This window comes from Sipha flava, unplaced genomic scaffold (assembly GCF_003268045.1).
Source record: "Sipha flava isolate LNK unplaced genomic scaffold, YSA_version1 212_pilon_pilon, whole genome shotgun sequence".
NCBI classification, from domain to species: Eukaryota; Metazoa; Arthropoda; class Insecta; order Hemiptera; family Aphididae; genus Sipha; species Sipha flava.
Window position 1 is genome coordinate 34,705 of NW_020272825.1, and position 72,089 is coordinate 106,793.

The window sequence follows — 72,089 nt, forward strand, 5'->3', positions numbered from 1 at the left end:
TAATAACTAGGGCTTGGAACTTAATGCACTTAAAAAGTACTAAATATGCATGCACTTATGCGCTTAAAAAAGTACAAATATGCTCTAAAAATATGCACTTATATTTAATTATTTTACACAACATTTTCATTAGCACAAATATTTTTTTAAATTTGTTAATAAAAAAAAAGCAAAGTAATAAAAGTTATTTTTATTTATGTTTTTTAATCATAATTTAAATAAAAAAATAATAAAAAAATCGCTTTAAAAATTAAAAATGTTCCTTGAGTAAAAAAATGCACTTCTGTCGAGTTATATTTATATACCTGAAATACATAACACAAATTACTAAATTAGAAAAACCACCAGGTACATGCCTAATTAAAAAGTATTTTAATTAATAATTAAAATGCATTGGATATAATTTTGTTCTTACCTTCCAAAGTGTTACATTGGACCACTAAACTTTTTTTAATGTTTTCAAAATTGAAAGATCGCCGATTATCCACGAGCAAAGTTTTGTACCTTGAAAAACTACGTTCAACATCAGTTGACGTAATCGGCGCATATTTGAAGTAATATCGTCACCGGTCAAATCATCAGGAAGACCTTCCTTTGAACTTTCTTGTCCACTTAATATTTTTGAAATATTAAGTATCGTTTTAAATCCACAATTTTTCTCCAATATATTATTGAATTTTTGAAATACCGCAACACCAATTTCACCCTCACAGTCGTTTAATTTATTTTGGACATATTTAACAGCAGATAATGCTTCGGATAGTGAAATATATTGTGTTTCAAGTTTCGTAATATATTCCGGTATAAATCCAAAATTTGAATGTATGTATATTAAATTAGCTTCCATATTGGGATCTTGAATTAACTGTTGAGCTTCTTTAACAGAAATTGCATCTTCAGAATTTATACTTAGTAATACTCTACGTATATCCTTGTAATATTTGCAGTAATAGGAAGCTGCCATTATCCATGTACCCCATCTAGTTAGTATTGGCTCTGGTGGAAGTGGTATGGCTGGTGCTTCACTTTTAAACACTAAAACACGTGAAGGCGCTTTTAAGAACACCTGTTTAACCCTGGAAATAAGTTTATCAACTTTCTTAAACTTTTCCCGTATACTTTCGGCTACTCTATGGATACCGTGTGCGAGACATGTTAAGTGTATCATTTTAGAGTACAGTGGTTGAAGTATTCGCCCAGCTTTCACCATGTATGGTGCGGCATCGGTCACAAACAATAGGACGTCATCATGACGAATTCCGTTTGGCCAGAGGACGAACATTGAATGATCAAAAAGTTTAACTATCGTTGAATTATTTGCTTTTTCCAAAACTTCGGTTGTTAGCAAATAAGTTTTTCCCGGTGCGTCAGTATTTAAAGTTCCTATTATAACGTTAGCTACATATCTGCCTTCAGAGTCTGTTGTTTCGTCGATAGACACTCATATTTTATTTCCTTTAATTTGTTCTCTTATATTTTTATAGTTTCTTCGTATATGTCATCGACATAAGTTTTGCGTAGTGTCGAGTCACTAGGAATTTCTCTTGACGTATACTTTTCTAAAAAATTTTTTAATTAAGGATTACTTATTTTGTAAAGTGGTATGTTTGCTGACAATAATGCTTTACACAAATCGTGTGAAAAAAGACACTTTTTCGGAGTATTAGTTACTAGCTGTTGAATTTCAGAATTTGTGTTTTTTTTCGTTTTTTCTAATAATTGCTCGTTTATGTTTCTCAGTGTTAACGTGTTGAGTGACCACAAATTTTCGATCACTGTTAACTTTCATTTCACATAACTTACAGAATAAAATACTTCCGTCGGTTTTGAATATATCCGTACCATATTCCAAAACAAAACTATTCAAACGATTTTTCGCAGATTGTTTGGTTTTCGGCATTATGAAATAAAAATAATATAAGTAGGTAATTGAAACAAGAACGACGCATAGAACTACTAACTACAACAGATAACACGGACGTATAAGCCGGAACTGACAAAAATATCTAAGCGGTAGGTCTATAAATGCCATTAACAATAGTCAATAATCATTGAGTTATTTTCCTATAAAAGTATTTATAGAAAATCGTCGTACTTCGATAGCAGCTGTTTCTATTTTAGATTTGTATAATATTCTATTTTAGATAAAGCTATCTGTAGTTGTAATTTATGTATATATATTAATATTATATCATATTAACCGATAGGGGAAAAACAGTTTTTAATGTCAAATGGAAATTTGAATAATACGATACAAGAATATCTAGTAAGGTCTCTGAATATGAATGTATTTATTTTTTTATTTACAAATTTTCATGTTGAATCTCCTAATCTCCCTAAATTATAAAATATGCTTTAAAAAATTGTAAAATTAAGAAATATGCTCTAAAATCTAAAAATCACTAAATATGCAAAAATATGCACTAAAAACTTTTGATATGTTTTTCGTAGTGTCTTGGAATGAATTTCTAGCTTACTTAGAAATAAATCTAATGGTTCAAAAAAATCATGCAAATGCAACAACTTCCGATCCCTAATAATAACTATCCAAGTAAGTTCTATTAATCTTAGAAATATTTTAGTATGATGAAATAGTGAATAAATTAATTTAGGTAATATATTGTTATATTATTAATAGCTGACCAAAATGTTGAGATGACTCTCATATTGAGATTTAATAGATATCTTGATTGACCCTATTCATTGTACTATCTTATTTGTTTTTATTTTAATTAAGTCAATAAATATTATAAATTTATTTTAATGTTTTGTAACTATTGTATCATCTATATAATTTTATAGTAAAATTTTCAGCTTCAGTAATTCTTTTTAGTTTTCATACTATTATTGAACATTAAAAATAATACTTTTTTAATTATATTTTTCAGTCCTGATTTGTACTTCGCACGACACGCACGTCTCATTTGTATTCCATTAAAAATGCGCTAGCGTTTTCGTTCTTAGCAACCGATTTTGTAAAAATTAATACGCAAACATTGCTATCGCCGAATCGAATTCAACCTAAATAAAATCGAACCTGTAAGTACGCCGATGCTCGTGCTTTTCAAAAATTAAGTTTTAACGTAATTAACGTAATTAATAAGTGCGATAACAAGTCGTCGCACTATCGCTGTTGTTAGATCTTTACTCTTAAGAACTATGACGAAAAATAATAATACTTCTAATGCTTCACCGAACGCAATAGGTATAAATAATTCTAGTCAAACCAAAACCACTATACAGACAGCTCTGGAAATTCGACCACCAATAATGATTCAGTATTTGATTTCGATTCCTAAAATGATGGTTGGTCAACAAAAATCAACAAAAGGAATTTGTCAACTTCCTCCAATCAGAGTTCTTCGGATCTCTCTCCAAATTTAAATAAGAATCAGAATAAAAAAAAGTTATTCGTAACTGCAAATCGCTTCGACGTATTAACACCAAACAATATTGATAACGCTCCCCCTGATAATTCCACAGATGAAAATCCAAATATCATTATAGACAAAATTAAACCTCCCCCTCCAATTTTCGTGAAAGGAATAATAAATTTCTCAGACCTATGCTCATATTTAATAGAGCTAATTGGGGTAGATAACTTTTTTTGTAAGTCCTTGTCAGAATGCCTAAAAATTCAAACTGTTAATCCAGTATCCTACAGAGCTCTGATCCATTTCTTAAAGATCGAGGAAGCCCAATTTCACACATATCAATTAAAGGAAGACAAACCCACTTGAGCCGTTATCCGGAATTTACACCCGTCCACATCCACTGATTTTATTAAAAACGAACTTGAGCTGCACCTATTCGAGGTGAGGAAGTTCACCAACGTCCTTCACAAGATAACCAAATGCCCACTACCCTTATTCTTTATTGACCTCGAACCAACCATCTACTCGAATGATATCTTCCAACTTTCCTCCTTGCTACACACGAAAGTCAAAGTCGAAGAATCCTAGAAAGCTAAGATAATAAGTTAATGTCTCAATTGTCAAGAATGTGGTCACACGAGAACTTCTTGCGGATACCCTACCCGCTGTATTCGTTGCAGTGCCAATCCTGCTTCCTCGGAATGCACCAAAACACGTGACACACCTGCCAAATGTGTGTTATTCTCAGAGGACCATGCGGTCAATTATCGTGGATGCACTATTTATAAGGAACTACAACATCGAAAATCAACTAATACAAAAAGTAAATTTTTACATGATATTATAAAGTCTAATTCTAATAATTTGAATGTAAAATCAAGCCACCCATTACCCTAATTGACTAATAAAAATGTACCCAACTCTTCGTATACATACACTCAGGCCACATTCAATCAATCGCCCCAATCACCACCTCCACCCTCTCCAGATATAACCAAAGTCCTTACATCCTTTATCGACGAGCTTAAATTTCTTGTAACAAGTAATTTCATTCCTTCTAAGTCAAAATAAATGAAACACAATCCTTACACGAATCAATCATATTATTTAATGCTATCGGTCTAAAAAATTATGTTAATGAATTACACAATGTGCTATACGATAAACGCATTGACATTGCCTTAATCACCGAAACCCATTTTACCAAGTACTGTTACACCTCTATTCCAACTCGTGATGGTGTAGCTATACTTATAAAATCCAAACTAAAATTCCACCCACTTACCAATTTCTCTCAAGATTATATTCAATCTTGTGCATCTCAATTACATTAAATAATATACCTTTTGCTATCGCTGCTATCTATAGTCCTCCTAGGCACAATTTATCTAATGCAGATTTATCTAACTACTTTAACACTATGTCCACAAATTTTATAATAGGCGACGACTACAATTCCAAACACCAAAGTTGGGGATGCCGTGTAACTAACCCTCGCGGCAACCTACCTTATAACCTGGTTAATATAAATAAATATAAAATTCTTTCTCCCCCTGAGCCAACCTACTGGCCTACTTTCTTAAGGAAAAAGCCAGATATTTTAGATATATTTGTTGTAAAAATTCCCAGTAATTTATATTGCACGGTAAACAATAGTCTTAATTTAAAGTCTGACCATTCGTCCGTTATCCTAATTATCAATGCTTCATCTCAGTTACTCAACGATAGACCTTCTATTTTTTCACCGATGACTAATCGTCATAAATTTCACAATATCATAAATCAAAACATAAATCTGAAAATTAAGCTAAAATCGAAACATGACGTCGATGAGGTAGTTAATAACTTGACCATCCTCATCCACTCGGCGGCTAGCTTATCGAACACCATAAGTAACTCAAAAACTTCTTCTCACAATTACCCATTAAATTTCTTTCTGAACAAGTGCGTTCACTAATTGTTGAAAAGCGAAGAGCTAGAGCACTCTATCAATCCACACGGCTTCCTTCTCATAAAAGCTCATATAATAGGCTAGCTAACTATTTAAAAAAGACTTTGGCTGAGCTAAAAGATAATATCTTCGAACAAAAACTAACAAGTATTTCTTCATTAGATGGTAGCTTATGGAAAGAAACAAAAAAAAATACCTCAATATAAAACTCCCTTAAGCCCATTAATTAAACCTGATAATTCATATGCCTTTTCAGACTTCGATAAAGCTGAATTATTCAAAACTCATCTACATGAAACGTTTCAACCGCATCATGACATATTCATACCACAACAGATTAATGAGATTACTACTTTTCTAAACATTCTTCCTCCGATTAATCCTCCAGAAAAATTCTTTACCCCTAATGAAATTAAACAAACAATACAAAAATATTCACTAAGAAAAACTCCTGGCTTTGATCTCGTTACGGCCGAAGTTCGAGATGCCTCCCCAAAAAAGCCATAGTTCTTATAACTTATATATTTAACGCTGTTCTCAGATTGTCTTATTTTCCAATCTTATGGAAATTCTCCAAGATAATTATTTTCCCTAAGCCTGACAAGCCTCTTCTACTTCATTCAGACCTATTAGCCTCTTGCCCTTCCTCTCAAAAATTCTGGAAAGGCTTATCTTAAAACGCTTATTACCGCATATTATCTCCAACAACATACTCCCAAATACTCAGTTTGGGTTCCGCAACTCTCACAGCACGATACATCAAGTTCACCGAGTTGTTAATGCTATCACTACATCTCTGGAAAAAAAAACTTTATTGCTCTTGCATTTTCTTAGATGTATCACAAGCCTTGGATCGTGTCTGGCATGAAGATTTGAAGATCCACTAATGGGTGGTTGCTTAAATCACACCTGTCATGTTATCATTATACTCTTATCATATAAGCTTATTGTGCATAAATTGTATAGATTGTTTATTTCAAATAAAAAAAAATAAAAAAAATATATATATTTTTCAAATGTGATTTGTATAAAAAATGAATAAAATACCATATTCTTTACTGTAAATCTGATATTTGAGTAAATTAAAACAATTCCAACGAAGAAATGTATATTTTTTTAGTCTAATTAGGGTTAAATAAAAAATATTCTAAAATGAGATTTATTTATGCATTTTCATTATCTTTTTAATTTAATAATTATAATTAAGATCTGTTGTAAATTTATATATATATATATAATTTATATCAACACTTACTGTAATTTTTTTTTTTTAATTAACTTAACTTATCAATTGAAGTTAAGTTAAGCTAACAAAATTGTTTAACTTAATTTTTAACTTCGTTGAAAGTGAACTCAGTTTACTTAACTGAGTTAAAAAATATCATATATAAAATATCATATATAATATCATATATATATATAAAGTTATATAATATCATATATATATATATATATAAAGTTATATAATAACTTGCCCAGGCTTGTTAAAAAGTAATAACAATAACATAGTCCGTCGTTGTGTATTCATTATGTGTACTACGACTTTATAATACTGACGAATTAAGAAGACCAAGATCTATAAAACGTTTAAAGAGTGATACATCTCCGCGCAGAAGGGAGACACAAAAAGATTATTACGTTATTAAACACAGGCGCGATTTCGAAGTACTTAATTTATATAATAATCGGAAGTTTATTCCATAAACGTTGTCTGCGTACAAATTATACGAATCCGGTAGTATTTTAAGTCGATACGTTTAAATAACAGAGTGCGCACTTCGTTGTGACAATCTTTATAACAGCTTTTTTATGATTTAGGCACGTGACGCAAAAGCACATTATATTGACTTTCATTGTATAATACATATGAATACATTTCACTTGTATGTGAAGTTGAGTCGATCTGAAATTGTCGTATACGCTGGAAGAAAACGTATTCGATCGCATTTGTTAATTATTTAATAGAATATTAAAAACTGTGACAGTTATAATATTACACGTTAAGCTTAGTTTGATACCCGTATCTGATTAGCATAATTATTGATAATCAATCTTAGAATGTAAGCTGAGGTGAATCGAAAAAATTAAAAATGTAAAATTTTTATGATTATATTATGCATAATAATTATAATTTTGTATTAATATGCTAAAATATTCGATAAAATAATGAGTTAAACATTTTATTTGATTTTAATTTTAATCAGATAATGAACATGAAAGAAACATGATTATAAGAATAAATAAAAAAATTGTAATTAAAATAATGAATTATTTATCCGTCGATCAGATAATATATAAGATCTCGAATGAATAGGAGGAATTTTATTAATTTTACGACAAAAACTTTATGTTTTTATTTATTAGTTTTATAAGTCCCCTTCAGTGTCTTTATACATTTTTTTAACAGAAAAAAATTGTCAAAAAGTTTAATTCCATCCCATTTTTTGAATAAAAATTTTATGTATAATAATTTATAATACAGAGAGGTCAACTTCCTTTTAAATTTACTAAAAAAAAAAAAAAAAACCTATGAAAATATTCGTATTTAAAACAAAATAATACATCTGCTTGTCACAATTTTTATAATTTGTGTAATTGACAATTTAAAAAAAAGAAAAAAAACTTACGAATTTTACCAACAACATATTTCAATGATATGTAGTGACAAGTTAATAAACTATAGCTTAAAAAAACTGCTATTTTTGGCTCGATATAAAATTTTGAAAATTAATTTTTTTATCATCTATTTCACAACGTATGTAATTTAACTTGCAACTTAAGTATTAAAAAAATTCGTTAGTTACTAGGTACTTTTAATTTAGTAATTAGAACTTTAAAACATACAAAATAGTATTATTTTTGTAAATATTTAGTGATGATGTTTTTTATATTTAAAGTTATAAAATGTATAACTTACATTTCTAAAAATTTTTACCCATTCATATGCTGTTCAAAATATTGTTTAAAAAAACATTATCCCATTTTAAAGGTGAGAGTATGAACTTGGGGCGGTCAGTAATTGGGCCATATTTTATGTACCTGCTTCGTACAAAATATTTGTTTACATTTTACTACCCGGAGATCGGGCCACAAATTAAACTATATTTTTAAAGTGTACCTGAAGATTGGGTATTGAATGAATAGCATAAAAATATACGAATATACAACGCTTATTAACTAATAATTATTTTTATAAAGCATTAAATACAATAATTATTTTTTTAATTATATCATACGCAGGATTCACAAATGTAATATAATATAAAAAATATAATACTTTTGATGAGACTCTGGCAGTCTCTGATAATTCTATATTATTTAATTACATTTTGATAAGATACACGGTCGCTTCGATTAAAGTTTTGTGTACACTGTTAGGTATTGTAGCCATATTTATATATGACATATTAACCCTCTCAGACTCAAAGTACACTGTAGTGTACCATAACTATAAGAAATTATGACGCTTGATTAAAGTACAGAGTACCTACTTATAACTTGGTAAAAAAAATTCAATAATTATAAAACTCATAAAAAACCTTAATTAAACCATATTAAAGCATATAATAAAAAAAAATTTCTAACCAAAATATTATGGGCCTGAAAGGGTTAATTTAGTAGTGGCCCAATTACTGGATACAATAATAAAAAATAGTTGAAAATATTGGCCCAATCACCGGGTCTACCTGTTATAAATGTAAAACTGTAATGGCCCAATTACCGTATACCTTTTTGAAAAAATGTTAATTGTGGCCCAATTTCCGGGTGCCCTGAACTTATACAATTTGTATTTCCATTTTTTACTTATATTTTCATCAAATAAATATTTGTATTAGTTTTATATATTTGAATACATTGTTTAATTGCTGACAGTAGACGCAGTACATAATGTTTTAAATAAGAACCAATTTTTTACCATTAATTTGGACAGTGACGTATTCTTAAATTTTTTGGTGGTAGGGAGGTTTAACATTTTTATAAAAAACAAATGATTCTATAATATTATAAATACACATGTATGATATAAATTAATAATTATACTATCCCAAATAAAAATGATGAGTTATTTACAACTACATGATATAAATTAATGTTCACTTTCTCTATACTTTCGAAGCAAATCCTTATGAATTTCGAACCTTTTTTTCTTCAGAAGTAAAAACCCGAAAACCCCGCCTTATCAAAAATACGCCACTGAACATGGTTATATATCGATATTGTAGAAAACAAAAACTTTGCTAGAATCCTTCTTCGAATACTACGGTTTATCATTGCTTTTATTTTGAGTCACTCCCAAGATTTCATGTAAACCCCAATCCTTCTGTATCTTACTCAACTTTTGTACTCGGCCGGTTTTTTAATTTTTATTTATCATCTAAGCTCAGCTGGACAAAACCTCATGTATAAGAATTTTAATGATTTCCTGAGTGTACTACTATCTAATTCAGCGTATGCATAACAACATAAAATATATTTGAAACTTTAAACGATTTTCAAGTATTATTGTCTGTCCTCTTTCGAAAAAAAATATATTGTACAAATAAAACATTGAGATTACATAATCGAAGGTCGAAGTAATTTTCTTTTTCGGAGTACGAGACAACTAATAGCTATTTTAGTTATAGTTCGTTCTATATTAGTTCTAGTTTCACTTGATTTTCACGTGTTTGTGAACATTTAAATTGATTTATAAATTACAATTCAAATACAGTTTCTATTGAAATGTATTTATTTTTAACAAACAAGTATTATTTTTTGTTTTTTATAACTAATCTTAATACAAATATAATCATTCAAAGATGAAATGTTTATACTTCGTATTTATTTGCAAAAACGGTTTAGAATGATATGCATATAACAGTTCACACAGGCAGACTTCGGAAAGCCGTTATTATCAGAATAATTGAAGTGAGACAAACTAAAAATTAATATTTATTGCAGATGATTGGTTCTTTTAAATTAACAATCCTAGTAAATTATTATATCAAGTTTGGTTTGCATATTTTCTACTAGAAAATTCTTTGAATTCTAGAAGCTCTCGAGCTATTGATTATGCTTTGTGTTTTTTATATGTTACAACTTATTATGGGGAAAACAATTTAATAATAAAATAATTGTCGAGATAAATTTTAATTTTATTATATATTTAATATCAAACAATATTTCTCGGGGATGAAGAAGTATAAAATTGAACCCTTTTTGCCTTTGGTCTGGACTATCATAAATCGGGTCTGAAGTTTAACCGGAATAAAGTAAAAACTTTGTATTCAATTTTGTATATTTTATGACGATAAACGAAGAAAACTTTATTCTTTGAAATCAAAATCGTAATTAAATGTCAATGTTTATCATGGTCGGAATGTTTACTGCTTCTTTGTGATTACAAACTAAATATACATTTTCTTATAATGGCAGCATATCTGTTGCTCGCTTAATACGCTTGGAAATATGTCAAGTATTACCTGTAAATAATAATTAACTGTAATGCAATAATGTTTGAATGATTTGAGTAAAAATAAAAAATAACGTTGGACCATTAATTATTACGTTTATTAACTAACTAGGATTATTGAATTATCTGCCATCGCTCTTAAATATTCGTGGAAAATTATTTTCATCAAATCGTACCCAAATGTATTTGTTCGAAAAATAAACAATTTTTTAAAATTGTCATATTATAATATAATCGAAATTCAACGGAAACCTATAATTATTGAACTCTGGTGATTACATTTATTTTTTTATTTTTTTAATTGCTCTTTGGAATTCGATTATTCGATATTAAATTTGATTACAGTTTACGTTTACTTATAGGTTGGTCCGTTAGATATTGATTTTAGAGCGTTGCGTTCAATTCGTTTTTATCTTTCTGCACGTTGTTTAATTTCTAAATTATGTAGGAAGTAGTGACCGTCTAGTCCAGCGTTTCTTAAGCTGTAATCTGCGGAATCCTAGGGTTCCGCGTAGCTTAAGTAATATTTTAAAAATTTTTAAAAAAATTACTTTAAAATTTCCAACTAAAGATTAGTAATGGTGAAAAAATGTTTGCATTATAAAAAAAAGCCTTTGTGTATTAAATAACAATGTATAAGCCATATGGAACAGTCTAAATTTAGATTTAATCTAATTAAAGTATTATTATATATGTATACAATTATTATTATTTTAATTTTTAATTTAATATATTTTTTGAATTAAATACCTTTAAAACAATATTATTATATGATTATAATTTATTTACAAAAAATCCTAAAATAAGCTAAAAAATTGAAAAATAAGTAGGAGTTCCACAATCAATTTAGACATCAAAAGGGTTCTACGGATAAAAAAGTTTAAGAAACGCTGCTTTTGTCAACAATTATCTTTGAACGGACTACTAAATACAAAAACACGTATAACCACAATTATAATTATATATTAATTAGATCGATTGTAGTAACTTTGGAAATTTTCATAACTACCTATCGTTTAAGATTCAAACTCAATCATTATGTCCTACCAATTTACTTATGTACATTTAAAAAAAATTTTAATACGATTTTTCATAACTGCATACTTGCATGAAAAGTCTTTGTACTTATTTAAAAATTAATTTAATACTTAAGAAAACGATATAAATACTTCTCTTCGGCTTAATTGAACTAATTGAGTTGAAGACCAATTCTTCTTATTCTGGTGAATTTCAAATTATGAGACAAATTATATTTTACAATTCATTTTAAGACTAACATCATTAACATAAAATAGTGTAAAATGTAGCAATTTATCAAAAAATTAAGATAATATTTAAAATGAAAATTAATAAAACATAACATTTATATTTGTACTTAATATGTTATTTTTCATCAGTTACAAATTATATGGCCATGTGAGAAATACGATATGAATTATATCGATTTGAAACTTTAATTTCGTTTATCCCAAAATAGAAATATAATATATACCTTACATATGAAACCTACACCACACCCTACAGCATAAAGCCTCAAAAACATAATAGTAAATTAGTACGCTGAAAACAACAGCCTGTCGATGCAAATTTTTGTTGTCGGTCAGTTACAGTGGATTATTAGGAAAAAAACAGATGAATGGTTTTTGAAAATTTGTTCAACGACCGCGATCACCAGGTGCCCGCACGGTATAACAATAATGTGAAATCCTTGGCGTCCCCACAGCCAACAGTATTTTATACAAATTTCAAAAAGTTACAGAAATAAAATACTAGGCATTTCAAGACAATATACGACGTTCAACATCGTTACACCTATGTACACTACATAGATCATGATACAAGATAATTAATGTGTGTAATGAATTAACTAATTGAATAGGTACATCCGATTATACAAATATCTCTACTAATATATGTGTATTTTGTAAATTTTAAATTTTTCGTTGTGGTGGAAATGCCGTTATGATGGATAAAAGTTGGGGGTGGGTATATTTTTTACTTTTTGCTCCTCACCAAAAATTAGTTCAAAACGCCGCTGTAAAATGAAAATGTCATACTAAAAATAATCTTTACAAGTTTATAAGTAAGATTATAATTGTATTCAAAACAATGTTACATTTTTTTTTTTTTTTTTTTTTTTTTTTTTTTTTTAATATCTTATTTTAGAAATTTTTAACTGGCCACAAAGCTAAGTATCTTCGTGAACCAGGCACCATTGAGTCACAATGTTGTTAACATACATAATACACATACAGTTGTCACTAAAAATAATTATGACTAGATAAATATTCGATTTAATATGTAAAAAAAAAAAATCTTCTGATAAAAAAACTACCAAATTGGAATTTTTCGTCTTTTTATAATTTTGAAAGATGGTACTTAATATATTCTAGTTGTTTTGTATTAATTTATTCGATATGCTTACATATTGACTATTTCATGTATACTATACATACAGGCTTGTATTTAGGGTGAGGCACGGGTAGTCACATGCCCGGGGACGTTAAGTCTCAGGGACGGCAAAATATTTTAGCAAAATTAATTTTAAAAATGATGTACCTAATGAAAAAAAAAATAAAACAATAAAAAAAAGAAAATGGTATGTTTTATTATGTTATAATATGTAAATTAAAAAAAAAAATTGTATTTTTATTATATTATAATTTGTTAATTAAAAAAAGTATTAAACGATTTTCATTTATAAGGTATATTTTAATAATAAAGAATCTCAATTATGGACAAATTAATAATTGTTATATTATTATTATTTAGTTTATTTTTTTTTTTTTGAGGGGGGGCATAAATTATATGCCTAGGGGCGTCAATTTTTTTAAATAGGGCCTGTATACATATATTAATTATATATTGACAAGATGTTACGTAATGAATTATTGAAAATAAGCTACACTATAGTGACCCTGGGGTCTGAAAAGATTAAAATAGACTAATGCATAGTATATCATATTACACCTATAATTGCATGTGCATATAACTAAAGAATATGACGGAGTCAATCACTTTGGATTTAATAAAATCTTAAACGATATTCCATATCATAAACATACATTAGCGATCAACATTTTTATTTCCATTCGATTTCATACATTGTAATTAATTTATCAGGTACTTCTATAATATACAACCAGAACATTTAATTATTTATTCATAACAGAAGATGTCTGTTAGGCATAAAACTAAAACATTTAGTGTCTTTTATATTTTAGAAAACATTATACTTCATAACGCAGTGCGTATCATCATATATCAACGAGTTAAGGTTTATGTTTATTCTAAAAAATGCTCATTAATCAGACGTATACTAATTTTATAATCCGACGTTTGAAAATATATACCGTTCGTTTGTTTTCCAGAGAGAAATAATTAAAAATAAAAAATTATGTATTTTCTACTTTTTTGTCCCTCCGTGGTCTTTATTACACTAGATATTTTAAACAAAGACCCTTATTTTCAGAAAAAAATATTTCACCTCGAATTACGTAGTTGTTGGAAATGAGTGTTGTCATTTAAAAAAAATAGTTCAAGGCTTAAGGAAGGAAAAAATCTTGGAGATACAAAATAGAAAAAAGCCATCGTTGGCAAATTATATTATGTATCTACAACAACAATTATGTTACAAATAATAAATTATATAGTAGAACAACTATTTTGTAGAAATTTACAGTCAATTGTCTTTTATAAAATATCATAAAATAATACGATAATAAGGTCTACGTAAAAAAATTATCATTGTAAATACTAATCGGGCATTATGTTCAATATCGAAGTTTTTAAAGCCATGGATATTTATTTTAATGCATAGGCTAAACATTATGTACAATGGACAGTGTCAAGCGAAGAAAAAAATGTTTACTCCACAATTGAGTGAGATACCGAGATGGGTAAATTCTATTGTTGCATTGGTACCTAAAATTTAGGAAGTTCGATAATTTCAAACGTCTATAAGCAGTACAAATTGCATTAAAATATTTGGGAACTGTGAACCGTCTTTAACTAAATAACTAATATCGTTTAATGGAAACCTATTGAAATATCCTATTTCGACATGATTTCATTTTGTTATGTTTACAAAACATTTTTGTGACTTTCCAGTAGATTTTTTTTCTTTTCCATCTAAAAGAATCTTATGAAAATGTTTGTACCCAATTTTCAAGTAAAAGAGTTGAGAATTTTATGAAATTTCTATTGTAAAAATGTAATTGATTTTCATGATTTCAGACAAAATATAATATTGAAATGATAATACAATTTTTTTTTGTTTAAGATTAAGATCAAGTGTTTAAACTATTTACAGCAAACAGTGATAAGATGTATTCAGTGAAAATATCAAATCTCTGCGTTTAGTGTTTTTTGAGAACATAAATTAGATTTTGTCGGAAACTAGTTTGTCGTACATTTTGCCATTTTTCACAATTATTCAGTAAACAATCGGAAAATTCGTAAAATGATCCCCTCCATGGTATCAACAATACAACATTCTCTTGTAGAAATATCATACGATTGCGATTATCGGATAAACCCTTCTGATCGCAATGGTGTAAAAATACGTTAAAAAAAAAAATAAAATAATAATACGTAATATTGAAATAGATGATTATTAGCGGTGAGAAGGTTCGAATCGCGATCTTAGTAGAAGTTTTTTGCATTTTGTTCACCGTCCATGTAAATTAAACAGAATTTTAATAAACGATTCACTATGTCGGCGCATTGATCTAGAAAGTTGCCTCAATCACTTGTCCACGCGACAACCTGTACGCCAGGTTTCCCGCTGAAATAAATTTTTACGTTCGGTGTGTGTTAACACGGTTTCTACAAATCGTACGCGATCGTACCGGTGGTCTGCATTGCACACAATGGCCGGGAATCGTACACCACGAACAGGGCTGGGCAAGATACCTAAAAAAAAAATATCTAAATACAAGATACAAGATACAGGTAGCTGAGATACATATAAGATACAAGATACTTTATACGTTAATAATATTAATTTATTTGCTTATTCATTTGCATTAGGTACAATAAAAAAGAATATAAATATATTTATAAATTACAATGTTTATTTATTAACTATTAAATGTTTAAATTTAAAAAAAAATTATATGCAGTATTATAGTAATAGTTTTTTATATGTTATATCCCATGTATTAAAATAAATTTCTAGTTACATTTTAAAGAGACTAATTTCAGTTAATAATAATAAATAATTATGTATATAATTAATAATAAATATTAATAATTATTAATAATAAATAATTTCAATTTTCAATTTACATTTATTGTTTCATCAAAATTTAATATTGTATAGAATGTTCCATCTAAGGATTTTGCAATGTTAAGAATTACATTATTATTCATGTTTTTAGTAATAGATACTTAAAATCGGACGACACTACACAAGCACTACGTAGAAAGAAAATATGAATCGATCATCGCACAATCACACAGTCTAAAATAAATGTTTAGAGCGATAAAATTAAGAAAACATTCTGCCGATAAACTGGATTTATGTAACTTATGATTACAAAATGTACTCATAATAAAGATTATATTTAACTTTATTATGAGCAAATATTTTATATATTGTTCATTTATCAAGTGAATGCCTTCGACGTGAAAAACTTTAATCTAAATTATTAATAATTATTATTACATAACAATAGATTGTATCTGGTATCTTTAATCATAAAAAGATACAAGACACACGTTAAAAAAGTATTTAAATCCACGATACCAGATACATTAAAATAATGATAGAAGATACAAGATACAATTGTATCTCAGATAGGTATCTTAAATACTAGTATCCAGTGACGTAACTGGGAAAAAATCTAGGGGGGGGGTAATATAATATATTTATTATTACCAAAACCCTGACACCCCTCCCCCATACCAGTTAAAACATATTTTTATTGTATGTATTTTATACAGTACATCTAATTGTTCGATTTTACATAATTTTTTTAACTCATTTTGTGGTTTAGATTAACATAAATTGTAGGTACCAATATTGTTAGATAATACCCATAAGAGTTCATTAATAAAAGGTGCTATTTGTACTGTTGGATTATATGGGGGTGGAGTGGGGGGGGGGCAAAATTATACCTTTATCTCTCAAAAAATTGTCAGGGGGGCACTTGCCCCCTCCCAATTACGCCGTTGCTAGCACATAAGATACTGCCCGGCCCTGACCACGAACGCGAAATAAATATTTCTATAGTTTCACGTCGAACGCAAATGTTTTCGCGCACTGTCAGACCGTAACACGCGAACGTAAATGTACGTACACACATGTTTTTAATAAACACGGGCATTGCACGTTTTCCATGTTGTACGATGCAGACGGTTCATCGCGGCTGTGTCGTATTGGGATCGTGAACGGCACTCGGCAGCGCCTACCGTTTGATTATGTTCTCGGTTCAATTGGACAATCATTAGTACGTCACGGTGTCGCAACGATGCGTAGGCCGCAGCCGCGCTGGACTGATTCGTTTTTCGTTTTTTTTTTTGTTCTCGAGAAGCGTTGTTCCGATGCGAAAGCGTGCTCGACGCGTAACAATCGCAGCGCACCGCTCTCGGGTCGACGCGCGATCGTCTTCGCTGTCCGCGGCTGCGGCATGGATGGCCGCAGGGGGGGGGGGGCAAAGGGGCCCTGGGAATTTTTGTTTCAAAACTATTGTTAATTCAATACCACGCGTATTGATTACAACATCATTTCATTGAGATCCGTTCATGAAGTTTAGTAAAATTTATTATGTTTTTAGATATTCTAGAACGTATAATCTTGAACGTATTTATTTGTCTACGATGTTTGCGCATGACTGCATATCGCTTAAGACTATAAATTCTCCCGAGTACCGATTCCCGTGGTATTCGATTTTGTTCTCATATATTTTTAGATACGCGTAGTGACCCTTAGAGTTTTAATCTTGCCCCGGGTGGGATTTTATCCCGCGGGCGCGCTTGGGATGCTGCGCTGCGAGCGTGTAAAGGCGGAGTTCATATTGCGGTGCGGACGCGAACGACCGCGCGAACATATGCTTCCGAACGCGTTCGAATGTGAACCCGTCAACCGTTTTCGGTTCACATCGGTCGTTCGAATCCGTTCGCTCGGTTGGTCGTCGCTCCCGACAACCCGGGTCTCCGAATAACACAAACGCAACGATCGTGTGATCAGACCATCGATTAGACGGGTCGCACGATAGTGTTGCTTTGTTAATGCGCTTTTAAAATAAATTTCTACGATGTATAATTTAAAATGACGTCAAGTGATGATTGACTAGGTTGTTAGCTTGTGCAATAGCAATGTCGCACTTGATATTTAAAAAAAAATAAATAACGGTTGTGATTACGAACACGGCTGAATGGCTATTGCGGCCTAATACCGTTTGCATTGAACAGGCATTTTCTTTGATCTTACTGTGCTACCTGTCCGAAGGCGAACGAAAACGGGAACCGGCCGTTCGTCCGGCAGAAACGTTTACGCTTAAAATTCCGGTACGATTTGGCATGCCGAATCCGTTCGCGTTCGCACCACAATATAAAAGCCCACAAAGCGTGTAGTAACGCATACAGTTTACTACATTTTATGTATCGACGTCCTACTACCGATAATGCCCTGGGCAGCAAAATTTGACGCCTCCTCTCCTCCCCTCATGCCATTTTTTTTTTTTTTTTTATACAATTTACTCAAAATGTTTGCCTATAATTTACCTTTTTCATTAAATATATTTAATATCAAAGTATTTTTGCCTTGGTGTAAGTTGTGCAAAATTTTTCAGGTTACCTATAAGTAGGTAGTCAAAGTTACTACTTTTCAGGAAATGCCGATAACTCGAAAATATTAATTATTTTAAACGTTTTTCGATTTTTTTTTCGTTTTAGTTTAAATCATTTAATTGGACCTTATTAAATTTCCAAAAACAATGATTACCAAGTTTCACTTTTGGTTCCATGTACATTATGATCGCTGTCAGCACCGCAAAAAAAGTATGAAACTATTTGTGTTTCTTAAACGTTCTGAATTATTTCATTACAAAATGGTTGTAAGCGTGTTCAATCGAACGCCGAGTTATGAACCTACAACTGACTATCCAACGTCTATCATAATAAATATAGTGTTTGTACATTTTATTACGGTCATTCGGGGAGTGATTTTCTTCAACGGTTTTTCAAATAATAGAGAAAATTCCTCGGCTATTGTCAACGAGTATCTCGTCCAACCTATGATAATATGCATAGAACGATTATTGTTATTATATTAAGCATAGCTCTTCGTCGCGAACGGTCCGCAAACAGCGATACATTCTAGTAATTCTCGAAGTGTAAATGAAGTGTAATTGAACGTAATATTGTTAGAATTGTAGTGTAAATCGATAATTATTGATACATTATGTAGTATTAATTATAGTACAATACGAAATTTGTTATTCATCTATTCGTTTTTTAATTTTTATTACGCCCCGTAAATGTAGCTTTGTGGTATTACATAAGCCATAAATCCTGATCCTGGCACCTGAAACGATAATAATGATAATAATAATAATAATAGCATTCAATAAGATCGAAAAGTGACCGGTTCATCAGTTGAAACCGCATTGTTTCCGATGAACACGTTTCGAAATCATTATTCACAAATTTTTCCATTACAATTCATATAATTATAATAATATGTACGGCCCTGTCCGAAATATCCGTGACGCGCATGCGTATATAATTATTTAATAGCGTCAACGAAAATGTGCCACGCAATAGTGGACTCGCGCAGTAGTCCAGCCTGGTAGTACCTACTATTAATTTCCATTAGGTCGTCGAACCCCGCGCCCGCCGTGTGTTTTCTGACAATAATAATATAATTTGGAATGGGGGTGAAACAAAAAAAAAAACCATTACTTTCGAAATAAACGCGCGGGTATTTCGTAACTCGTGCGAATCGTGTAGGCGCGGTTTCCATAATTAAACGTAACACAAAACTTCGTCAGGTGTTTTGAACACAGCAACGGAATGATTTAAATATAATTTTCATTTTGAATCTTATTTGCAGTTATTAAGGTTTTTTTTTTTTTTTTTGGTTGAATTATGAATTGAAACCGATTAGTCTTCTCTATCAAAAAAAAAAAAAATCCTATATACACCACTGCTTTGTTCACGGTATATATTGTACACAGACGACGGTTTAAAAAAACGATTGACGATCTGGTTGTAAAGTCGTACTTCTATTCAACGAACATTTGGACAACACTATACACAACGAATTTTTTTCATAAATCTATAAAAAAAAAAACGCTTTTATTCGTCGAATTAATCGTGTTCTATCGCGTTATAACTACACAATAATACCATTTGTATTTCAGAGGTTTTTATACAAAGTAAATTACAAGGTAAAGTTTTGGAAACAACAATAGACACTATTTGCCGTTTGTTTCAGCGCAGCGAAAATTGAGTCCAAAAGACATCTTTAATTCCTTATCCAATTTCGAACATTTCGTATACCTAGTTAAAATCACTGAACGAGATCGGTTCAGTAGTACTTATGTAAGACAGCATTGTTTGACGGAGCACAATAAAAAAATAAATAAATAAAAAAAAGTACGCGCATAAAAGTATTACGCACGTGACGGTGTACCGAAGTCATATCGTACTCCGTAATCGAAATAATTTAAACATTACAACGCAACTGGGCAGCCAATTAACATACCGTTTCGTTGTTATGGAGATCAGAAAAATATATTATACTAGGGTCGTATTAAGGCTACCTGAATTCGAGATATTAAAACGTAATGCGTTACAATATCATGTATAACCATGTTTTACATTTGTAAAATAACTAGCTGAGTTATCCGGCTTCGTCCGTGTACAGTTATTAATAATAATATTTACAAATGATTCTAACGATTCCATAATTATAATTAGGTACGTATAATTTGTATAATATAAATTTATTTATAAATAATTAGAAATAATTCTATATTGAGTGACTCATTTCTAAAATGACTTAAGTAAAAACCTCTTGGTATACCGCACTCGAAGTTTTATTTTTAGTGTATACACGTATAAATGGTCAGATCTTTCAACTGTAGAAAATTTTACGTATAATTTTCTATGTGAGAAACAGTTATTTTCCATATCTACACCACAATAAATTAAAGTCTGGCCTTGCGTTTGGTTTACTGTCATTGTAAAACAAACTTGTTGGAAACTGAACTCTTCTAAATTAAACTGGAAAATCGTTGTGGTATAATGGTATTTTCAGTAAAAATATTTTTTCTCCCTTAGCACATCCGATCAAAATTTCAGCTTCAATTGTTAAGTAATTACATTTTTTGTAAAACAGGTTAGGTTAGGAGACTTGGAGTATAGACTTATAACATTACCTAGGAGAGTATAAATTTCGCATAATATGATTGGAACTCTCACAGTGATATTTTATGGGGAAAAATACCAGAATGTTTGTGAATTTAAAAACTTTGAAATAAAAAAGGGGGGTGTGTGCTGTACCTTCTCGTGGTCCTCCCTGTCTAGTAGTGTCGTTAATACCTGTAAATCTGAATGTCCATGCCTTAAGATATCACAGGTATGACAACACGAAGCCAAACAGCAAAAACCAGGCGGCTGAACGTCGAAAGACCTCCTTCCTGGCCTTATTGGTGAAAATAGCCCTTCTCAGGGCTACCCAACTGACGAACGTGGAACACACGTGATAAAACAGAAAAACAAAATCAACAAAAAAATGTACAAAAAATCCAAAAAACACAAAAAAATACAAAACAATTAGCCACGCTGTGATACTGTAAGTACTAGAACGGTAGAGAATAATTTTAAGATAGCTCAGATTAACGTGGAAGGCTTGACTCGAGCAAAGGCTGACATTTTGGGGAAAAGATTTGGCGACATTGATGTATTGGTGTTACAAAAGACCCACATACCTGATGGTGAAACAAACCGCCTAAAAATAAATGGTTTCGATCTAGTGCATCACATTGGCCATAATAAACACGGGTTGGCAACATATATAAGCCAAAACAATTCATTCCTAGACATTGAACAAGTGGCCGGTAACGAACATACGGTTGGTATCCGCATGGGTAACCTAACCATCTTCAACGTTTACAAACCCCCTCCCAGCAAGTGGACTGCTGCCGTTTTGCCAGTCAGTGAACATCCTCTAATATATATCGGAGATTTTAACTCCCACAATACTGAGTGGGGATACTCCACCGACAATAAAGAAGGTGAAAGACTTTCGGACTGGGTAGAAATTAACTACCTTAAACTGATCTACGATGCCAAACAAGGTGGCACTTTTAAATCTGGTAGATGGGGTACGACGACATCGCCAGATCTCTGTTTCGTGTCGGAGGACTCTAATGGCCTACCTCTAACCGTAAACAGAGAAATCAAAAACCCTTTCCCAAGAAGCCAGCACTTGCTAACCATGGTAACCATCGGTCTTATAATCCCAACTATGACAAACCTTTTATGCCGCGCTGGAACCTACGTAAAGCAGCATGGCAAGAATATTCAAAATACATTGATGATAATATCAACCGAATTGACTCCATACCGGACAACTATGGCAGATTCATCAACCTAATAAAGACAGTTGCGAAGAAATCGATACCTAGTGGCCATAGACATAACTATATCCCCTGTTAGACTAAAGAAAGCGAAGAATTACTAAAATAATATAAAAGGAATGGAAATGAAATAAATGTCGACAAACTCATCGCCCTACTTGACGAGGAGCGAAGGAACAGATGCACACAGGCTATGAATGAGATGGACTTCACCCACTCGAGTAGGGAAAGTTGGTCTCTACTAAGAAAACTGGAGCAGCCCAAACTTTATGGAAAGGTAGCAAAGTTTCACCAAACTCCATCTCAACCATTCTTCATAAGACCGCTAATATAAAACCCAAAAAACCCGATAAGAGGAAGGTGAAAGTTGATTACAAGGCAATTATGTGCAGAAAAATCTGAAAATATGAAAGACTTTGGAGTGGAGGAAATGGAGGCTACCCTAAAACTTCTAAAAAACGGTAAAGCTGCAGGCAAAGATGGTATACTTCCGGAATTCCTCAAACATATGGGCATTAAAGGGAAATTTTGGCTAGCAAGACTTTTTTCATCAGTAAAAAATAACAATATATTGCCAAAACAATGGCGGGAAGCTAAAGTAATTGTAATATTAAAACCTGGTAAGTCTGATGATGACCCAAAAAGCTATAGACCCATCTCACTGTTATCCGTTGTCTACAAGTTGTTTGAAAGAGTACTTCTAGAAAGAATCCAAACAAAAATCAAAGAACACCTGACAGCAGAACAGGCGGGCTTTAGACAGGGAAGAAGCTGCAGTGAACAAGTATTATCTCTGACGACGTTTATAGAAAACGGGTTATAAAAGAAACTAAAAACGGGAGCTGTTTTTCTAGACCTGTCTTGCGCCTAAATAAGGCGTGGAAACGATGTTTACTTTTGAAGTTAGCCAAAATTCTAAAATGTAAAACATCATTGCGACTAATTGACAATATATTGTCAGACAGAAAATTTAAAGTTCATCTAAATGGAAAGATAAGCAAATACAAATTCCTTCAAAATGGTCTTCCTCAGGGCTCAATACTCTTCCCCATCCTGTTAAATGCCTACACAGCAGATATCACAAACACCTCGTCACGCAAATTTATGTACGCGGAAGACGTAGGGTTAGCAACTCAAGCAGAATCATTTGAAAAGGTTGAGGATATTTTAAACGAAGACCTAGTAAGAGTACAGAAATATTTCAAATCCTGGTTCCTCACTCTTAACCTTAATAAAACCACATCCATAGCATTCCATTTGAGCAACAGAGATGCTAATAGAAAACTTAACTTGATAGTTTAGGGAACCAAACTAATGAGTGACGATGCTCCAAAATATCTAGGGATCAAACTGGACAGAACATTAACCTATAACTAACACCTTGAAGATGTAAAAAATAAACTGAAAACAAGGAATAATATTATTAGTAATCTAGCCGAAACAAGCTGGGGCTGCCGAGCAAATGTACTACGCATATCGGCCCTAGCCTTGGTATACAGCGTCGCGGAGTATTGCAACCCCGTTTGGGAGAGAAGTTTACATGCAAAAAAGGTTGACACCCAGCTGAATAATACTATGCAAATCATTACAGGCTGTGTCCGGGCTACTAACCTACAGTGGCTTCCAGTCCTTTCGAACATAGCCCCCCCCCCCCCCGGCGGCTCGAAAACATTTCTCAACTGTTAAGTTGTTACAGAAAATCAACAAATTAGCGAATCTCCCTCTATACAATGACATAAATAGCGCACCATCTAAAAGATTAAAACCAAGGAACCCAATCTGGTCGATAGAATATAGTTTCGATAGCATGGAAGATATTTGGAAACAATACTGGGAAAAAAGTAATGCAAGAAATAGACACCTGATAAGCGACCTAACCCAAAGAATCCCAGGATTTGACTGCTCGAGAGCTTTATGGACCAACCTAAACAGGATATGAACGGAGCAGGGTAATTGTAACTACCTTCTACATAAATGGAAGATAAAAAACTCTCCCTTTTGCGACTGCGGACAAATACAATCCATCAAATACATTGTGGAGGAATATCCTCAAACTAGATACAAGGGAGGAACTGAGGGACTTCACAAGGATGATTACGAAGCAATGGATTGGCTGTCTAAGACCAAAGTTTGCTTTTAAATATATTAAGAGCTTTTATTATTATTACCTTTACCTTAAATCATCTCTTAAGGCTCTCTACTGTACTATTGTACGACCTATACTTGAGTATGGTGCCGTAATTTGGGACCCACATACAGCTGTAAATGCTTGTCAGTTAGAAAGGGTTCAGCGTAGATTTTTCCGGTTTGCTAGCTATTTAATGGGCATTGATTGTCCACCTCATTACTACACGCCTGTTGCCACTAATCTTGGTTTAGTAACTTTAGCCGAGCGCTGATGTTACTTTGGTAATAAATTTTTAAAAAATCTACTGACTGGTGTTATTGATTCTCCTTCTTTACTTGTCCTAGTTGCGTTTAAAATTCCACTGCATTCCACCCGTTCTAATGCTATGTTTCATTTCAAACCTTTAGTTCCACCAATTACATGCAAAATGAACCTTTAAGACGTTTGATGTCGCAAGCCAATACGGACCCCACCTTTAACTTTCTTGTTTTTTAATTTTATACACACTTATAATGTATCTCTATTGTTTTTATTTACTATCATCGTATAATAATTGTAATATCTTTTCTGTTCATATATATTTTAATTATAAAGGGCTCAGCCCGTAAATTCTTAATAAATAAATAAATAAATAAATAACGTTTCGCGACGTGACGCGTTTTCAGGTGTAAGAAAAACGTTACACGTACACCTACCCGTGTGTTCAACGAAATCCCTAATCAAAACGATATTCCATTACCCCCTGTTCACCCACTAAAGAACCGTCGTCGAAACACCCATACAAGCTGGGGGTGCCTACTGTAATCACGTGCATGTTACGGTATTCGGTCGGTGGCGAACGAATGGCGGGACGAATAGACGGTACGGACTAATGGCGTACGGTGGGATGAAATCAATTTTAGCGCCCCGGAATTCAAAAACAAAAATTATACATAATACGAGATATTTTATGTTCTGTACATATTATTGACGAAAAATACACATTATTGTGTCACAAAATGTTTATCTCATCGTACCAATGGTGGTTAACGCGCAATAGACGTCGAATAGTATTAAGAATTGTAAGATATGTTTAGTTATTATTTTAATAGTCACGGTGTAGGAAAAAGCTTTGATTTTGAAATTTGAAACTTTGAAATTGATTTGAAAATTTTTACTATTTTAGTAAGCTATTTTGTTTTATTATATTTCATAATTTCATCAACATGGACTATAATAATATATCAGGTAAAATGTTAAACTTAACTATCATGTAACACATATAATTAAAACAATTGAAAAAAATTTAAGTAGACGTATTTTTTTTTTAACACAAATTAATATTATAATATAAGATGTTGAGATTTAATTTCTATACTTTTCGTTATCCGACCCCGTCCGATTTAATTTTAAGAAATGGTTTTTTGTGTTCGATTGAAGTTCTCCAAATTAAGAATAGTTAATATTTATACATGAAAAAAATGTTTGCCTATAACTAAAGGTAAAAAAAAAAAAAACTAAAGGTAGTTCATTAAATATTAGGGAATACTCGTATATCTTCGAAATTTTAAAAGCGACTTATGGAAGACATACATAGACAAATACTTATTTAGAGGCTTTAATAATATAGGAAGGCCATAGAAATGTTTTGCGGAATGTTCCACTAGAAATAAATAACGAAAGCCTATAGCAATAGGAAATGTATGTACTACACCAGTAATGAAACATGCTACAAAATTTTAAAAGTATAAAAAAAGAGCTTGCCGATGCATCAGAAATAGCCATATTTGATAATAAAAAAACATTATGCCTTGTTCGGCAGAGGAAGTGTTAGGTTATATTTCGGATAATAAGTTAAACAAACAGCAATATATTTATAAATAGGCTAGATTATAGAAGTTTTAGTAAAAAAATAAATAAAAAATTACCTTAATTTAAAATTTAATTAATTTATGAAATTTACTTAAAAAAATTACCTTTTTCATAGATAAAAATTAATTTACTGAAATAAAAATGTTGACGTGCTAGAATCGAGTTCATCCCACTGCGTGGCAGTGGCTCTGCTCCTGCCAATGTAATTCATGAACGGCACTCCGGGAGATCGGAACACATCAAACGAACCGATGACCCGGAATGGTACGCGACGCGGCCGGAGCAGTACGAGCTGTGAGTCCCTTACAAGTTGTCAATGTAGTACCATGCACGGCAGTTGTGTTGACGTGAATAGTTTGTCAGCGAAACTGACAAAACCGTGTACAGGATCCCAGGAAAACGCTATTGTCATACGTGTACATATGTATTTGTTGGCCTAACCAAAAATGTTGTTAAAATATTACTACGCTTAAGGTTGCCGCACATTAGATCGGATCGGAACCTCCGATCGGATCGGAACGGAAAAAATTAATAAACATAATTTTAAATGAGGTCCCGCACACTGGATCGGATCGGATCGGAACACGACCGAATTGTTTATCGACAATATTTTGACAGATTCCGAAGCATTCCGATCGCTAACGCATACGCACTGACACTTTTGGTCATCATCGTTTTGTACTTTGCAGTTGTGTACACAACGACAGCTGAAAGTCTACAACAATCAGCTTTTTTATTATAAACATTTTTAATATTTTTTCGATACAAATAACTTTGACACAAACAATTATGTCAACAAATATGTCAGATGAAAAACTTATATGCGAAGTGCAGAAATATTCATATTTATATGACATTGGTCATAAATACTATTACGACTCCGTCATGAAAGAAAATGCCTGGGAAGAAATTTCAGAGACCCTAAACGAACATGGTAAATTTTTTATGATTAATATACATATAAATTAAAACATATCATGTCTTCTTCGTCACTACTTGTATTACTCATTATAATATATTTTATAAACACTCAAAAATATTAAAAATAAATAATGTAGCAATAACCTTTAGTTCGACCGTCGAGCTTGAGCGATGAGATCAAAATGACCATGTATATAAGAGTATGGCCGCGGAATTCCGACTGGTTCCGATACAGTGTGCGGATAAAATACGTTTCCGTTCCGATGGTTAAAATTCGTTTCCGTTCCGTTCCGATCTAGTGTGCGGCAACCTTTATAGTACTGTCTTAAGACATGCGCCGTGGTATAGATCTTAATAGGTTCTGAGTGACAAGAGGAAAGTATTGCTTTTACTGTGATGCCGTGGTGTGTTTCGGCATGTTTTTTCTCACGCCTGTGTGCACGATTTTGACTGGAAGATTGAATCAATAGTCGCAATCCTAATAGATTTCTAATCGAAAATGTTGTCCATTCGGTATGTTACGGGAAGAAAGGAAAGTCGTCTTACGAATTCCTCAACGATTTTCTTAATAATTGCGAAAAACTGACGAAAAGGTAAAATTAAATGAAATTGCAACATTTACGGTACTCGCCGGTTTTCGACCAGATCGAACTTTTGTTTTCAACGTAACTCAAAAAGCAATAATCGCAAAGACTTGATATTTTCATTGAAATTCTTATCACCGTTTGCTGTAGATAGAATTATTTTCAAAATATTTTTCTGACCTCTTTAAAAACAGTTGAATATTTCATAGATTATTGCTATTTTTTTTTTGATATTGTCAATAAAATAATTTTGATTTCGACAAAAAATTTTGAAAATGTAATATAAATTTGTACAAATGCATCTATTACTGATCAATGAAAAAAAATTTAGCATAATTTTACTGAAAAATGTTATGAGTGTTTGAATATTACGTTTTGATAAAACGATAAAAATCACAAAAATGTGTTAAATTAAAATTCATATTATTTTCAATTTGTCCACTCAAGCTACAATTAGGATACTAGATTTTTCATATAATTTCTTTCTTAGGCAAAAAAAGTTAAAAAAGTATTGCAAAATAAAATGTTGATGAAATCGCATATTTTAACGAATTTCCAATAAATCATATTAATAATTTAGTTAGACATTTCATAATTTTGAAATATTTTAATAAAATTTGTGCTGCTTATGAGAATTTGAAATGATCGATCTTCCAAAATAGTTGATGTTTTTTTTTTTGTTTCAAATATCAGAACATTATAAGTGTAACCTACCATATTAAAAAATTTGGTTCTTCTACTATAACTAACATCATTAGAAGTATAAACTAAACGATCGAATATCTCTTCACTTTGAATCGTTTTTTCGAGAGCGGTTCATTGGTTGGTTCAAGTTTTTAACACCAATACAGCATTGCCATTCTCACCCATCTCTGTATTTCACCCAATCTTGGAGCTTCACCCTTATTTTATTTCGTTTATGATAAAATTATTTATGTATAAAAAAAAAAAAATAAACCAATAAATAATAATTAAAAATACAAATATACGCGTTTGATTGCTTTTAAACGTTTCTTATATACCTTCTCCTATGTGTATTTAAATGTGATCGGATTTCACATTGGAAGTATGATCGTATATCGTAGTGTCGCATAAATGAAAATAGTTATACTGTTACTATTTTGTAGATTAATAAAATTATCCGTGGTCATTATGTTAAATAAAAATGTATTTAGTAAGTCAAATTATGAATTTACGTGTTTTTCTGATTTTCTAAAATATCCTTATTAACATAACGCGATACCCAGTTCCTATGTGCCATATTTTTCTTTAAAAAAATACAAAAATCTTTTTTAATAATAAACATTAATGATAGAAAATTTTCTGTTTTAGCTACAATTTAAATTTTTATGAATATTTTATGGATATTTTCCAATCAGATGGAATCATGGTTAATTTATAGAGATTTTTTTTTTTAAAAATTGAGTTATTGCACATCCGAATTTTTTCCTCGTCGACGACAGTTGAACAGGTTAATGTTTGATTAATTGATGGATGATTCACCGCTGCACTGCTCAACAGTACATCAGACTTGTGTCACGTGCAGAGTCCTATGGCGATCCTCGAATACACGTGAAATAATCTCAATCGTTTCATAATGACCGATTCGTGTATTGTCAACCGGACGATAAAATAACGATCGATAGTATGTCAAGGTTCCCAATACAGTTTATTGTCGTTTTCTTGAACAGGTGTATTTACAAAATATTATCATTATCGACATCAAAGGGACTCGTCGACAAACTGATAAAAATATTAAATATCGTTCCGGACAGGATTTCTGTTTTCCGCATAATTCGTAGTCAGACAAATTACCGTATACGGGTAATGATACGGGTTTGATGATACGAATATTGTTTTTTTTTCCCGAGAGAAAAAACTCATCCAAAGAAATCGTTTAGATCCGCAACGGATAATCGAGGTTTCTTCGCGTAATGTTATAAATCTAAATTCACGTAGACGTGCTAATATCATCAATATTATATTTTCACGATTTCGGCTTGTAATGACCATGGTCGCTGATCATTATCCAGGTAGGCCTCAAAGTTATAAATACTTTTTAACCATAGTATAACTATAAAAACTATTATATATTTTTAACACAGTTTCGCTTGCAGATAAATTCATTGAACTATTTCCTCGATTAAATATTGTCAACGATAATGATAGATTCCCAGAACTACTATGATGAAATCGAAACGTATGTCACCTGTTTATGCATATTAAATAAGAATTTGTTTTGTGATAAATATAGTCAGCAATGTATTTATAGTAGAAAATGCTTTAAACATTTATCAACAATTTGAATCTATAGAACATGCAGTATACAAATATGATTTAATAATCAACATCACGTATATACAAAAACCATGAGAGGATAGAGTGATTATTCCGTTATATTATTGTAATTCACTCTACTTCTATGATAATATTATAAAAAAAAAAAAAAGTACGCACTAGTATAAAATAAATATATAATAAAAATAATATAATATAATTTTTCTGCGAGTTGAACACTACATTTCAGCCTTATATTCAATGTCATAATTAGACTACTTATGGTACTGTGTGCAAATCAAAATTTAAAGACCTCATTATATATTTTTCAATAGCAACTAAAGTAATTTAATTTTAAGAGGGAGTTAGGATTTTTAAATTTAAAAATTCTAATAAAATATGATACTAAATACCTAAATAAATATAATTATTTTTAAAACAAATAGTATAAATAATTTTCAAATTAATTTTTTTTAACATAATTTAAACACGAGGATATAATGCAATTATCTAAAATGATGCGGAGCAAGTAGTATTGGTCAAGTTAGTAAATAACACTGGTTTCATTCAAATAAATTATATATTGATATCTTCATTCCAGTCATTGGATATTTTGAGGCCTCATAATAAAGTTTGAAAGTTCGGGGCCTTTGTGCAATGTACTTTATGCACACTCAGTTATTACAGTACTAGTTATATTTGATTATTGTTTTTATTTTATTATGGTTTTATGAAAAAAAAAAATAAATAAAAAAGTCGTCTTTGATTTACGATATAGCACTGTAATCCACGAAAAAAAAAAGAATATAAATAAAAAATATTCTTTTAAACCATTATATTGATACTGAATTATTACGAGTATTATATAAATTTGCCAACCGAGATGAAAGTTGATTAAATGGCTTTTTATTCGTCGAACAATAAATGATAATAATATACGAGAACCACTATTTAGTAGAAAAACGGACGAATCCAAGCATCAAAATTCACGTGGATTTAGTAGATGCTCTGCGCGCGTTATTAATCATATATGATCTACGGAAATCATCGCAGGTTCTGGTTAATCGTACACGAATTCGCAAAACGATTTGTTAATTAAATTTATCCTTAAACGCGGTCGGGGAAACAAATCAATACGTTTATGGTTATGCATGTAGACCTGTCATCGTGTAAGCGCTTCGAAGCCCCCGGACCGTCACACGACAAACTCATACATGTCGACAAATATGTACATATTTATTCGTGTATGGACTTATCCCATCGTGATAGTCGACCGAGAAATTTCAGAAATCAGTACGTCATGCAATGCACTAGAAAAGTCGTGGTGTGCAAGAAGCAATTGTTTTTGCTTATGGTTTTTAAGTTTTTTTTTTTTCAACTGTCGATATTAATTTACTAATAATAGCGTTTGAATAAATGTGTAACATAATGAGAAGTACAAAAATCATTCGGTTTGATGAACGTTAAGAGTAAACTTTCAAAAAAATGAGAGTTCAAAGTTCAAAGGTTTTCTAACTATAGATAACTAATACAGATATGCTATGAGAAACATTCTGAAGCCGACGAGTTTATCGTAAAAACAATACGTTTACGCAAGTGATGGGCACTTTCGAATAGTATTATCGAACTATTCGGTAGTCCATCACATTCGAATTATTCGATAGTTTTTCAAAATATTCGATTGTTCCGAATTATTCGAAACTATTCGGACTATTCGATAATTTCAAATTATTCAATTATTCGATAGTTTACGACTTCTGAATTATTCAGTAAAATTTGAAATAAGCTTAGCTTAAATAATGTTTATTTTATTTTGAGATACCTAATCACTAACTGATTACTGGTAATAATAACAATTAACAAAAAACGTTAACGATTTTTTTATTCGATGTATTCGAATAGTTTTTCATGGAACAACTATTCGGTCCTACAAAATAATATTCGACTATAATATTCGATGTTTACCATATGCTTACTATCGAATACAATAGTAAGTGCCCATTCGATAGTGCCCATCACTAGTCTACGCACTCCAAATTTTGCAAAATACCGCAAACGTCTTTCGCCATTTACAGCAAAATGTGCAGTACACTGCATCAGTCCGAATACATAACGTTACGCGTACTGGTAGTGTTCCGTACGTAATGAAGAATCTCGACCTATATCTGATGAACGTGCCGATGGATACAATGTCAATTCAGCAAAATTTACAACTCGAATAAATATATATATATAAATGTATAAATGAATAAATAATGTACACGGAATATCTACACTGGAATTTGTTGTTAAAAAAGTAGGGCGAAAAATTAAAATCGATAAAAGTCGTAGGGGGACGATTTTACGAATAATTCGTGTTACGATTGTCCGGCCAGTGATATTGTATTACATAAGTACATACTTCCATAGTGATTATTCTAAAAGGTTTGATGGAATGATAAATGGACGTGAAAAAAAAAATGAAAAATCGTGCAATAGTCGGAATATACTGAGATAAAAATTTTGTCGTAATAAATAATAATAAGCTCACCATAAAAACGTTAATTTATTTAGATGCTATTACATTACTACGTTGATACGATTTTTTAGTAGGTCTTGGAACGAAAAAATTAATAAATTCATATGAATGTGAATTAATCGTACATTATTTCAAACTTTGAAAAATTATTATACTCATGCACGATAGTTATGAAAGGTTATTTCCTTCAAAAGAGTTTGAATAAATTATTAACGAGACGTTCGGATGAGTATTACAAGTATTATCCGTGGCGTGGATTATTCTAATTTTAATTTTAACAAAATTATACCACGCAATAAAACATTTAAAAATCTGTCATTTAAGTTATTCAAATGTTTAGGTAATATTAATACTTCAAGTATTTTTTTTAATTTTATTAATTGTATATATTAATATAAAATTAAATTAAACTGCAGGAATTTCAAATTTAACGATACTATCTAAATACGAGTTTAAATATTTATAATTACGCAGGCATTTATTTTCAGTTTATGAAGTTTTTATCCGAGTTAAAAATCATTTATTTGCTGTTTCGTTATTAAATAGTAAATTATGGGAGCGCAAGTTAGCTAATAAAAAAATAATTAATTAATTTCAACTGACATAATTATATACAATACTTATTGCGAAGGCTTATACGAGTAATAATACATATATTCATATATAGCTTATGCTAGAGGGAGATTTATTTGAATGGGGAATGAGGTAATTTTACAACTACCAACTATTAATATCATATCATGCCAGTGTCGTATACTAATTGTTTTTTCTCATTAGCATCATTTTAATCAAAATTAATATTACGGAATATTAAAAAATAATATTATAATAACAAATTCCTATTTTTTGATATCATATTTCAACCAGGGACTGGAACCTTTACGATTTTATCAGTTTCGGTTTCCGTTCCAATCAGAAAAAATAATTCGGTTTCGGTATCAGTTTTGGTTTTTATAAATAATAAACATGGGTTTTGGTTAAAACCGGTTCTAACCCAAACTAATGGTCTCTTTTTGTTTTATTTTTTTAATAGGACAAATGATTTTTTTATTCCTTTAAATAAGTTTATTTTATATTATCTTTTAAATCTAATTTCTAAATATTATTGACATATTTAGGACTCGAGATCAATAGCTTTTAGCTGGGGATTATAAAAAAAATATGGTATTTACACATTTTTACTTGAATAATTTTTTTTTTTTAATTTAAATTTAAAAAATTGTATATAGTTTTATTCTATAAAAATAACATACATAATAAGTTTATAAATATCGCGATTAACTCATTAAAACAGACCTACAATTAAGACATTATTAATAATGCCTCTATTTCGATCTAATAATATTCAATTTATGTTTTATTACTTGAAATTTCATGTCATATGTAGTTGTTAAATTGTTGTAATTGTTAAAGTTAACAAAATACATAAAATAGAATTATAATTTTCAATTTTAATAACCGAAAAACTCGTAAAACCATTTAAATTCAAATGTCGGTTTCAGTTTCTTCATAAACGATTTTATGGGTTTTGATTGAGGTTTCGGTGCGAAACTAGTCGTTTTCGGTTGGGTTCCATTTCCTGATTTCAACAGAAACATAGGATAATACTTTTACCAATTAATAAAGGAACCTAAAAATATCTAATAAAATAAATATTATTGTATCTCAATGAATTATGTCGGTGGTTTATAGATAAGGAATTTTGAGAAAAGCCACCTGCTGGTGGCTTTCCTAACGTTTAATATACTATGGAGTTGCGTGGAAAGTACGTCCCGGTACTACCGATCTCCTTTTAAGCCTTTCGATGTAATCGTTAGACATTCATTGGAGTGGATGTTAATAAAATTTGATGACAACATATTATGCAAGATTGGTAATTAAAATTCTTGGTAACGAGCATGATAGTCGACTGTGGGACAATCGCCGAATTCCGTCCCGGGTTGCTGAAAATGACCGAATTCCGTCCCGGAGACGGAGCAACTATGTCCGAATTCCGTCCCGGGGGTGGATAAACTATGTCCGAATTCCGTCCCGACTAGTCTTGGACGGTATTAATATAAGTTCAATTTTATAGAACTTCAAGAGGCTTCACCTGACATCACGCGTATCGTTTTTTTTTATTATCACAATTATTCGCAATAAAAATGTAAACGAATTATATACTATGTATTGTGTATACCAAATCAGGTGTCGTCTAAGTTTTTACCAGCCTATTTCAAATCTAAAAAATAATAATTAAAAAAAAAAAAATAATAATTTAAATACTAATTACACATAACATAAATTATACTTATACTCTTAAATTTATTAAAATACTTATATGACTGTCATATTTATACATAAATGGCATATACTGTAAGTGGAGTTTTTTCTTGCTCCGTATGTCAATAATAAATAAATAAGGCTGTTTTGCCGGATTTTACATTTTTAAACATGCCAGCAAAGCTGCCAGTCCTAAGCCTGGAGAAAATGTGAAGGAAAATATTACTGCCAAATATATCATAGTTACAGGTAGTAGGACGGAATTCAGACATAGTTGCTCCGCCTCCGGGACGGAATTCGGTCTTCAGTTATGGAACCATAGGGGGCCCGGGACGGAATTCGGTACCAGCCGACTGTGGTTTATGTTATAGTTTTCTTCTCATATGTCCGAACGTTCGAAACTCCGAATGCACCGATGTTGGTGAGTTGCGGCCCGATCCCTATATTAAGTACGAGTTGCGGCCCGTGTTTATGAAACAAACGTACGAGTTGCGGCCACATTTTATTTATCACTAAACATTGAATTTCCCCTTATCAACTTTGCCCTAAGTGAAATCGACATCCTATTATTTTTTCATTAGAGAATTTCTGCTACAGCACTGTGGATAGCTTGTTCAAAATCTATAACAACTTTAGTAGGAGAGCACGTTAGACCAATGGACATGGAATGGCGAATTAACCCTGGGCTGCAATTAACTTAGTAATAAAATATGACCGGGCTCCAATTCACCGGTCTCCAACACGTTAATGAAACGTCGGGCTGCAACTCACCTATAGCCGAATGCATGATGGCGCGCGCATAGGCTTTCATTTATATAATTTCAGAGTGAAGTCAGATTATAAATTTCTAGCGCTGAATGTATTTTACTCTTGTACATCAAATTAAATTAGCTTTAGCTTAACTTTAGGATGCACGTTTCATAAATCAAAAATATGACACTTATAATTATTTTTTTTTTTTTTTTACTATGTATAATCATCAAAAATTAAAAAAAAATATATATATATATATATACATTGACTTATACACTATTTTAGGTTTATCAATCTCTTTTAAGCTAACTTTGTGTTAGGGATTGAGAGTATACCTTTTATAAAAAAAGATTTAATATTCAAATACTTAAAATCTTATATTAAGTTTATATGAAAATCAATTGCATAAAATGTATTATAATATTATAATATTATAATATAATAGGAACGGAAAAATTAGAAGGGTCAGATGACGGTTGGTTAGTTGTACACTTCCAATATTTATACACGGCAGCACTTTCTATGCAGTATTTTAAGTGATTCCACAGTTAGAGTAATGGGCCATTAGCTGAATTTTTCTTTCAAATTAAAGGAAAAAAAGAATTAACATAAATTAATGACGAACGAAATATGATTTTATTAATGATCATAACCGACCTTTCTTGGCTATCTTACTCTAAGTTATAAATAGGAATATTTTATTTTTTAATCTTTCAATGCTTATTTTCATAAATTAATTTAAATTTGTATTGAGTTGTGCTGCAAATGTTGAAATATTTTCAGATTTATTTTCAAAGTTTCAAAGGACTATACTTTTCAGAAACTAGAGAAATACGTTCATTATACGTACATAATAAACGGATATGGAATAGTAATGTTAATACATTTTGGATGAGAAAATAGTGTTATAGCAGACGTCATCGTGAATTTATTGTAAATATCATTGAGTGTCCGTGGAGAGTAAGCCAGTTTTTATCGAAGTACATTATACAGGTATAGTAATATGCACTAAAATCCAAAATGATTTATATCGAAAATCGTGAAGTTCGCTATTGAAGAGAGATTCGTTTTTAAATTCAGTACATCTTATCGGCTATCACTCGTGGGCCGGTGCGCATTCAAAAAGGGATTGAAGTATATAATGAGGATTTTGTTTTTTTTTTCTATCATGAAACGGATTGTTTATGCTTACGTTTAGTTTTTGAGTATGAAATCGTATAATAATGGACACCAAATTTTAAGTTTGGAGTAAACTTTAAATTGGTTATTTATTACCTATTATTATCAATAATTTTGAGGATCAACTTTTCAAAAACTTTTAAGAAAAACGAAAGAGCTCTGAAAGTCGTTAGTTTTTCAGATGGGTTTTAAGATTTAGGAATAAAATAACTGTATGATTATTTCTAATCGCCCATCGAAGTGAAAACTATTTCATCGACAATGTCTATACTATGTTTATATTCCTGATGGAAGAAAAAATGTACATGCATTCCTAAGTTAATACTATTTACATGGATGAACAAATAATGCAATGTAATACAATTACAATGCAATATATTTGCAACACAATACGGGCTTAGATTAAAAACAGGCAACAGCTACCTAATTTTCGTTGTTATGTAAGTTTTGACTCATACATTTTAGTCTCGAGTACTATGAATAGTCAGTAGTTTTATAAAAACAAACATCAAAAAGGGATTTAATTATTTATAAAATCAAAAAGTGATTAATAACTTTGATTGTTATTTCGTCTTTATTTTGGTCACATGCACCTATTGTGGGTATGACCAATTTTTTTAAATAATTTATACAATTATTGCATTGATTTTCTTTTGTTTTATGTATGGTTATGATTTTCCAAAATATAACTAATTATCTATGCTTACATAGATTAGAAGTCTTGTTGTAAAGTGAAACAAAAAGTCTTAATCCATACTCCTAGCATAATATTAATTTTGATATTATGTAAAAGTTTTTAAATAACGAATGAGATGTTTATAAATGTAACGTTTTTACATAAAACGTATAATAAATAAATGTATTAAGTACCTAACCGGATTTCATTTTTATTTTACTATACAAATCTACTTATACTTAAAATATTAAAAATTATCGTGAAAAACTTGGGTATATTTGTGAATGTATAATACTAAAGTATGGTTTTTTTTTTTTACGTGAATTAAATCTCTCTCGTAACTGAAACTTTATTCAAAATGTATACCCTCAATTATTTTCATCCGGTTGGTCTATTTGTCGCTTTGCATCTCCGGTACATATTTCTGTGACCATGTGCTACTTTACTATGTTTATGGCGATTTATCGTATTTGGCCGTTTTAACAACGTGTCGCAAGTCATTTGTCATTGGAAATTTAAAATATTTTTATAACACTGATTTGCACCAAAACAACAGAGAACTTGTGTGGTAGCAATAAAATACAATGCTGTGATACTATGGTGCATATACGGTTCACATTGGAGCTTCGTTGTAATATTTTTTTTATATTTTTTAAGTAAAAAAATAACAATAAAATAAGAACGTAACGCGTTTTTAGGGCTTGTGGGTTTCGATTCATTGCGCATTCATATATCTACATCGGTTAAAAAGTAGAAAACAGCAGCAACGGCTAGAAAGAAGGAAGAAAGAGGAAAACATGACGGTATATTTCTGTTACGCGGATGATATGCAAATACAGCGGTCGCCGTTTATTAAAATCATGGTCAATGTTATCAATCATTTGTTGTCGAAAAGCTTAAAACGAAAAGCTGGTTGTAAACTAATATATATATATATATATATATAATTTGTCTCGGCTATTGTAATCAATCGCCGTACTATATGATCAGTTTGAGCTGTTTGAGTTCAGATATTGAAGAAAATCAAATCAACATTATGTATGATTATTTACCAAACTTCTAAGGCTTTCGCTTATTGTAGGTTTAAAGGATATTTCAAATTTACGAATTTCTTAGTTATATTAAGAACTATAGTTGAGATTACGAAATTCTCTCAAACACTGTGGTTTTGCGGAAATTTTCGAAGGGGAAGAAGGTAAAAAATTTGAGAATAGAGAATGATCCCGGATTTTGAAAATCAACGAAAATGTACGTATTATATGAGATCTTACCGAAAAGGATGTTATGTGTGATTTTCCATAAACAAGAAAAACTAGCTTAAAAATGATAACTAAAAAAACGGATCTCGAGTCGGAAACGGACGCCGAAACATCTGCAAATCCCAATTAAATGAGATAATAAGCCTTTAGCCATGAACTTTAAAAAGAAGAGTTCAACATAAATCGTCAAATATTGATCCTCTTTATAAATATTATGAACGTTGCATAAATATTAATTTAATAGCAAATACTAGACGGTTATTGCTGAAAAAATTATTTTTAAGTTAACAACATTATAATTATTTTATGTAAATTTCTTTACTTTTTATTTACAAAAAATAACATTATTTTCAATCAAATTAATTATAAACTCTGTTTTCTTATGATAACATATGTTAAACTCAAAATATATTTCTATTATGTGTATAGATTTAAGCAATATAACGTTGCATTAGTAAAATTTGTTTATTTGGCATACGTAGGAATTAAATTGTTTTTATATACATATATTTTTAATAAAAAAAGAAAAAAGAAAAGTATAACAAATTATGCATGGTACTTATGGATTTAAAAAAGGCGTATAACATAGTGCTAAGAGAAGTATTAAAGTGGGCATTAATGAGAAAAGTGGTACCAAAAATATATATAAATTTAAATCAGGATATGTATGAAGGCTCGAGAAACTAGTGCAAAGAGTTTCGGTGGAGTAACAGAAGATTTTAACATAAGAGTTGATGTGCATCAGGAGTCAACTCTAAGTACTTATCTGTTCTCTGTGGCAATGGATGAAGTTACAAAAGACGAACAGGGCAAGATACCATGGTGTGTGATGTTAGCTGATGATATAGTTTTGATAGGATAAAATATGGAAAAAGTTAATAATTGGTTGGATGAATGGAGGTTATCCCTTGAAGGAAAAGGATTGAGAATTAGTAGAAATAAAACAAAGTATATAAAGTAGGTCTTTGGAGGAAGATACCAAGAAGTTGAGGGCATAAGGAGGCCAATGAAAATAAGTATTAATGTGATAAGTAAAGTTGAGAACTTATTATATTTAGGATCATTTGTACATAAGGACGGGAGCTTTGACATATATGTAAAACATAGGATTAAGTGTGCTTGGATGAAATCGAGAGAAACATTTTATGTGATAGGAGAGTTTCAATGAGGTTAAAAGGTAAATTTTACAAGAGTATAGTAAGACCAACTATGCTATATGGTTCAGAGTGTTGGGCGGTTGACAGGACAATAGAACAGACTATGAGTGTTGCGAAAATGATAATACTTAGATGGATGAATGGAGCGACAAGATAAGATAGTATAAGGAGCAAATATGTGAGAGGTAGTATTGGTGTAGCATCGATACTGGACAATATGAGAAAAAATAGTCTGATATGGTTTGGGCATGTGATGAGGCGAGAGGAAATAAGGAAATACTAATATTAGTAAAAGCAATAAGAGTGGTTATGGAAATTAACGTTGAAGGGAAAAGGAGAAGAGGGAAACCAATAAAGAGACGATTGAATACGATTGAGAATGATATGAGGGCTGTTGATGTGTGCGTAGAGGATGTAAAAAATCAAGACGAGTGGAGGTTTAGGACAAGAGTTTCCGACCCCAAATAATTGGAAAAAAGGCGGAAAAGTAGAAGAATGCCTATAGTTGTTGTGATAAAAAAATTAGTCGTGTTGTCCGTTGAGTAGTTATTGTAGGGAGATCGTATTTCAAATTTCCAATCGTAGTTATTATACCGGAAAACTTCGACGAAAAAAGGTATAACTTACGGCGTAACTGTTAATAAAAAAAATGTTTTTTTCAATACGATTTTACTCGTAGACGTTATTCGTATCTATAGGTTGATTTAAACACTCAGCGATTGTTGTTCCTCTTGAGGAATTAAAAAAATAATACTTATGTCACAAGTGGACGTAATATAGCCTATACCAATTTTCTCCAACCTTTATGCTAAGGCAGCCCATAAATGTCCTTTGTGTTGGAGTAGACAAAAAAAAAAAACCTGGTATGCTTTATTATAATTATATTAGTAATGACTTTAATATAAAACATTTTATCATATACATTAATGTAATACTGCAGAAATGACTTTGATAACTAAAATATTTTTCTTGGCAGATTATGAACAACTACCCATTAAAACTATTTTGCGACCCAATTTCATGGACGTTTTGTCAACCCCCCTCCCCAGTAAAAATCTAAAAATCAATTAATAAAAAATATAAAAATAAATATTTCGCACGCAATTCGCATGAAATCGTAAGACCTATTCCGAAATTTGTACGACACTCCTTCCCCACTAAAATCAAAAATTCATGAGAGGGGACTAGAAAAAATTTGAATAAGTTAATTTTGTTTAGAAGGAGAGGTTGGCTAGACGTGTTATCATCCGATCCTGGATTTTTTATTTTGGAAGGAAAGGAGTGTCATGAAAATTTCAGAATTGGTCTTACGAATTCATGCGAATTGTCAGTTTAATATTCGCACCAATTTTTTTAGATTTTTTACTTGGAGGGGGGGAACGCTCATCCAAATGTCGGGTCACGACTCAAAAGTTAGGAAAAGTTTGATCTAAATGGTGTTGGATTAAGAGATACCGGCGTGAAACGTTTAAGTTGAGTATGAGGGATGAGCGTTATTTTTTATTTACGTGGATTGTTGTATTACATATTATTGTCACGCATATGTGTGAATGTGGTTAGAAATATTCTGGGAAGTGATTTTTAAAAAGAAGCAAAAAAAATCCCGTTTTCCCATAGATCTCGCGAATGAGCTCGGAGTTGTTGGAGTCTTGTCTCGGCGCGAGCGACGAGAGGTTATTTTTCAACGCGTTTTCCGCGTGAATTTCTCCTGCACATCAAGTCGAAATTAGGATATTGCGTCGAGGACAGGATGGTGAACGTATAGAGTTTCTACTTGTCGGCAACGAAAAAACGGTGTTTTTTTTTTCTCAGCGAGTAGTGACGAAGTACGCGCGCAGTGGGGGGAGAAGAGTGATTCGCTTTATTTTTATATTATTTCGAAATATTTATTTTAACCAAGTAAACATTCGTTTCGTGTAGAACAGACACTGAAAACACGATTAGTTTTTTTTCCAAGTAAAATAAATGTGCATTTTCGTCAATTTAGAAAGCCAAAATAATTGTAACGCCGGTTTATACACGGTGATTTTTGAATAATATAAGATCAAATATTTACAAAACAAAATTAATGTATTACTACATTTGTACAGCGGAACACTGGAAGATGAATTAGCACGAAACCAAAGACAAACGTGAACCGTCTTATAAACACGTCCCTTGCTTCGACCGCGACAAAGACGGTACCTGGGGTACAATATGCGTCGGGACACGATACGAGTGTGTCTATCAAAGGCAGTTTGCTGCGTTCCCAAGGCCGTTAATCTTAAAGTTAATCTTTAATTAGATTGCAAACGAAGACATAAAAATTAACTATATTATAATAATAATTATATTACACAAACCGAACGCGATTTATTCGCCAATCGATACAGCGTTTAGTTCAGAAAACTCAGTGATGAACTATACGCGCTAGTAGTTGGATGTATTTAATAAAAAAAAAGTTCGAAGTTAATTTCGATATAAGCATAGAGCATGCGCTTGAATGTTTATGTTTTATTCAAGATCCTTCTATCTCATCTAAGAAAACTTATATTTTTTTTTTTGTCGATTGTTAACTTTTTTCATTGGTTTCGACTGTTTAAAATTTGCACAATTGTAATCACTAAAAATTAAAAAGAAGAGAATAAAAAGGATATAAATGAAATAGGGCTTCGTTATGGGGTATATAGTAAACAGAGGATATAAAAATATGGGTCTAGTAGGTCCATAGTTAGATATTTTCTGCCCTAAAATGAAAATTAAATTGTCGCTCTTTTTTAAAGATATTACCAATAGGAATTATATTATTCTGTAACCATTTATAGTTACAGCATGCTAATGGAGCTAATACGATAATAGTAAAGATGCATAACAGTAATTATTGTCGTCTGTCTTCGATATTTATCTAATTTTTCCGCTTTGATTTCTTTAAAATTATATGCCATCCTAAAGCAACGCATGACTTGCTTGTGCCCTAGCAAAGAATCTGGGGTCTAGATTAATTATCTTTTTCCTTGTTTGAGGGAAAGCTTTTAGGGTTATAAAGGTTTGGGAGTCGACTAGTGTAATTGGCTAACAGTCTTGATAGCTAAATAAAAAAGCTCTTACTTATTCCATGGTATTTGGGTGTCGATGAGCAGGATACTTATGACTACTAGAGGAGTAGAGTGAGATTGAAATTAATTGAAACAGACATAGGATTTAGAGGACTGATGCTGGGAATTTTTGATACTCGCATGGAAAACTTAAATCGTATAGTGAAGTTAAAAGTGAAATAATCGTACGTAGTAATGAGTAAAACTTGAAGGGTTCTTGGTCGTACACACCGTACGTACTGACGGCCTATGACCAAGAGTTACGCACGCACTGACGGCTTATGGTCAAGAGCTTGGGAAAAGGATTTTGTGCCTATGTTGTATGTTGTATACAAAGTAGTATGGTGGGATGGACTTCGGACTGATAATATGAAGGTTTGACCTACTAATTTAGGATGTCAATAGTGTATTGTTGGGTTAGGCTATAATTACATGAATTGTGTTGAATGTGCACGTATCGAAAGAACCGTTGTTTAATAGCTTATAAATACACTATATAATCAAATAGAGAACATCATTACAATAACTTATATACTCGTATAGTTATATAGTTATGTTATATAGTCGAAACATGCACATAATTAGACAGCGGCTTTTTTTTAACGTATTTACAATAAATTCAACAAATACTTCAAAAACAAAAATTTATGGCAATTTTAATAATTTTAATTTCATGATTTTAGTATTTTTAGACATTTTTCATTTTTCATGGCCAAAAACAAACTGCGATTAAAATGTATTTATTTATTTTCTGTTCATCAAACATAGTTAATATTTCACGCACTTTAAACAGTCGAAATACATTTTCAAATCAACATAAATTTTTATAGGAATTGTTTTTAAGATGAGAGATAGTGTCTATTTTATATGTTTTAATATTAAACAATTTAACACTACATGTATACTTTTAACATAAATTTGATCATTTACACCAACAATAAATTAATTCAAAACTAAAAAAACTAATTTTAATTGCTAATGGTTAAAGATTTGTGTATAAATTTACAATAATTGCCGTCAATACGGTATGGTGAGGATGGAATTGGGTGGGCTCAGTAGATATTCAGAAGTCTTAGTAGACATAATCAATGTTAAAAGTACATAGGTATTTTTTCAATTTGATTTAGTGTGAACTCCAAAAATCAAATTCAACAATTCAAACCGAAGATAAACGATTGTAGAAAGCAAATGGGGAGAAATAAGTTATACTTTCCGTGAAAGAAGAATATTCGAAACTTGTGCATGGCATCCCCTCTGCTGGCGACATCAGACAAATAAATATTAAATAAAGTAAAGGAAATGGGGAGTGTTTGAAACAATCATGCGTAAAATGTTAAATTTTGTCGTGAAAAAAATGACACCACGTCCAAATACATAATGATACGTATTAATACGAAATTTGGTACATTCAAACACAATAAATTCCGCTCCTCTTATCCTTTATTATGAAACATGACTACATTCTTTACAGAAAAATCTTTACTAAGCACAAAAAGCGAAGGTAAATCGAATCGGTAATTTTGAAGATCATCCTGGACGATTAATGGGTACTTTCTGTACAGAAATAGTGGGGAATAAAGATATTATTACCGTAGTGACATATCCTCCCGTCGGATTTGACATCAAAAAGGTCGAATAGGAATTTTTTTTCCGAAATATGCGTCAACAAAAATATTGTCTTTTTTCCGTGTGCTAAAATATATTATAATACATATCCGTCGTCTACCGAACATTTATATATATTATATTGTTCGTTGATTAATACGCGCGTCATTAGCATTATGTATAAACTGTATTAAAAATAAAAGTCATCAAGTATAAAAAACGACTTGTCGAACAAAACATATATTGAGACATTGAATATTTGTTGGGATAAAAAAAAAATATAATTTAATCATTTTCCTCTTCGACCGGTTTATAGGCTTTGATTAAAAAATTGTTCGTTTCTCCCTCGAGTTGTTCTCAGAGGCTAAAATATATACTTTTTCATACTGCACACTTAAGGATTTTGTCATACTCTTCTTTTCCCATTTCAAACGTTAACAGTAATGAGTAATACAGTTAAAATAGTTGGTATTTTAGATTTTACTGATGATACATCTTGAAATTCTAAAAAAATTATATAAAAATTTAAATTAAAAACAAATATCATAATATAGAACAAGGTTGGGCAACTGTCAAGCCTTTTTTTATCTGGCCCGTGCTATATTTTAAAATAACAATATGCAATTTTCAAGTTTATCGTCTATACTCTAACCTATTGATATAATAATTGTTATCTAGTATTAAACATCGTTAAATGTCTAATGTCATATATGTGTATAAGCATTAATTATAATCTATTTATAATCATTTGTATATAGTTTTCAACCATAGCTGTTTGCAGGACCGGCGCTAGAAGTATTGGCGCCTTGGGCGAAACCATGTTTTGGCACCCTTGAACCTCCCCCCCCCTCCAACCCACTTAGTTTGAGTAGTAGTAAAATAAAGTTTTTTAGTGAATTTAAATAAAATTAGTACATATTTAGTATAATAAATTGGTATTATATCAACGCATTTTTGGACAGGTTTTTGTTTTTTCGTTGCATGAATATAATAGTTTTAATTTTGAGCTTGGCGTTTTTTACTTTTTCAATTGTTTTGTCGGGGAATATATTATTTCACGCCACCACTGCCTACAATATAGGAATACTGTGTTTCACTAAAAACTCATTTATTAAGACCAGAGAACAGAGTTCATTGTAAGTAACTAATAAGGAACCAAAATATTATGTAAAAATTAACTAAACAAAAAATATGAATATTGATTACCTGCAGTGCTCGACTTGGCAAAATTAAAGAAGAAGGACTCTATTTACTTTAAAAAAAATGAACGTCCCCCAAAACTGGCTGAGCGTTATGATTATAGCGTAATAATAGTAGGGGGACGCTAAAATTTCTGAAAATTAGTTGGGGTACTCTATCCCCTGCGTCCCTCCTCAAGTCGAGCACTGATTACCTGTTAACTGTGACTTGTTAATTTGAACATTTGACATCACACAGCAGATTGTACGTAGCGAGCGCTCATCGAAAACAATAAATTGTGCGTGTATGTCGGGCAACTGTGTCTTTTTGATTTACGCCACACACCGCGGTATTTTCGCCGTAAGGTCCAAATGGTTTTACCACCGCGTTTTTTTACGTAATCGTCTAGTTATATAAATTTATTTGTAAACGGGTAAATATTTTATGAAAATAAATATTACGACCATCTATTTATTTACACAGACAAATGCGGTAGTATGTTTCTATGCATTATTTTTACATCAAAATCAGCGCTGTATGGATGCAGTACCTATATGAAGTAGAAAGCACAACTGTTATATTCTTACTTCCTGTAGATCGTTAATGCGTATTAAAAGATAAAGTAGATGAAAACCATTTTCAGTTTGGCACCCCTTTCGTGCTGGCGCCCCGGGCAATCGCCCAAGTCGTCCATAGCTTTCGCCGGCCCTGGCTGTTTGTACCGAACTATTTAACTATAACAGTTTCTTCGTATCATTTGTATCGTGCTTTCGTGTGTGTTGAATTTATTATTTTCATGTATATTAATGCTAATTAAAATTTATATTTTAAATGACATTTTTTTTCCTATGCTCCGGCCCGCTAGATTTTAATTTTCTAAAAATTGGTCCTCTAGTAACTTTAAGTTACCCATCCCTGATATAGAGAATAGAACCACAACACACTTTTTAATTTCATACTATACACTTAACATTTCGTATTACACAAAGGGTGTCGAACTGCACATAATTTTAGGACCCTCCGTATTGATAAAATTATTTTGTAAATCTGTAAAATTTATTTACTTCAGCACATCTAAATATTGCAATTTTCATTAAAAACTTATAAGCTATAGAGACGGATTCTACATACGAATGCATTCTGCTAATAATAATGAAAGTAGGATAGTTAGAACTAAACAAAAACATGAATTATATAATGACGGCCAAATTGATAGAATACTGATTGTTTTTTTTTAAATTATGTACAAAAATGTATACAAAAATGAGGTGCGGAGTTAGGGTATTAAAAAAAAATTATGTGCGGAGTTAAGGTGTAAAAAAAAACCTTGTAATGGAGTTTAGGTGATATATTACAATAATGGCCACGATGCATGCGCAGTTACGGTGCACCGCAATTTTAGTCCTTGGTTGTTCTAACGATTCGAAAATAATATATTTATTGAACAACACCTGCTGCACCACTATACCGATGCATAGTATTGACGTGTTCCGCTGTGGCTACAGAGTTCTGTTCGTGGCCACGGGGGTCGGAACCCAGGAAATACGTCAATACTTTATTTTATTTTATTTTTAAGCCGTCAGCTATAACAAATATTAGGTGTACGCTCATTGTCGTATTCAACCGGATAGGACTAACCCCAGATAACATCTAACGTTATTACGTATACAATTGAATCGTTTCAATTTTTAAGACTTTAAGTAATCTATTTTTATCCAATTCACTACGAATTACTACGTCGTAATATATTTTAGACTAAGGCTGGGGTATACACGGGCAGTCATATTACAATAATATAAGAACTAACTTTATAAATATCAATATTATTGATATTATAATAAATAAGATGGTATAAAGACATTAGCAATCGGATTATTATAAAACGAATAATCAGACCACGGGAAGCTAGACAAATTAAAGTTACCGATGATTAGAATATTTACAAGTTTTCAACAAGAGTTTTTACGATATCACCACTTATATCGAGTTCTGACTTAGTTGTTGTATTTTTTCCAGTATAAATTTGAAAATCATACATAATACCACTACCACCACAACATGTAAAACCTTTAAATCCCCGTTTGTGGGGCTTATTATTATTATACTGTTTTAAATTACTACGACCTTTGAATGGAATAATAAATTCATCAATTGAATTAAATTCTTCGGGTTCTGTCAATAAACAATTTTTACGAAATGCCTCGATAAAAGGTCTTATTTTGAACAACTTATCATAATTTATATGATTACGTGGACATACATTTTGATTATCGTTTAAGTGAAAATTATTTCATAATTTTTCAAAACGATTACGCGACATAACATAAGCAATTACATCAAACCTTGTGCAATCTGACCAATACATACGATAGCTGGGCATTTTTACTATACCAGAATATACATGAATACCAATAAAAGTTTCCATTTCTAATACTGTTGTATTAATTGAAGAACTTGTTTTTTGGGTATAATATAAATTAGTATGATATACCATTTCTTCTAGTATTTTTAAATCAATAAATTTTTTAAAATAATTATAAGGAGTTAAATCGTCATCGTTACGCGTAAAACAATTGTCAAAATCAGTGTTAACAAAGTCATTGTCTCTTTTAATCCATTTAGGTAATGATTTTCGATATTTATTATAACGAACAGATAAAGGAACTTCAGAATCATCATCACAAGAAACATATGACTGTTCTTGTGGTAAAATTTGTTAAAAATATAATTGATTTTCATTACGCTCTAATTGTTCTACGTCATTATTATTTTCAAAATTGTCACCTAAGCTAGCATTAAAATCAACGTTCCAATCAACTGAGAGATAATCTAAATTATTTACTTGAATATCATTTTCATCATCTGAGAATTCAATATCAAGATCAGAAATATCTCCTTCCAACAAAGCAATAATTTGGTCATCGTCTAAATTATCCATTTCTTTTTAAACGATGGGTCCAAATGGATACACTCAAATTAACTAAAAATTTAAGGTCAATACGTAAAATAAAAATAAAACGAAGTATTCGTAGAGAATGTTTACTTGTTTGGCAATCAAATAAAATTTATAAATCTAAAAAATAATAAAAACTTAATTTAATATGATTTTCGAAAGTTATCAAATTTTTCGAAAAAAGTAATTTTGTTTTTATCATAAGAAACACTATAAAAACAAGTAATATTAATCATATGTTAAAAACAGTGGTACCATTTGATAGAACATAAATTTTTTTGTTTTTAATGGGTCCATTTGGAGTCTTCGGACTAATTGTATTGGAATAACATTTAAGAATACAATACGTATCCAAATGGACCCAATGGGCTGGAAAGGGTTAACCCTTTAAGTTGAGGGAGGTATATACACACAACCTAAAAGAATATTAATTGTATTATACTTTGATAGCACAACAATTTGTTGAATGCCAGGAACATTATCAACATTAATTATAAAGCGATCTAGATTTTTTACTGCCAATAAGACCCCACCATCTCTTCTATAAAAACGTACTATCTCTATCATTTCTAAACACATTATAATTAAAGATACTTTTACTGATATTATTTAAATATGATTCTAAGCCAATTAAAGCTACAATATCGTTTGGTGATCGATAAATTCCAATTATAGTAAAAACACTCATTATTTTCATTGACTTATTTATTAAGTTGCAATTATTTATAATTGTGTTTTTAGCATTAATTAATTAAATATTTTCTTTTATTAAGATAGTTACATCATCACTTTTATTAAATTTGCCTAATAAATTGACTATCTGGTAATTATTTATACGCGGTGGACGACCCGAGACGGAAAATGCCATGTATAGTCCCAGCCTAAGGCTCTAAAAATTGAATCGTGTGATGGTTTTAAAACGTAGAACTACTTTTGAAGAAAAAACGGAAACTAAGGAGAGGACAGGTTAGTTCTGTTCGGCGTAAAAGAGAAACATTCAAATGAAAAAGGATACGTTAAGTGATCACCATTTATATTTATCCTGTGTTCCATTTAACCGTTCTCAAGTCCTTATGCAATGTAAGGAACAGAAAAACCACGCGTGCAAATCGAGTCTCGGGGATTAGCACGAGTAAACTTGGGGACGTTCATTGATATTATTGATTTCATCGTAACGCATTATTATCGCGCGTAGTATTTCGAACTGATGGTGACGCTAATCAATTAAGCCGGGCTTCACGTGTGCTGAATTCATTTTGGTCGTGCGGTACACACACAAGCGTACACCGAAAACTAATAGACACGAATGAAAAGCGTTTCGGTAACGCATTTCGTTCATGAAGTATCAGACGTGCGGTACTGCGTTCGCCCATATCGGTTTACGACCCGGCCAATAACCCTCCCACCACCAGTCATAATCCGTTTAGCATCCTCGCAGGACTTGACCGCAAGCCCGTATGCGTGGTACTAGGCGACGATCCTTCGAGCTTTGTGAGGAGCGCGTGTGCTCTGCAAAGAACGCGGCCCCGAGGTAATATTGTTGCGAATACACGGGACGATACGAAGTGACTGTGTATCATTTTCACGCGTACCAATATTATTACGACTTCGGCCGTTTTTCGTTGGTTATCTCCTCGAACGTGCCGCACCGTGTCGTATCCGTGCGAAATAGTTTTCCGTTCGGACGACATCGCATCGCACTATCTACTCTTGCCCGATGATGCGTTACGGATGTCGAGTGAAATGTTGCTTTTGCGTCACGTACCTAATTCGTGTGATCCGAACGAACACGGTATCCGTTGCGCTTAATCTCGGCACTTTTTCTCCCTTGCGAACATCGGCCCCCCCCTTCTCTCGATGATAAATAAATATATATATATATTTACTCACTGTTCGAGACGACAAGCAGACGGAAGCTTGCCGAATAATATTACGTTTCGTGCGATGCCAAAAACACAGTCGAACCTCTACTGAAAATGAAAATTTGTTTAACAGAAATTTTCGTTGAAAACACGTTTCCGTTGCGCACAACACAATAAGTTATGTCATGCGTAATAACAATATTCTTAACAGCATGTTAGTAAATCGAGATACTAGCGGTTCCCAAATATTTTTGAGTCACCCAAAACAAAAATAATGTAACCTCCCCATGAATAAATAAAATAACTATTTTTACTATTTAAATGTAACAAACTATTGCCGATCTAAAAATATCTATATGGTAGTGTAATAAGCTGTATAAATATTTTACTCGGGCCTCGCCCAATAAGTGCCTCCCAAGGGAGGTGCGCCTTACAGTTTAAAAACCGCTACATCATATTATAATCCACTTCAAACATAATAGTGTCGATAGCGACTCGTTCGTTTTGCGAAACTTTTACATTTTGAAAACTTCGAAATACCAACATTATTTTATCATGGTATTAAAAAATAATGATATAAATATTATTAGTTATATAGAAACGCTTTATTTGTTTTCAATTAAAATTTTATAATAGTTTCATGAAAACAATTGTTGTGTAAAGATTTTCGTTGTACAGATCTTCAACTGTATTACGGATAAGTTTTAATTTTGTTTGACTTCCGTCGGAACGTCTGCAGTACCTACGCACGGAGCACGTCATCACCATAAAATAGGCGCATTGGGCGCAACATTGTACGCATTAGAGAATATTTTAAACAAGCTTCCCATGAAATGAAAAATTATACAATCATTTATTTTGTAATGCAATACGTATGCGTGGATTTTATTTTGAGTCTATCGTGTGCGAAAACAAATAAAAATTGCGAAAACGTTTAACCATTTCGAACGTACGGATATCGGATGAGAATGAGAGTGAGAGAGAGAGAGATAACACATCAGCAGGTTTATGGTGCGGGTACCGCGCGTTCACGACAACCCTTTCGAAATCCCATCTATTATATTATTATTTGTTCTAGGTGGTCTGGAACAACATCTTGTTACCGGTGCCCGTATTTCGATTTTCATTTTTTTTTTTTTTTTTTACCTTCCGTCTAACACAACTTCTACCACTACAAATATCTTTCGAGCGTGCACGATTTCAACAACGGTTGTTTCTAGGACTTTTGCTTACATTTTATTTTTTGCCCAGAGCTTTCGAATTTCCAGAAAGTCATTATATTTTTTTGCTCGATAGATGGGTAAAAAAAATCACATCTCTTTGGTCTTACCGATACACTCGCACACTATTGTGTTATATCCTCTCAAAAGTGTTTTATAAAATAATTTTAGTTCAGACAATGTACCAACGATGAAGCATGTCTACTTCAAATACGCTCTTGAACTATTTCCGTTGGCATGAAAAAAATCATTTGTATATCGATTAAAGTATGCCAAACGTGATATTCCATTATTACACATGAAAACGTTCGGATAGAAATATCCCAACCGTTTAGTTTCAGCTATCAATTTTTTTTTTTTTTTATATTAAAATTAATACACTAATATAAATATAGCATTTTAAGCCCTTTTAAAATGTTAATCAATAATTCTAGTATAAATATTTCCAGTGAGTTATTTTAAATTTAAGTATTTACGTTTTTTGGACAGCTTCTGTCTAAAGTTTTTTTTGACAATAAACATCCAGAGAACACATAATACACTCATATATGATTGTCTTTTATATTTATTTTATATTGGTTGATGAAAATATTCGAATACCCAAGTATAAAAAATTGTATCTCTCCATCAAATTACAAAATAAATGGATATTATATCAAAACAAATAATTTAAAACATGAGAAACATGAAATATGCGAAAATCATTTTTTTTTTTTTTTTTTTTTTTTTTTTTTTAAATAACCTTTTTCATTCATTGTATACTGTTGAGATTTTATTTTTTGAGGAATCCGTTTGATAAATATATAAAAACTATATTTACAAGCTTTGTAATGAAAACTATTTAGAATATTATATTCAAGTCCTATTGAAGTATTTTAAAATATCTACCATTATTACATCATCAATGTTTTTAAAGTTTTATTATTTATGTTGTAAAATGTAATATTTAAACATTATAATGCAATATTAAAAATTTATAATTATAGTTGTTTTTTGTTTCATTATAAATTGGTAAAAATATACAAATAATAACTTTCTTTAAATATTCAATTCTCGTAATTTTCTTATTAATGTACTCAGTCATACAATTTTCCAAGTATTTATTATTTCTTTCCTGTTTGCTAGTAATTTGCTAGTCACAAGTAATCTATAGTCTATTATATTTATATACTCTATCTTATCGATATAATAATTATGTCTATATATCATATATATAGCTTTTAAAATGTTGGTTTTTGCTCTCTATGCACTAGCCCGCTGGATTTTAATGTTTAATAGTGTAGGTAAATTGTATTAAAAATTAAAATTGTCATTATTTTATCTGTACACAAACAGGAACCAATTCGGCTATACCTAATAAAATACCTTTTCAAATGGGAACCAATTAGGTTACTCCCTTCACATTAAACCCGATTTTGTCGTACGGCCGCCATGGCTTTTAGATCCAACCTGTGACTGGATCTCAATTGCCCGAATTTTCCCCCGTAGGTGGTACAACTTTGTATATTGATTTTGTATTTTTTTTACATTTTGACGTTATTGTCATTGTTTATATTGTTATTAATCATGGACGTAATTCATGATCACGAAAAATATATTCTTGTTATTCAAGAACGAGAATGTTTGTAAAACTTCATAATCTCAAGTTTGATACTTTTCAGAATATAGGTAAATGTATTTTAGCTCATACGAAAGTAGTTAAAAAATTTCACAGGATTTCATTTGTATCATCCATTAAATGGTGAAACTCACCATGCTTCATCTCTCTTCTTGAATATCTGATACCCCATTCTGTTCTTCTTGAACGTCTTCTTCTTCACCATATCAACATACTACTACTAATCTCAACCAGATAAAACAACTCATTCATCTTCTTGAATATATCGTAAGCAAAAAACGAGTATTTTAATTATAAATATGTAAAAAATTAATATAAAAATCAAATACGACATCCGCAATCTATGTATCCGATAAGTATGCATGCCACAGTAGATAAAAAATAAATCGAGCCGTACATAGTCGACCATAGTACGTGGTCGGTTCAAGTATGAGACCGGCCTAAAAACTTAAGTTATAGTAGGATATTTATGTCCTCGTTATAAGTCGGCAAAATCATAAATTGCTTTTTTTTTAACATCTAATTGTTTTATACGTTTCGTGTCTAGGGTTAAAATATAATTTTAATTATTTAGTTAATCAAAATGGAATAAAATTTGTAAGGTTGTTATGGACCATAGGATTTCTAGAGTTATTGATCATACTTTTCGGTTTAGGAAAATTACGGAAAATTGCGTTCATAAGTATGAACAGTAATAAATTGCACCATTTAATAGAACGGAAAAATTAATTTTCAAAATATATATTTCTTCTTTTTTTAATATCGTATATAATGTGTGTGTGTAAATTGTAGCATTTAAAAACAATATCCATAAGAAAATCTAACCTAACCTGTACATGGATTTAAGGTCCTCCTCTAAAACTACCTCCTAGTTTGCGGTATTGCAGTGTAATGTAAAAGTATGCGATTGTTACGAAAAAATTGTCGTTAACGTAAAACGCTCTTTTCGCATTACTTTTTATTATTATTACTTTATTATCTAATAGTTTTCTTTTAGTGGCCATTATCATTTAGAAATATTATAAGCGTAATGGTTAATAAATAATAAGCGTTTTAATATTTAAATGTTGTCGAGAATGTCACTTGGAAAACCCCAAACAACCAAATATATTAGTAACTTAGACGGCGCATAATAGTAGTACAACTAAACTGGAGTTGGTCAAAATTTGTCATAATATTAAGATTTGAAATGAATCGTAATAGATATGATTTACATAGTTGATCCATACATCCGTGTGTTATGTCACTATGGCGATGCGTCCATTGCAATATCATCTCAATTAATCAAAAGCAAATGTTTCAGTTTGCTACAAAATTACGTGCGTAATAAGCTATGTTGAGTTCGACCAACGTCATTATAATACGCATTATTATAATCAATATCTCCAAAATGCTTACCCTTCCGCTTATGCTTGGACTTCAGTGTCATAATGATTCTGCTACGATCGACTGCAGTAGGAGACGTGGCAGTATACTGCGAACATGTGTCGGTAGATGACGACTGATTTGGTTTTATCGGTGTTGTATCGCTATGAAAAATGTCGCGAAACAAAAAATAGAGGGGCCTGGAAATCACGCGGTGTTTATACGTTGGTAAAAGCACAATAGACCAGTGGTTCTCAACCTTGTTTTATTTACGGCACACTTATTCGCCACAAGTTTTCGCGGCACACTCATGCACTTGACAACAACAAAAACTTTGGCTACGCGCTAAGATATCCATTTGGGTTAAAACCGTATAGTGTACATTATACAGTTTACCTACCTATGTATCGCCTTACCTGCACAACTAATTGACATTTAACTGTCACAGTTTTATCAATCGGTAATTTCAATTCATTTCCGAACAAATGTACAGTTCTAGAAACTACGTCATTTTAACCTACACACGTATGATTTATCTGTACAGATAAACAAATGCAATGAAATAAAATGGGAGCTTATCGATTCCGCCGAATATTTTTATAAGTCTATTCCACCGAAAATTTATATGTGTACACAAGAATATAACATATAATATTAGTACATTTTCGGATTTTGTAGACACATAATATTGTTTACTGTAGATTTTCTACTAAATACTGACACAATAAATGATATTTTATTCTACTCTACAAATTATAATTTAAAATTGCCATGCTTTAGTGACAAAATATTTGTAGGTGGTACATTTTATAGTTGCTCAAAATATTTCTATCAACTGTTTACGGTTCATATTTTTAAAAATTGACATTATGTTCCATTATCTTATTTCTTATTTCCAGACAAAAGTACAAACACATACGGTACCGCATTTTGATGTATTATAAAAACATGCTCAGCTCAAAGTTTATATTTCAATCCAACTACAATTGTTGCTAATTATTATATATATATATATATTACAATTATTTATTTATTCTTTAACATTTATATGCTTTTTTTCTTACATAGCTTCGTGCCACTATACCGTCGTGCTAGATATGGTATGTATATATATTATAATGTAATGTGTATATAGTGATGTTACATGTATATATATTTTCGGCGGAATCGATATACGCCCAAATAAAATACCTACTGTTTTCAATATTTTTTTTTTACCAGCGTAATCACAAATATCAGACATTTTTCGGGACACACCTCGTTGATCTCGCGGCACACCAATTGAGAATTAGATGATGAAATGAAAAAATAAAAATGTGCTGAAAGGATGCGTTTAAGGACGATTGAAATTACGAACTCGTCCCGCACTGCCCATTCAAAAGCAAATCCGTAGTGCAGTATTACTGTTATGGAATTAAGAGTATAAATGTATAATCAAACTAGAAGATATTCTTAACAGGACTCGTACTGTAAGAATTTTATGTTTAGTATTTAGAAAACGAAATTTTAATCGGTGTCCGTTGACTGAATTAATGAGATATTATTATTATTAAATAAGTGATTCAAAAATTAAGAATCCGAATCTAATGAAATATCGTTAAACTGAAAATTTACATATATTTTGTCATAAATAATTAATATTTCTTCCGGAAAAAAATGTAAAATATTATTTTTATATTATATTAATAATATACAGATATTTCGGTTTTAAATTTTTAATACAGTAGTACGTAAAAGATGACGAATAAAAATTAAAAATTTTGCTCTAAAAATAAAAAACCATTTTTTATTTTTAATAACTCAAAAACACCTTTGTTTACTACAACTAATAAAATATTAAAGTTTATAAAGAAAAAAAGAAGAAAAAGTTTATATGAGCCGATGATAAAGTTATACCTATTTTACATCGTAAACGCACATTTTTTAAACATTTTATAGAGAAATTGGGAACTCTATTGTAATCGACAAGTTGATATTGTCAAATATTCGTAAAAATTATAAAATATTAGGTGAAATTAAAATGGAAAATTGACCTACGTATAATTAAAAAATAAGCATGTAAGACACAAGTTTTGAGTGACGTGTGTTATGTGGTTCTTGCGTCATAAGTGATGATCGTGGTGCACGAAAAACGATTATAAACTATGTTCCGTGTAATCTATCGATTATGTACATTTAATTTATTATGTATTTTATCTAATACAACTGTAATTCATATGTTACACGTAGTAAAATATTCGTATGTACTTGTATGAGAACAACTATTAAAAAATTAAAAACTCAGTGAAAAGCATTATTTAAAAATATATATAAACTATCATCAGAACTCGTAAACACGAAAGATGTTTTATGTATAAATATTTTAAAGGAAACAAGAAGTTGGTTAGATAAAATTATCTGAACGATGAAAAGTTCAAATCAAAATAATGTCGAGTTGTTTATCTCATCAACGCTTGATGGACTAAATAAAGCTTTACTTTCAAGTTTTTGAGCCTCAAAAATACTAGCTGCATTCGATTTTCTACCCGAAAAGTAGCTGCATGATACTTTTAATTCAGGTTTGCTATACCCAAAAGTTTGACTACACAGGTAGAAAAGGATTAAAAAAAAAATCAACTTAAAACCAATACGTTCCTGCATGCTTTGCTCTGAATCTAAAAAATGAAACATGTACGCGCAGAGAATTTTATAGATTAGTATTGGCTATAAGTATTGGCTCCGGTCTAAAATCTATTAAAAAAACGGCATATCACTCTGTTTATCTGATATTTTTCAGAAAATAATTACATTTAATGTTAAAACGTTGAAAGTTTTTTTTATCACTTTCATCGTGTCCCCAGTAAGAATAAAAATAATAATTAAAATAATAAGATGGTCAACGGATTTACATAAAACAAATTAATACAATATTTGTTTGATTACATAGCTCAATTTGTTTTTTATTTAAATAACCTGCTGTAGACTATGTTATAAGTTATAATTCTCAGATAAAACCGAATTGGAGTAAACTATACCATCGGTATCGTGCAAAATTTCACTTAAAAGATAATTTTTGTGAAAAGGAAAAAAAACGTATACGGTTCAATTTTTATTAAATATTCAAAATTATTAAATACATATTAAATATTAATATGTTTTGATCGGAGCAAATTGATTTTTAATAACGATATGCTGTCGTCTGCGTTGGTAAGCACCGGGAGAACGTTCACTAAGCTGTCACGTTGAAATATTGTTTTCCGAACAATGACAAAGTCCTTATGACTTTATGAAACGACTCTGTTGCGTTTCCCTCCGGTATCGTTAATGTCACGATTTTTTTCCTCTTTTTCGTTTTGTTTTTTTAATAATAAATACATTAACGATCACTAGCTGTCACGGTGCGGCTAGCTTCCAATTTCCCGAGGCTACCGAAGACGATAAAACATATATCTTTCAGAACGCTGCCCAAATGTCAATTATAACTCGCGGCGGTCGTCAAAATTAATACACTCGTCGTCTTGAAATAACGTCAACGGTTATTCAATTCGTGCAAGCCGGCATTACCCGTTACGGTACACGGATAATATCATAAATGCCGTATATACACGCCAACGCGTTACCGTATAAGCTGTTACGTGTTATCTGAGACGAACAAACGAGACATTTTTCCGGAATAGTTATCCAATTTTATTCAATTATCTCCGAGTAGAAAGATATTTTATAAAAATATTATATTCACATGTCGCTCGCCCGCGACTTTATCTTCGTTGTATTTATTATTATTGTTATTTTGTGATTATTTTTTATTATTATTTTGTTAAAGTTTAATTAATATGATTTTATTGTTTTGCACGGCTTGGATTATAATCTAGGTGTGTGGCAACATAATTAATGTAGTAGTGCTTACCGCTTCAATATAGTTGGATTTAAATCATTACTGGACAGTTTAAATTTTGGACTTATACAAAATTAGTAGACACTCGTAGAAATCCGTCGAACCATTTAGATATATTTTACTGTTCATAATATGTACGGGGGAAGTGTAATTAAAGGGGATGACGATCCACATATATCTACCACTATCTACCACTTTGTCAATTTTCACGGTTTTGAAATCACTGCGTCTTTTTTTATGTATATAAATATATATATATAAAATATAATTCTAATTTAAATTTAATTTCATAAAAATAATAATTATTATTGTAATTCTCGTAAAACATTTAAATTTTGTTACAAAAATAAAATTAAAAATGAAAAAATGTTGCTCGTAAAAGTAAAAAGTATAACAAAACTGTTGTGTCAATATTCATAAATTATTTAAATTACAAATGGAGAGGTAAAATATTTTGGTAATATAATTTTCCAAGTAAAAAAAAATTAACTCATATATCACAAATCTACAATGTGGGAAACTAGGTATATCAGTGGTTTTGAAGTAATACTCGAGAAGTAATGGAAAAAAATTCATAATGTACGTTTTAAAGAACATATTATTACTGAGATATGGCATATATGCTTCTTTTAAAGCTTATATTTAAGACAATTATTTGGTTGTTTTTCTTTTCTATGATTTGATATATTTGTTATATTTGTTAGTACATATTGAAAAAGTTAATTACATAATACATTTATTTATATATTTATAATATTAAACATATGATTTATAGTGTTACTAACATTTTTACATTTGAGGGAATTCAATTTTTGTTTTGCGCAAAACTGTTTGAAACTTCATTCATTATGAGTCATAATCCGACATCCTGATGTACTTTTAATTTTGAGCGATGCCGCTCCTTATATGGTCAAGGCAGCTAATTGTTTACAAGCTTTTTATCCAAAAATGGTCCACGTCACTTGTGTGACCCATGGCCTACACCGGGTGGCAGAAAAAATTTGTGGTCTATTTCCAAAAATTGACGAACTTGTCTCAAACACAAAAAAAATATTTTTAAAAGTGCCAAGTCGTATTGATTTGTTTAAAACTGAGGCTCCAGGTATACCATTACCTCCAACGCCTATATTAACAAGATGGGGTACAAGCAGATTTCTACTTCAATGTATTATTGCGAACATATAGAAGCTATTCGAAATGTAATACAAAAATTGAACCCTGAAGACGCCGTTTCAATAGACCAAAGTTCAAAAATTAATTTCTAAAGATCAAGTTGAAGCAAATTTAACTTTTATTTATTCAAACTATGGATTTTTACCAACTACCATAATATCTTTAGAAAGCCAGAATGTTTTACTAGCAGACTCAATTAAATTAATAAAAACTGCGCGAAGTAAAATATGTGAAGTTAGTGGTACAAATGGCACTGATATTAACAAAAAATGTGAAGATGTTTTTAAAAAAAATAATGGTTTTCATATTCTTACGAAAATTTCTAAAGTATTATCCGGTGATTTATCCACATTAGAAGGTATCCCAGAAGATTTGACCAGCAACGATTTGTTGCATTATAAATACGCACCTATTACATCCGTTGATGTAACATAGAACGTTCCTTTTCACGCTACAAAAATTTGTTAACGGACAATCGACGCTCAATGCTGTTTGAAAATGTATACAAATCATTAATTGTTCAATGTAATAACATCGGGTAAAAAATTAAAAATGTTTATCATCTGATTAATGTTTTTGATTTTTAATTTTTAATATTTCTTAAAATCACACATTTTTTGTAAATCATTATTCATTGGCAATAAATAATAACATTGCATTATAGTATAAATTGTATAATACATAAAAAAATAAATCATCTAATCATTTTTATACAATAACATTTTTTTTTTTGAGCATATTTTAAGGGCATATTTTGGTAATTTTTAGAGCATAACTGCATACATATTTTATTGATTTTTAGGGCATATAATTGTTAGCCCTAATTATGACAATCCGATGTGACGTTCTGCGATGAATCTATTTTTTTATACGATATTATGATTACGATTTTATTTATTCGTTTGTTCCCCATCATTTATCCGTATCCATTTGAAGACTCGAATATTTCGTGCTGCTTCAAAAACAAATGTACACCGGTTTATTTATTTATTTATTTCGCAAACATTTTTTTCGTTAGGTAACGTATCGCAAACAAAATATACGTGTATTATTATTCGTAGGTTAACGGTACACCGATCATTGCCTCATTTAAACGACAATAATTATTACGTGTCTGCTGATAATATTATGTCTTACGTTTAGGTCTTCGAAAAAAAAAAACAATTGCAACAACAACAACAACAACAACAACAACAACAACACCAACTAGAGCAAAAACCGTGGCCATGCCGGTCACACTAATTACCAATTCACCACTCACTTTGTATAGGTAGTTTAGCATAATTGTAAGGTCTTTGATGAAGTTTCAATAGTGCCGCCGAGCTAATTGCGATCTCCCAAAAGTGTTCATATTACGCACGCCATTATAGATTTGCGTAACACCAAATATTTAAAGATTAGCACTAGCTGTGATTTACGATATGACTAGTGTATCGCACATGTTGTGTCTCGTATGTTTCGTAGTGAAAAAACAGTGTCAGGAAAAAATGAAAAAACCAATGTAGGCTCTAGTGCTCTGCAATGTTTGTTATTTTAAGGACCAAACCGGACTTCAAATTTTACCAAGGGACCGAAGTCGGACCGGATCACACTTAAACTTTAATCAAAGACCAAAATTAGACCGAACCGACAGCTTCATATTATTTTTAGACCGGACCGGACCAGTAATTAAATAACATTTAATAAAGTAGACCGTGGACCGGACTGTCTGTCCGATCTTAAAACATTTTGGACCGTTTATGGACCGGTCCGTAAGGTTCAGTCCGTATTAGCCCGGTGTCGATTTATGTATTCGAAAATTATATTTTCAAATAAAATGTGTTCGAAAAAGCATATATTCGGATGAATTTTGTTCGAATGAATTTTTTTTCGAAAACTTTGTAATTATTATTTTGATATTATAGATATTAAGATATTTATTAACTATAGTATATACAAATGAATAGTCGTATATTCCGACTATTATACCGTTAACCAGGAAAAGACAGTTAGACGTGTATTTAACATTAATATAATATCTGATATAAAGCAATACATTTTATCTACTATGTTTTATGTTATTGTAAGCGTAATCACTAATCATAATATGGGTTTCTGTAACATAGGCACCGAATGTAATTTACCGACTGCTGCAGTATATTTCCGACTGTCAAACCCAATGAAATAGCGAACGAATTTATAGGTGTATTAAAAAATTAATATCTATTATACATAAGAAAAATATGTTATTAGTTAATGAATATGAATTTTTGTTTAATAAAAATAATTTTCGTAAACGGGATAAAGAAAATGTGTACTATTGGATTTGTGTCAAAAAATGTGGTGCTACATTTCAAACAATTATTAAAAACAATAAGCATATTAAAGACGAATCGTGTATAATAATAGATCATTAACACGTACCAAATCCTATAAAAAATGAATGCAAAATAAAATGCAAAATGCTGCATTGCAATCTCAAGATAATCCACACAAAATTTACCAAGAGCAAATAATTGGAGTTCCTTCTGTTATCTCTTCACAAATTAGCAAGAATGCACCAAAGCAACTTATTAAAAAACAGAGAAAAGGTAAATTAATCGAACCTTCTTCTGTTGAACATTTTTGGAGTAGGTATTCTAAACAGAAATTATTAATTAATTAAATTAAACAACCAATGCGGATATTATAACATATTATTAATATTACATGAATTACAGCCCTCCAAAAATCGCAATCCGATATAATCTGTTCTAACCGTCAATTCAGAACATCACAAATCAATGAATTTAATGAGATACGAACCACTTTAGCTTCTCTCTCATCACAAATTACTGACTTAAAATTAGAAAATTCGTCACTTCACGAGGAGATATTTACCCTCAGAACTAGAGTGGATCAAATTGTAAACACCTCAAACATCCTTTTTATTTCAGTCCTACCTTCTTACTCAAGTTATTACTGAGACTACTGATCGAGTGCGATGCGCTAAGAATATAATTGTTCGTGGTCTACCCGTATGTGACTTTTTTGTCTTGACTGAAAGAATTTCTGCTGACCAAGCCAAGCTTTCTGATTTGTTCGCCAAACTAAATGTTCCTTTGATAACATATACAAAGCTTCTAAAAATTGGTAAGATAGTATCTGGCTCTAGTCCAATCAAAATCTAACTTCCCAACCTGATTTTCCAAAAAAACTGAAATCGATTGTACTAACCAAAAGACAAGCGCATGCACTTTTCAAATCTTCTAATAATCCGTACCACTACAACTAGTTTTCCAATCTCTGAGCACAGTATAAATCTGAGTCAAAGAAATGCCATTTAGAATTCGTTGCCCAAATCGAGGCTGCTTTAAAAAACAACCCTAGCTCCTTTTGGAAGTTCGTTTGCAATGTTAAGTCTGATGGTTGTTTTTCTAGCACTGTACGTCTAGATGATCTCTTTATCTCTGACCCTCTTGGTATTGCTAACCTATTTTCTGAATTCTTTAGCTCAATTTACTCCCCTGCTTTCTTCAACATTTTTATCAAACTGCCGCATCTAAGTTATTACTTACCTAATTACTACCAGATAAGTGAGGCTGATATCGAGTCAGGTCTGGATAAGTTGAAAAATGTTAAATCTATAGATCCCGATGGTATACCAGGAACTTTCCTTTTCAATCTTAAGTATTTTCTCTCCATATCCCTCTGGCTAATTTTCAAAAGTTCATTAAATGAAAGGATATTTCCGTCCATATGGAAGCTAAGCTCCGATACTCCTATTTTAAAATCAGGTGATAAATCTGAAGTCAGAAAATATAGACCTATTTCCATCCAAAGTCACACTGCCAAATTATTTGAGAAACTCATACTTAATAATATCCTCCCCTCAGACAACCCGGTTCTCATTGATGAGCAATATGGCTTTAGACCATATCGATCAGCCGATATATGAATTTGTTGGTTCTTAATAACTTTATCTTTGAAGCTTTTGAAAGTAAAAGCCAAGTTGATGTCAAATTCACGGACTTCACAAAAGCCTTTGATAGAGTTAACCATAATATCCTCCGCCAAGCCCTCCACAAATCTGAGTTTGGTGATCCACTTTTGTCCTGATTCAAATCATATCTACATGGAAGACATCAATGGGTTAAAATTAATGATTGTAAATCCAATCTTTCTTTTATTCCATCAGTTGTTCCTCAAGGTGGTCATCTCTCACCTATACTTTTTGCTCTACTTATAAATGATAATAAAGAGTTAATTCCAAATTTTAATATTCTTGCCTTTGTGGATGATTTAAAAATATATCGTAGAATAAATAATGACTCCGACTGTCTTCTACTCCAAGGTGACCTTAATATTCTTGCAAAATCGTTCGAATCTATTGGTTTGTATCTAAATGTGGAGAAGTGTCAATCCATGTCATTCACCCGCTGCCGTTTCGTAATTAACTACACTTACTCAATAAACAATATATCTATACCATCAGTTAACAGTAAAAAAACCTGGGTATTCTTCTGACTTCAGTTATCATTCACACATTATTTCAATATGTTGTAAGGCCTATAAAATCTTAGGGTTCATAAACCCTCTACTGCACATTAGTTCAACCCATTCTTGAGTACGAATCAGCCTAGTGAGATCCTTACACAGCTTCCTACTCTGCTGCTATAGAGCGAGTCCAAAGGCGTTTTCTATCCTACTCCAGTTATGTTCTTAATATTCCCCATCCCTTACACGATTACTCTCCAGTTCTCCGTGAGTTAGGACTACTAACTATGGCTGATAGATGTATAAACATAAACGTGAGGTTCCTTCAAAATCTTATTAATGGCCCATCGCTCCTTTCCCTTATAAACTTTCGTGTTCCTTCGCGTCCTACCCGCTCTGTTGCTCCATTTTCATTTCAAGACAATCTACTAATTACAGTCAGAATAATCCACAATTGACCGTTTAATGCGATTAGCCAATACTCACCATTAATTATTTCTTGTAATCTGTAAACTAGTTCTTTTTCACTCAAACTGCAGAAATTCTTGTATATGTATATTATTGTACCATATTTAATAAGCAAAAATAAATAAAATAAATTACGATCGTTCCAAGTCATGACAAAAAGTTTGTAAAATCTTACGAATTTGATTTAATTTTTATCACAGAATATTTTTTTTAATTCAGTTATTAAAAATACATTTTACAATTATAATAAGTATTGTATTTTTAGTCACTTAACAATTTTTAGAGCTAGGGGGGCTAAAACCTATACTTTAAATTTCTAGGGGGGCTTAGTCCCTTCAAGCTCCCCCCCCTTTCTCCGATTCTCGTCTATGAGACTCCGTGGGCGAAATCCATAAATACGACCCCCATTATATCCGCCAGAATTATGGTCAGTAGCTCAACGAGTGTGAAAAAAAACAAATATGAATTGCGACGCACTACTTATAGTCGTTTAAATTGATAATTTTAAAATTGATAGAATGTATACATTTTAAATTTTATAATATAATATTGTACTAGGTTGATATCGAAATATCCAGGTGATTATAAATTCATAACACTTCTTCAAAAAATTCAGAATGAGAATAAAAGCTTCATTGAACAATTTATTCAAGGCAGAATTGCAAAAAAAATTATGGTATCCCGGCAACAACATGAAGATAGCGTTAAAAATTTAGTCTTAAGATTTAAAAATAGCAATCAAAATAACATAGTGTTTTTAATGGGCATTGCGTACTATTTAAACATTTAATAATTTTTTACTACATAAATTATAAAGAAATAAATAATTTAATATATGTTTTTTTTTAACAATGAGTTTAATTATTTGAACTAAAACTTATTCGAACACATAATTCCTTGTCATTAACCCAGACCGTACCATAAAATGCGTTTAATATTACACTGCACCGGACTACCCGACTTTATAAATAAATATATACCTAAAGTTGTAGGTTTTTTTCATTTTATTTTTTTCATAACAATGTCTGTATTTAGATTTTAAGTACCATAATTGAAACCGAACTGAGACTGGACTGGACTAATTTTCATTTTTTTTTTTGAAACCGAACCGGACTGAAAATAATGCATTTGATCTGATGACTGGACCGAACTTCTAAAAATTATTGAACCGGACCAAACCGACGATTCAACAGTTTTTGTATGTTAGGACCGTACTAGACCGGACCGGACTGATTAAGACCAGACCATGCAGAGCACTAGTAGACGTATATAAAGTTGAAAAATTGATACGGTTATCATACATTGATCGAATGCAGTTGAGTGTACGTAAGACATGTCGTGAATTTTTCCAATTATTGAATTATTGAATTTTAAGAAGAAAAAAATACTTTTGCGCCATTGATACTAATCACCAGTCACTTGTCTATGATTAATTTTTTGAGATGCGGAATTGTGTATCTTATGAGCTATTAATTATTGTGTTCACAGCACACACAAGACTCAAATAAGTATTTTATGTCCTAACTTATAAATATCGAGGTTGTTAAGCTCCAAAAACCTTTCCTTGTATACGGGCCAGCGAATAACACGATACAGAAAATGTGCGGGTGGGTATATGAGATATTGTTTTCTCATAAGTTTGTCCCTTAAAAGCGTCTCAGACTACCGATCGCGGCAGTACAGACAACGACGACGCATGTTATACCCCTGACCTTTTTTAATATGTATACGACCCGTAAGCGAACCGCCGTGCTTAGCGTGGCCTGTATTGAGTTTTGACCAGATGGTGCACTACACGCGGGGATAACGAATTGAAAAAACGAAAAACACTCGCGTGGAATTTATTCTTGCTGGGAATTCGTATTAACATACCTAACGCATTGACACGATTCGCATAAAATTACGTGCGGGTACAGTACACATACATGCAAGCGATGTATCATTAGTGTCGTCCTATCATTAAGTGAAAACGTTTCGACTGTATTGCTGCGTAGGTATTTAAGGCGCTTATTGTGGGCGAGGCAAAATAGATCACTCCTGCACTCGAAAAATGGAAAATGCTTGTGGTTTAATAAAAATTATTATTATTATTATTATTGATAAAAGGATGTGAAATAAAAATGGAAGCGAATTATTTTTCCTTTCGCCGCCATTAAAACTTAACTTAGTTTAATAAGAATATGTGAAATGAGTTTGGAAATCTTGAACAATGAGAAATTTCACGCCGATTTGAACTTGATAAACGGTGGAAAATAGATTTAGATTGTTTCACGTTTTCAACAGCTATGTAATTATTTGTCCGGTGGAAATACCATCACAGTATTGTTGATTCGACCATTACCGATCGATTTGAAATCATTAAATAGAGTGTTTTAAAAAATGTTCGCATTAATGCCAACTGGCATTGTGATATCTATTATGTTACTTCAGAATTGAGCACCGATACGGTGGACTTTCTCAGCTTGATCACTTTGTTTAATTATGACACGTCTTGATTTGTACGCGTCTAAACCTTGAGCTCTTTTCGGTCATTAAAATAGGTCTAATGATCTAAAAAGAATATCAATAGCCCTCGAAACGAAATACGATTACCTTATAAAATCAAAGATAAAGTGCAGTGTTTTGGATTTTAAACTCATAATCAACTGTTAGCTCTACATCATAACATAATTTTACGCAAATGCGTTTGAAACGAAATGCGTACTAACATGTATAAAATGTAATAAGGTATTCTCTCCCTTCAAACAATGGTTTGTATTTTATTTTCTAGACGTAGTGATAAACGCTTGATTGTAGTATTTTTTTTTCTTTTTTTCAAACGCTTTTAAATTAAAAACATAACAGCACAATAATGGCTTTTTAAGGTACATTTACAACTTGTTGCATTCATTTTATTCGTTATTGTTAAAGCATAAGGAAACCTATTTATTATTTAAGTACTGGTATAGGCAATTAAAGCCGATTCAAATTAATTATTCAATTTACATTCTCTCGGAAATGTGTTACAACAATAACAGTTTATTTTTATACAGACAATCATTGTTTCTCTCTATGCGATACTTTAGTTGACGGGGTTCGTTTATATATTAGAGTTGATCCAATTAAAATTGTCGAGTGTTGGTTTATAAGCATATATGGATCATGCACTCAGCAAACAAAACATCATAGATAAAATATTATATTTCACGACAAACGTAAGGTTTTGAACTTGATTTCGTTCGATCGAGTGTCATTGTCCTGCAACAGATTTAATGTGTTTGTCGGAGAAATAACCTTCGATGACCGTTAAATGTGTTGAATGGCGGAGACGTTTCAATTGTAAGACGTACTTTCCACCCACTCAAAAGCGTCCAATGTTAAGGACGAGATCAAATAGAAAACCAATCAGTATTCAAATTTGTTGAGGGTTGAGAACGTATGTAATGCATTATCGCTACATCGGAAGTAAATCATCCGAAGAACAGTACCGATGATTAATGGTATAATAATACGCGTATAAAAACCGTTAGTTCGTTAAATTAATTTAGATTATTACGACGCGCATTTATGTTTGCTCCGTCGAATAAACGTCGTTTGAATATTTTAATTGCACAACAGACAGACACGTAAGTAATATATTTTGTTCCTCGGGGTGTGTTCTCCGACAGCAATTATTATTATTATTATTCTTATAAAACCGCATCATTTTGTACACGAAAGTCGGTGAAAACGGTGCTTATACGATTCAAAAGCGAAGTAGGTACTAACCAAATTGTGAACAGTAAATGCGCGTTTCTATTATACGACGATTTTATAACTGAAATCTCCTTGTGTAGGAAAAATAATAATAATAGCAATAATAATAATTTATAAGAAAGTCATAATTTCCTTTGTTACCCCACTGTTATTGAAAGCTTAACTAAGATGGGGAAAAACACACAATTATAATCTAAAGAGCAGACGAACACACGGTTTTTGAGTTAAAAAAAACAGCGTACACTTATATATATATATATATATATATGTTATGTTATGTATTGTACGAGCGTAATTTACTTGGAAATATATTTCGTAAACAGTTGAAAACGTTTTGAGACGATAGTGTACGCCGGTCGGGGGAAAGCCAATTTATAAGTAAGTAACTGCAGTTCATATAGGCTTTTGTCGTTCGGAAGAAAAATTATGATTGCTCACCGCTTTGAAAGCATTAAAAAAGTGTACTTTTAACGTTTAAAAAGATACCGACGCTGCAGCGGATCTCCACTGAATACGCTTTATACGTTATGCGAATACCCTATCGTTTACAGAAAACGACGCAGCCTGCTATAGTGGAAACATAAGGGTTATAGTTATGTGGGTCATAAAGTGTTTTCAAGTTGGAAAACGATGTCATACAGTGCGAACGTTAGGGAGCGAAACACGATGTTTTTCGGTAGTATGATTGATGCATAACATAACTTGTAAGACAACCAAAATTACCAATCAGTATACCATATATGAAGAGGTTTTTTTTAAAAAATAAATATTCGAATTAAAAATACTTAATCAAATAATAAAAATAATCATACAGTTTTTTATTACAATAAAATTAATATAATAACAATGATTGAATTGGTGTATAAGCCATTTAAATCAATATTTTTCAGTTTTTTTTTTTTTTATAAATAAATTGTGAACGTTTCGAAAAAGAGGGCCGATTTTTTTTTTAATTCCTCAAGAAGAACAACAATCGTTGAGCATTTAAATCAACCTATAGATACGAATAACTTTTACGAGTAAAATTGTATATGAAAAATCATTTTTTTATATTAACAGTTATACCGTAAGTTATACCTTTTTTCGTCGAAGTTTTTCAGTATAATAACTACGATTGGGAATTTGAAATACAATCTCCCTACAATAACTACTCTATGGACAACACGACTAATTTTTTTATCACAACAACTAATAGGCATTCTTCTACTTTTCCGCCTTTTTTCAATTATTTGGGGTTGGCCACTCTTGTCCTAAACCTCCACTCGTCTCGATTTTTTACATCGCCTACAAACACATCAACAGTTCTCATATCATTCTCAATCGTATTCAGTCGTCTCTTTTTTGGTTTTCCTCTTCCCCTTTTCCCATTAACATTATTTTCCATAACCACTCTTACTGATTTTACTAATATTAGTATTTCCTTATTTCCTCTCGCCTCATCACATGCCCAAACCATCTCAGACTATTTTTTCTCATATTGTCCAGTATCGACGCTACACCAATACTACCTCTTACATATCCGTTCCTTATTCCATTTACGCAACACTCATAGTCTGTTCTATTGTCCTGTCAACCACCCAACACTCTGAATCATATAGCATAGTTGGTCTCACTACACTCCTGTAAAATTTACCTTTCAGTTTCATTCTCTTATCACATAAAATGCCCGCCGTTTCATGGAATCCATTTCATCCAATCTCACTTAATCCTATTTTACAACTATGCCTAAGTCCCGTTCTTTTATACAAATGATCATAAATATTTAAAGTTCTCGACTTCACTTATCAGTTACTTTAACCTGAACTATATGCATTCAAACATAATATGTGCGAGTATAAACGGAGCAAATGTATTATTGTGAAACCAAAAATTGGACATTGTTTGTCTAAGTCTAATATTCACGGGTAAAAATAATCCATATTATATTGGTAGATCAGTATACAGCGTGTCGTCAGTTTTTCAGCTTTGTCGTTTGAATTTTTCTCGGCCGCTTAAAAACCATATAAGTATCTATCACCGATATCAAGGTCATTATGTTTTTTTTTTATCGTGTCAAGTGCATAGAATAACAGTAATAATAATAATGATAGTAGTAGTATAACATAAAATAAACAACTACAACTAACATCAAACAAACATTGTATAATAATAATAAATTAGGTAAAATTAGTATTACACTTAGTAAAATAAATAAAATAAAATATGAATGTTTAATATAGTATGGTAGTATTGTTGAGTGGTTCTGGACGTTATTGGTGGATTTAAATTGTCTAAGCCCAGATGTGGCCTCGTTAAATCCTTGGCTTGTGCCTTTTTGGATATCTTTTGGGGTGCAGGTTTGGAAACTGGCTGTGCATGTGATAATGTTGCATTGTCTTTTCTTCTCCGCATGTGCACAAAGTATCTGCGCTATCTAGCATTTCCCATTTTATTAGGTTATCTTTCATTCGTTTTATTCCTGTCCTGAATTTGTTTAGTGTTCACCAAACCGGCCATGTTTCATTATGACCAGATGAAAGTGATTCGTTCGGTACCCAGCTGGAGGTACTGCTTATCTCATTTCTCCATCTGGTCATCCTTTCTGCTTCAGGGTGTGTTGACGAGATGGCTTTTGTATGGTTCATAAAACTCTTCCTGAACTTGAGACGAGGGAGTTTTGGGGTTATACCGTACATAGGATGTCGTGGATCTGATGCTATTTTCGTTTTTTTCAAGTCTGCTTGCGTGGACCTTCTTATTAGCGGGGGACCTTTTCCCAAAAGTATGTATAATTGTTCAACTGGTGTATTTTTTAGGCAACCGGTTATGAGTCGGCAACACTCGTCAAGTGCAACATCGACCTTTTTAGTGTGTGATGACTTACCCCATGCTGAACTAGCATATCTTCCGCTGAAAAACATAAGGCTAATGTTGTAGTTCTTAATACGTGAGGATTACAGCCCCATGTGGAGCCACTAAGCTGCCGCAATATGGCATTTCTTGTCATTATTTTATGCTTAGTGTTTTCGCAGTGGAACCTATATATGAGGGATCGGTCTAGCGTTACTCCGAGATGTTTTGAATTCTGTGTATTAGTAATTTTCTTCTCATTCCAGTAGACGTTAAGAGTACGGTTGGCACATCGATTCCTTAGGCGAAAAGCATAGAATTGGGTTTTACTTGGGTTGGGTTACATGTAGTTGGGTCTGTAATATTTTCCAAGAACTTTCAAAGTAGCCGATAATTTTTCCTCTACATTTTCAAACTGTTAATGTTGTACTACGATTGCTGTATCGTCTGCATAAATTTAATGTTTTACGTTACTATCTGTGGATATTGGCTTATCGTTAGTATAGATGTTAAACATAATAGGAGTTAGCACGCTACCTCGAGTGAGACCATTTCCGAAGATTCTCCACTTATTATTCTTGCCTTGATGATTTACGAAAAATCTTCTGTTACTTAAAAGGGCTTCAAAAACTCTTACAAACTCGTAATTCAGAGTAGTATCATATAGTTTCTTTAGCATTAGTCTGTGATTTACCGTGTTGTATGCTGCCGTTAGATCTACGAGCACCACACCTGTGACTTTTTTG

At 31.3% G+C, this 72,089-nt stretch overlaps 1 pseudogene; it reads right to left on the reverse strand.

Annotated features, from left to right (window-relative positions):
* Positions 1-266: 266 nt before the first annotated feature.
* Positions 267-54,964, reverse strand: LOC112682839 (annotated as a pseudogene).
* Between the last annotated feature and the right edge of the window lie 17,125 nt (positions 54,965-72,089).